Source organism: Rhinichthys klamathensis, unplaced genomic scaffold (genome assembly GCF_029890125.1).
Source record: "Rhinichthys klamathensis goyatoka isolate OS25496 unplaced genomic scaffold, OSU_Roscu_1.1 h1tg000165l_1, whole genome shotgun sequence".
Lineage (NCBI taxonomy): Eukaryota > Metazoa > Chordata > Actinopteri > Cypriniformes > Leuciscidae > Rhinichthys > Rhinichthys klamathensis.
This window is the reverse complement of record NW_026606697.1, coordinates 3,000,254-3,072,342: the sequence shown is the minus strand read 5'-3', so window position 1 is coordinate 3,072,342 and position 72,089 is coordinate 3,000,254. Positions and strand designations below refer to the sequence as shown.

General features: G+C 42.4%; 2 protein-coding genes and 1 long non-coding RNA gene across 6 annotated transcripts; 2 read left to right on the top strand and 1 right to left on the bottom strand.

Moving 5' to 3' along the window:
- The first annotated feature begins 12,686 nt into the window (after positions 1 to 12,686).
- Positions 12,687 to 14,823, top strand: LOC130091287 (polymeric immunoglobulin receptor-like). Of its 2 annotated transcripts, none has more exons than XM_056259098.1 (6): positions 12,687 to 12,813; positions 12,994 to 13,344; positions 13,495 to 13,848; positions 14,185 to 14,301; positions 14,391 to 14,440; positions 14,668 to 14,823. In XM_056259098.1, exons 1-6 carry the CDS (start codon positions 12,783 to 12,785, stop codon positions 14,791 to 14,793), a joined length of 1,029 nt encoding a protein of 342 aa, XP_056115073.1. In that variant the 5' UTR covers positions 12,687 to 12,782; the 3' UTR covers positions 14,794 to 14,823. The 2 variants fall into 2 exon arrangements, with proteins under 2 accessions (XP_056115073.1, XP_056115072.1); XM_056259097.1 differs by having other exon boundaries at positions 12,688 to 12,813; positions 13,492 to 13,848.
- An 18,845-nt stretch (positions 14,824 to 33,668) lies between these two features.
- Positions 33,669 to 34,753, bottom strand: LOC130091286 (macrophage mannose receptor 1-like). The gene has a single exon (XM_056259096.1). The coding sequence runs from the start codon at positions 34,574 to 34,576 to the stop codon at positions 33,824 to 33,826; it is 753 nt and encodes a 250-aa protein (XP_056115071.1). The 5' UTR covers positions 34,577 to 34,753; the 3' UTR covers positions 33,669 to 33,823.
- A 26,109-nt stretch (positions 34,754 to 60,862) lies between these two features.
- On the top strand, positions 60,863 to 64,001 carry LOC130091285 (uncharacterized). Of its 3 annotated transcripts, XR_008807795.1 has the most exons (4): positions 60,863 to 60,965; positions 61,797 to 61,907; positions 62,375 to 62,516; positions 63,980 to 63,998. It is a non-coding gene; the product is annotated as an uncharacterized LOC130091285 (long non-coding RNA). The 3 variants fall into 3 exon arrangements; XR_008807794.1 differs by lacking the exon at positions 60,863 to 60,965 and having other exon boundaries at positions 61,765 to 61,907; positions 63,975 to 64,001; XR_008807793.1 differs by lacking the exon at positions 60,863 to 60,965 and having other exon boundaries at positions 61,765 to 61,907.
- Positions 64,002 to 72,089: the final 8,088 nt, after the last annotated feature.

Sequence of the window (72,089 nt, the reverse complement as noted above, 5' to 3'; positions counted from 1 at the left end):
CACGGGCGGGTGACGTCATGACCAGGAAGGGATAAAGGCTCACCCGGTGAAACGCGGCATTAGCTTCAAAAAGTCGAAGCAAGCCGATCACAGGGAAGCAGGAAGTATGGCAGGGTGACGCATCGTCTCGTTCCCTTTCTCAGGGAACTACGGTTACAGTCGTAACCTGAGACGTTCCCTTTCGAGGGAACTCTCGATGCGTCACTTGACGCTTTGGGAACGAGAATACCCAAAACGCCAGAATTCCAAGTACCTGAGTGTCAGTCTGTCCTGAGAACCTGGGGCAGCATCCAGGTCCAAACTGTAAAACCTGACGAATGTGAGCGGTGAGGACCAGCCTGCCGCATCACAAACGTCTTGGAGAGAAACCCCAAATAACAAGGCTTTAGAGGCCGCCATACCCCTCGTAGAGTGAGCTCTGACCACCAAGGGACACGGATGGTCAGAGTACTCGTATGCAAGTGAAATAGCCTCGACTATCCACTTACTAACCGTCTGTTTAGAAGCAGGAAGACCCTTCTTAGGTGATCCAAAGCAAATAAATAACTGGTCGGACTTCCTCATTGAAGATGTCCGATGAACATAAGTATCCAGTGCTCGCACTGGACACAAGAGGTTCAGCCTTTCCTGGTCCGCAGATGTAAAAGGAGGACAGAAACCTGCAGCACAATAGGCCTCGGAATAATGGTAGGCACCTTTGGAACATATCCATGTTTCGGTAAGAATGCCTTGGCCATCCCCGGTGCACTCAAGGCAGGTGGGGACCGAAAGGGCCTGAAGGTCTGACTCTAATAGGGACGAAATAGCTAGCAGAAAATAGTCTTAAAAGAAAGGAACTTCTCTGAGACCAAATCCAAGGGCTCGAAGGGAGCCCCAGATAGGCCTTCTAGAACTATTGCAAGGTCCCAAGCCAGCACCCAGGTGCAAGTTGCAGGCCTCAGCCTCAAAGTGCCACGAAGGAAACGAGTGATCAGGGGGTCTCGACCCAAAAATGTACTACCCACCAGGGCGTGGAAAGCCGCAATGGCCGCCACGTATACCTTAAGCGTGGAAGGACATAGACCTGATACAAAGCGTTCTTGCAGAAACTCGAATACTGTGTTTACTGAACAGTTAACCGGATCCCACTGACGCTGGTAACACCAAGAAGTGAAAAACTCTCGAAATAGTGAATATAGTTTCCTCGTAGCGGGAGCTCTGGAGCTTAGAATGGTCTCAACAACCTCGGTTGAGAGACCACTCTCTATGAGTTGGGCCCCCTCAGAGGCCAAACCCACAGTTTCCAAATCCCCTGCCGGGGGTGCAATACTGAGACAGAAGGTCTCTCCTGATCGGGACCTCCAAGGGAGGTCCGTCGAGGAGAAAAATTAGGTCCGCAAACCAAATTCAGCTCGGCCAGGGTGGAGCTACTAAATAGGCTTATTCCATCCTGGCGGAATCACTCCAGAACTCCTGGGAGTAGAGCAACAGGGGGAAATGCGTACAGACGTAGCCTCAGCCACGTCTGCACCATAGCAACCAGCCCCGAGGGGACTGGTTGAGTGAGGGATAACCAGAGTGGACAGTGCGTCGTATGCTGAGACGAGAACAAATCCACTTCTGCCTGGCCATTAAACTCCCATATTTGCTCCACCGCCTCGGGGTGGAGTCCCCTGGCCTCAGCCCCTGCCTCGACAGGGTGTCTGCTCCAATATTCTGGCCCCCCTGGAATATACACTGCCCTCAGACAGCGTAATTTCCTGAGGGACCAAAATAATAGGCCACCAACGTGTTGTCTGTGGGTCAGGAACCAGAGATTCCTCCATATAACCAAGGCGCGGGGATACTGCCGCGTGATCTTGATCGTACGGAGTGGGTTTCCCCTCAGGGAGAACCCTCTGGTCCTGAGCCACCACTGTAAAGGTCTCACGTACAGCAGCTCAAAGCATTGAACGCTGCTGCCCTGAGGCCTAACAGTCACTGTTTCAGAACAACACATGATGGCCCCTCAGGTCTGGGAGGAGATGTCTCAACGCATTGAAGACGACCATCATCTCTAGGCAATTCATGTGCCAAGCGAGATGATGACTCCTCCCAAGCCCTGAGCTGAGCGGCCTTCCAATACCGCTCCCCAGCCGGTGAGGGAAGCATCTGTCGAGATAGCAACTCGATGGCAAAGAGCTCCCAACACCGGACCCTGGGTTAAGAACCAGTGTTTCCTCCATATAACCAAGGCACGAAGGCACGGCCGCGTGATCTTGATCATACGAAGTGGGTTTCCCCTCGGGGAGAACCCTCTGGTCCTGAGCCACCACTGCAAAGGTCTCATGTACAGCAGGCCAAAAGGAAACCCGTTGGACGCTACTGCCACAAGACCCAACAGTCTCTCGAACTGTTTTACAGTGCGTGACTGGCCTAGCCCCAGCTCTTTTGTGGCTGTTAGGATAGCAGCTACACGAACGGACGACAGAGTGGCCCGCATCGTCACTGAACCCCATACCACACCAAGGAAAGTGGTTCTCTGTACTGGAGAAAACACACTTTTCTTGGCATTGAGCCTCAACCCCAACATCTGCATATGAGCGAGAACGACACCTCGGTGCCGAACCGCTCACTGTTCTGATTCCGCTAGAATCAGCCAGACATCTATGCAATTCAGAATGCGTATACACTGCAACCTGGCGGGGCCAGAGCTGCATCTACACACTTCGTGAATGTGCGGGGTGATAGAGCTAGACCGAAAGGAAATGCCTGATACTGGTGTTCTTTGCCCCAAAGAAAACCTCAGGAACCTCCTGTGCTGAGGGAGGATGGAGATATGGAAGTATACGTCTTTTAGATATATCGTGACAAACCAGTCCTCGGATCTGATTTGAGTCATGATCTGTTTGAGTGTCAGCATCTTGAACTTAAGTTTCTGTACTGAACGATTCAACAGACGAAGATCTAAAATAGGACGCAACCCCCCATCCTTTTTTGGAACAATGAAATAACGGCTGTAAAAACCCGACTCTCTGTCGGGTGAGTACACCTGTTCTATAGCTTCCTTTGCTAAAAGGGCCTTTACCTCTTGCTCCATTACCAGAGCCTGCTCGGGATGCACCACTGTGGGCAGCACCCCGTTGTAACGAGGAGGACGAGAACCAAACTGGATTCTGTATCCTTTCTCTACAATCTGCAGGACCCAACGAGAAATATTCGGCAGAAGCTTCCACGCTGCCAGAAAATTTACTAAAGGAACCAGCCTCTCGAGGCTGGTCTCTGGTGTTATCGAGACAGCTAATTCAGGAGCCTGAAACATAATGGCAGGAACTACCTGAACTGGCCGCTCTAAGGCCCCCCTCAGAGGGCGCGAAACCGATGCTGTGCCGCAGCATAGCATCAGCGACTCGCTGGAGACCGCTGCGCCCTGAAGCACCAAGGGTGGCAGGGTTGGCAGAACGGTCTCGTGAGGACCCCGAAATGGAACGGGCACCGTATAATGAGGTGTACACCACTCTATTTCGGTCGGGGCTGTCCTCACAGGCCTGATGCATGAACATCAGGACCTTTTTTGAGCCGAAGTCTTCTTCGCCTGAAGAACGGTCCTCAGATCCGGCTTCGACTTAGAAGACTTCGGCTGAAAGGGTTGCGTCTGTCTCCAGTTTCCACGTGGAGGTGCACGAGACGCAACACTCTCCTTCTGATGCACACGATATGACGAGCTTGATGGCTGGGGCTGCTCACGCCCAGCAGCCCCAGGGGGCTGGACACGGCGAGGGATAAACTTTTTGAAAGCGTCCGCTTGCTTTTTTGATTCCTGAAATCTCTCGACGACCGTATGGACTGCGTCACCAAAGAGACCAGAAGGTTCAAGCGGAGCATCTAACAAAAAAGCACAATCTTTTTCTTTAATCTCTGAAAGATTCAACCATAAATGTCTCTCAGTAGCTACCAAAGCTGCCATAGACCGCCCAATTGCTCTGGCGGTCTCTTTAGTAGCCCTGAGAGAAAGATCGGTAGCCCGACGAAGTTCTCGAATATCGTCATGACTAACTCCCTCACTATTATCCAGATCCCCCAGCAGGTCAGCTTGATAAGCCTGAAGCACTGCCATAGTATGCAGACATGCTCCAGCTTGACCTGCTGCCGTATAAGCTTTGCCCACTAACACCGAAGTGGCTTTGAGCGGTCTAGTGGGCAAAGCCGAGGCTTTCAGAGACGATGCGGGACCAGGGGAAAGATAGCTGGCTAAATTCTGTTCCGCCTGGGGCATCGCCTCATAACCATACTCTTTCAGCCCTCTAATTCTTGAATAAATATTAATTTGAGGGCTGAAAAGTCGTGATGAGTATGGTTTATTCCATGATTTAGAAATCTCATTGTGAAGATCAGGAAAAAATGGAAGCCCTCGTGGTGGAGACGAAGCAGTAGAAGATAAAAAGCGCTCATCTAATTTACTTTTAGGACGAGCGCCCCTATTATCAGATGGCCATTCAATCTTTAATTTTTCTACAGCCCGCGACATAACATCCACCAGCTCATCATATGCTGGGGAAATAAATTGTGAATCTCTTTCCCCCATGTGTGTGCTTTCACTCTCCAAACTCATAGCATCGACCTCCTCGGAGGAAGAGCAATGAAGTAATGGAGGGCTCTCTCCCCGGGCGGAAGAAACCGCAGAGCGTGCTTCCGACACCGGGGGGAGAGCGCTGGATCTTTCGGGTAAGGAAGGAGAAAGAGCCCTCGGACCCGTCTCCAACCCCTCCGAAAGATCCTTTTGCGATCCCCAGGAATGCATTCTCCGCGCTGCCTCGACAGACGCGGGTCCTGATCCCTGCGGATCGCGAGCCTGCCCACTCTCTTTATCAAAGAGTGACAGGCGAGAGCGGAGCATGCGAAGCGGTAGCATCTCACAATGCTGGCACTCAGCCCCCTCGAAGGCTGAGACCGCATGCTCCACTCCCAAACAAATGACACAAAGCTCGTGTGTGTCCCCACCCGTTAAATAACGCGGGCAGGGAGAAGCACACTGTTTGTACACTTGTTTAGTTTCCATCCTTTTCCGCAACAGACAACAGTAAATAGACAGAGACAAAATGACACAGATCGCTTGCTGAGACACAGAAGCTAATGCCGCGTTTCACCGGGTGAGCCTTTATCCCTTCCTGGTCATGACGTCACCCGCCCGTGACGCTCATTCTTTCCATTGGACTAGTTGACATTGATGCTCAGACGCATGCACGCTGGGGGCGTTCCCAAAGCGTCAAGTGACGCATCGAGAGTTCCCTCGAAAGGGAACTAATCTATTGATTAGTATAAAATGCATTTATACACTAACTATTATAATTTATGCACAGATAAGTTATGCTTAACGTGACTCAATGGCATGTGCTGTTTGTATTTGAATGTTTGTGTATCAATGTTTAGATGTTTTCCAACCACAAGTTTGACCTCCCTTCACAGCAACAAAACCACAGAGTCTACCCAGCAGTATTCTCACGAGACACATCTCTTTCTTAACATACGCCCCTCCTTCTCAACAGACTGCCACTGTAATGAAAATAGCAGAATTAAACTTCAAAAACAGCCTAAAATTATGTAATAAAAACTGATTGATGTGGTTGCACACAGCTGTATTAACAACATTAATTGTGCACATTAACTGTAACTAATAACAGAACAGATAAATTGTACGTTGCAATTTTAAAAGTTAGGGTTTTCTATGTGTCTGGGAAAAAAATAAGTGAATTTTTATTTTTGTATATTCGGCAGATGGAAAGCACTTTTAATAAACATAGGCAATTATAGTTCAAAGTTAAAGTAACAAGCCAAAAGTCTACCCTGATTACAGACACCAAAGCTATCAAGAAAAAGCAAGGCAGAATTTGATCAATGGATTTCATTCACACCAATAAACATACCTTACGTTTAGAGGAAGAAAACGACCTTCAGGTGGAAAAGAAATGTGAGAAGCTGTGCTGTTGTTTGCAGAGGCTGCTGCTTGATGCAACATGCACTTGTGGTTTTGGACTTTGAGCCTACCTATTGCTCAGTTTGCAGCCAACCTGTAAGAATGAGAATGGAAAAGCGCAGTCAGAAAGCCCCCAGCAGAGCTCACATTTCTGTGGTCAAACGTTTCCATATCAACAGTAAGTGCCAGTGTAAAAACTGTTACCTTCAGAAGTATGACAATTGTCCCCATGCCTCCAAGGCAGTCTCAACCATACATTGAATATCAACGAAATGGTCTGTTAAAGAGTTAAACCATTAACATTAATAATATATTCATTACATAAAAAGATGAATTAGAACATAATAGAACATGCACAAGTCCATAATTAACCCTAAAAAGCATCTAAAAGTGCACAACTTTGATACTTTTTTTTAAATATACATATTCAGTATATATATATATATATATATATATATATATATATATATATATATATATATATATATATAAATAATTGTGAGAAGTACTATAGGGTCAAATGTTTCTTACTAAGAACATATTAAATTAATATCATTTTGGAACTAAAACACATAGAGCAATCACATACTTGCTGTTTAGAGTGATTCACATGATCAAAGAAGACTTGTGTGGATTGTTGTGGATTCCCTGAATGTGAGATGAAAAGATTACATCATGATAAAAATATAAGAAATTAATTTAGGGGTTGTACATACTCTTAAATTAGTTAATTATAAAGAACAACAACAATTGATTAATTTCAGTTGGCTATTTATAGTTTAATATCTTCATAAATATAAAGTGCTCAAATATATCCTTTATTATAAACTGTTTATATTACATTAAACAAAAAATAATTGTCAAGTTGTATTATATTGTAAAGATGAGGCAGCAATGAAGCGGACAGAGAATCCAAGTGCAAGCACTACTTTAATGAAACAAACAGGTAATCCAGGGCGAACAACGGAACACAGAACAGCTACAACGACTGACAAACCACAACTGAAACACAGAGGTATACATACACAAGCAGACAAGCTAAACAAGATAACAAGGGGGCATAATAAACAAGACAAGGAATACCTGTGGACACTGAGCAAACAATTAACAAATGTCAAGACACATGGCAGGATCACATGACAAACACGGAAACACGTGACAGACAAGACCCACACCGTGACATAGCCCCCCTTCTATGGGCGGCTCCCGACGCCCCTATTACAAAAAAAAAGAAAAAACCCACAATAGTTCAGGAGGGTGGTGAAACAGAGGTGGTCTTGGGGGAGGGAAGGAGGGCCAAGTTTGTGCAGGGGAACGGGACCAGGGCATTGCAATGGTGGACCTGGGTCCTGGGCGGAGCAGGCGACCAGGGAGGAGCAGGCTGTGCAGGCGACCAGGGCGGAGCATGCTGTGCAGGCGACCAGGGAGGAGCAGGCTGTGGAGACAGCCAGAGCAGAGAAGACAGTTCAGGGACCCAGGGTGGACCAGGCAAATCAGGTGGCCAGGGTGGACCAGACAGTTCAGGGGACCAGGGCGGACCAGACAGTTCAGGGGGCCCTAGCGGCGCAGCTTCCATGGTCCCATCAGAGGACCTACTGCCTCCCAAACTTTTCTTGGGAGCAACTATGGAGTTATGGGCTGGAACAGACACCAGCTCAGGAACAGAGGAAACAGACATGGGTTCAGGAACAGACTCTGGCTCGGCGGCGGCCATCTTGTCTAGAGACTCTGGCTCGGCAGACGGGACGTGAACAGTCTCTGGCTCGGCAGACGGGACGTGAACGGTCTCAGGTTCGGTGGCCCTGACGTGATGCGTAGTCTCAGCTGGACTGACGTGAAGCAGCTCAGGCACGGCAGGACTGACGTGAAGCAGCTCAGGCACGGCAGGACTGACGTGAAGCAGCTCAGGCACGGCAGGGAGAAACTCCGGCAGGGCGGTCTCAGCGAGATGAGACTCAGGCACAGTGGCGTAGACAGGGGAGGGGCCATGGGGGCACTGGCCCCTTCTGAAAACTGATTGGCCCCCCAGTGTGTCCCCACCCTTCTACTTGTCTGTCACTCAAAAATTCAAATCATAATCTTTCAGTTTGTAGTAGAATAATTCATGATTCCGCGCCGCGATGCTTCTCAACGAGGACCAAGAATAGCGAGCTAGAGTTTTTTCTATTTCTTTTTTTTTTTTTTTTTTTGACCCAGCGCCAATATTTCCGCCCGTGTTCTTTGATTTTTTACTTAGACTTGAGTGAACTAACATTCAGCCAATCACAGCGCGAAGCATCTATTGGGCGCGTCTGCCATGAGCTTCAAATCTCTTGTTGCTCTTGCGAATTTTCGTGTTCGTTTAGTTGCAGTTTGGCCGTCTAATGTATTCCATGCATGCACCCCAGAAAAAAAGCAGAGGACGATTACATCATTTTTTTGACACACACTGTAAGTATAATGTGTTAAAGTAGTCGCGATGACATGAATCACACGTAAAGTTTCCTTATGATTTAACCTACTGTAACGCAGTAAGACAACAGAACCCGAGTGTGTGTTAGCCTATGCTCTCCTACTTGTTGCTTTGGATAAAAGCGTCTGTTAAATGAGACATAACAGATTATTCCCAGCAGGCACACAACGTCATAAGACGTTGATATTTGGTTAAATTTTAGTTGCGACGTCGGGTGACCAAAATTCAATGTAAATTCAACATCTAATGTCAATGTTAAATTGATGTCCAATACCGAATACATTGATTTAGGTTTTATTGATATTTTTATAAAATGTCTGTTGTATAAAATTACTGTAGGCTAGATGTAATCTGTATACTAGGCTACTCATTGAACACTTTTTTTTTGTCCAACTGTTAAGAAGTAACGTTAAGATAAGTTATTGTTCAAGTGTAGTTTAACTGAAATATTGTAAATATCATAAAATATCTTTATTTCATAAAAATAAAGTATAGATGTCCACAGTTGTCTGAAAGTCAAGTCCTGCAATATTTTTTTATTTCGAGTATGATTTCACAAAAATAGGTTGCTGTAAGCTATTATGGCATGTTCCCAAAATTGGCACTAGGGTGCTGTAAAATGCCAATTGCTATTCTATCTAGAATTTATTATTATGAACATCACCTTTCAGTCCCTCCAGAAAAAGGCGATTATGCGATCGCATGATTCAATGCATAATCAGCCAAAGTCTGCATATTTATGCGGGGGCATTTTTTCAAATACGCTGCACTTTTGCCGTATAAATTGCCGATTTCCACGCAAAATATGCGGGGCTTGTATGATTTCATAATCCCCGCATTTTTGTTGCAAAAAAGAAAGTCACATATATCTTAGCAGAAAGTTGAAAAATGTTGCGTTTGCTTCACACAAGAGCCGTTTCCCCCTGTTGCCATGGGAACGTTATGAAGTGACGTAATTACGCGACATGAACATCATTGAAAAGCTGTAAAACAGGAAACATTTTTTCATATTTTATTTATTCATTTTTACAGAAGTTGTAGCATATTCCTTTTGTAAAGCTACAGAATTTGTTTGACTCATCAATGTTTTGTAAGTGTGAGCCATGTGTTTATTAAGGTCTGAAATAAAACAAAATGAAATATTCCAGCACTTTCTGTGATGTAGTTATGCTTGCTTATCATAGGAAGTAATAAGAAATAGCTCTTTACAATAAGATAGTAGCCTAGTGAGAACAGGGTGTTAGGGAATCACTTTATCAAACCGCAGTTTTTGCAAGTTCCCGCAATTTCATCACATAAAATTGCATAAATATCCTGCATATTCCATCGCCGCATAATCAAGGATTTAAAAAAGATTTATTATATACAATTTTATTACAGTTATATGAATTCATTAATTGTGTATTATATGAATGATTAATATAATTATGCATTTATATAAACAAGGCTGTTCTATTATTATTTGTGAGTTGTACACTAATACATTGGATTATTTTATTTATTACAGTTTTTCCTTTCACTTTTGTAAAGTGAAAAGTTAATATAAATTGTATTTTATTGTTTTGATTTTGAGCAGTGAATAACTGCTATTAAAAGATAATAGGGTATCATTGTTTATTGCTGATTTTAAAGCTTACTGAACTTGAAATGATTTGGATATCTACAGTTCTACATAAATACACAACATAAGAATGGCCCCTCTGTAATAATTGTGGCCCCTCCTGTGCCCCCCAGTTGAAAAAAATCCTAGAATCGCCCCTGCTCAGGCATGACGTGAAGATCCGGCATGACGTGAAGATCAGATCAGGCATGGCGTGAAGATCAGATCAGGCATGGCGTGAAGATCAGATCAGGCATGGCGTGAAGATCAGATCAGGCATGGCGTGAAGATCAGATCAGGCATGGCGTGAAGATCAGATCAGGCATGGCGTGAAGATCAGATCAGGCATGGCGTGAAGATCAGATCAGGCATGGCGTGAAGATCAGATCAGGCATGGCGTGAAGATCAGATCAGGCATGGCGTGAAGATCAGATCAGGCATGGCGTGAAGATCAGATCAGGCATGGCGTGAAGATCAGATCAGGCATGGCGTGAAGATCAGATCAGGCATGGCGTGAAGATCAGATCAGGCATGTCGTGAAGATCAGATCAGGCATGTCGTGAAGATCAGATCAGGTATGGCGTGAAGATCAGATCAGGCATGACGTGAAGATCAGATCAGGTATGGCGTGAAGATCAGATCAGGCATGACGTGAAGATCAGATCAGGTATGGCGTGAAGATCAGATCAGGCATGACGTGAAGATCAGATCAGGTATGGCGTGAAGATCAGATCAGGCATGACGTGAAGATCAGATCAGGTATGGCGTGAAGATCAGATCAGGCATGGCGTGAAGATCAGATCAGGCATGGCGTGAAGATCAGATCAGGCATGGCGTGAAGATCAGATCAGGCATGGCGTGAAGATCAGATCAGGTATGGCGTGAAGATCAGATCAGGCATGACGTGAAGATCAGATCAGGCATGACGTGAAGATCAGATCAGGTATGGCGTGAAGATCAGGCATGACGTGAAGATCAGATCAGGCATGGCGTGAAGATCAGGCTGAACAGGCATGATGTGAAGATCAGGCATGGCGTGAAGATCAGATCAGGCATGGCGTGAAGATCAGATCAGGTATGGCGTGAAGATCAGATCAGGCATGACGTGAAGATCAGATCAGGCATGACGTGAAGATCAGATCAGGTATGGCGTGAAGATCAGGCATGACGTGAAGATCAGGCATGACGTGAAGATCAGATCAGGCATGGCGTGAAGATCAGGCTGAACAGGCATGATGTGAAGATCAGGCATGGCGTGAAGATCAGGTTGAACAGGCGTGATGTGAACATCAGGTGAATCAGGCCTGACGTGAAAATCAGGCTGAAGAGATACTGTGGACTTGAGGGGCTCCTCCTCTGCTAAACCCACAGAAAGAGGTGAACCGGCCAGCAAAAGAGCCTGGACAATATATTGTTCAAGACTCCAGCTAGGGTGATGGAGTGGCATAAGGGAGTTGAGCGGCTCGGATAGCCCTCCCCGGAAAAATATCATCAGGCACACCTCATCAAAAGATGACAAATGTGCCAGTTCAATGAAGTCTATGATGTACTCCCCAATGGGCCTGTCTCCCTGACGGAGACACATGATCTGTGCTGCTGGATTCATAGTAGGTCGGTCGTTCTGTAAAGATGAGGCAGCAATGAAGCGGAGAGAGAATCCAAGTGCAAGCACCACTTTAATGAAACAAACATGTAATCCAGGGTGAACAAGGAACAGCAAAACTACAACAACCGACAAACCACAACTGAAACACAGAGGTATAAATACACAAGCAGACAAGCTAAACAAGATAACAAGGGGGCGTGGTTAATCCGAGACACCTGGGGAGACTAATAAACAAGACAAGGAACACCTATGGACACTAAGCAAACAATTAACAAATGACAAGACACATGGCAGGATCACATGACAAACACGGATACATGTGACAGACAAGACAAAACCCACACCATGACATATATAGTGACTTTAAGGCCCACTGATGTGCATTGAGAGATGTAGGTCATATTATTCCATTATTTTGGTCTATTTTAGGATATTGTTAGTGTGATTTGAATCTACATTACATTTCAGCTTCAGTCTTGATCTTACTTTCTGTTATTGAACAAAAATTGTGCTCATCAATAAGTGGTAACTATTAAAGCACCATTTTTCTGAAGCACTAAACCCAGTTGACATGATTCAGCACCACGGACAAGGACACACTCCAGCTCTACTTATTGTGTAAATGTAATTAAAAACAGTATCAAATTAAAAATAAAATAAAAAGATATTTAGATTTAAAAAACAACCCTGATTAAGCTCCGCTCAGCCCACACAGCCTAGCAAGCATCTGCACAGGTCAAGTCACACCCCCTCACTAGAGCTGGAGTGCTTTTAAACACATTTAATTCAGTTTGTTTTACTTCAGGGTCACTTCAATTATTTTAAGCTTTACAATTGTGAAATAGCAACAGGAAAGTCAAAGGGAAAATGTTTGAACATAGCTGTGGAATTAAAATGAAACAATCAAAACTTTTTTTTTAAACTTAAAATTTCAATTTTAAGTAAATATAGATTTTTTATTATTATTATTTCTGTTTCATTGTTGGTGTTTATAAAATAACCATTTCCTTTGCTCGTGAAAGTGGCACCTTACACCCAAAGTCTATAGCTGGGACAGCCAATGAAATTTGACTTTGTCATACGAGAATATTTGAGAATAACCAATCACGTCCAGGATCAGTTTCCATTTGATTTAGTTACTTAGATTGTGCACCTTGCCATCTCTTATTCTTTGCTTGCACATCAAGGCAACATGAGCACAGTTTTATTCTTCACCTTTGTTTGTAAGTATGATTATAAATGACTAAAAATAATCATATAATTATGACTATTTATTTATTCATTTTAACTTTTATAATTGTTTATTCATTATCAGACATTTATACAAAGCAAATAATATTCTTAAATTAACTTCTTTATGTAAATGCATTGTATGACACATCTTTACTACTTTTTGTATTCAGGTTGCATTGGGGCACAAAACATTGGGCAGCCAAAACGTTTGCAAACCTCTAAACTGGGTGATGATGTCACTATTGAGTGCTACTTACCCAATACAGATTTTAACAATATGGTGTGGTACAAGCAGGGGATGGGAATGAAACTTCAAGCCATTTCAAAAACGTACATTTACATGACGGATGTTGAATTTATTGATGGAAATACTGATGGCCGTTTTAACGTAACAATAGAAAAAGGAATTTATCATTTACATATTTCTTTGACTAAAAAGGAAGATATAGGAACATACTTTTGTGGTGTGGTAACGTTGGGAGAACTGTATTTTGGACCTGGAACATTTTTGATGCTTCATGGTACGTTTTTGCCTTTCATTATATAATACCAGAAACAGATTTACTTCATATCTAAAGGTGATAATCATGCAAAAAGACTATACGTTATAAGACACTATAAGTTATAAAAGTACAATGTAATAAAATACTTTTGGTTTTGCTTTAAAGAAGAACACACTGCAACAATGGTTCTTCAGGAGCCTATTTCAGATAAAGCTCACATTGGAAACAACATTACCCTGGTGTGTAGAGTCAAAAAGGTAGATGAGAAATGTGCAGGAGGACATCATGCATACTGGTTCAAAGAGGCTGCAGATGAATCTCATCCTGCCATCATTTACGCTGATGAAGATATGAAGAAACAGCATGAAGGGGGCTTTGAGGATGATTCTACTACACAGATCTGCATTTACACCCTCGCAAAGAGGAACCTCAGCCTTTCTGACGCTGGTACTTACTACTGTGCTGTACTCGCATGCGGCAAGATAGTGTTTGGAAATGGAACTCATCTGGAATTCATCCCTGGTAAAGTTAAGCCCTATTAAGTGACTTAAAGTTAATATTTCCAATGTGTATCTAAATAATGATAGCATTTATAATGATTTATCATGCCAGTAAAATCCTTTTTTTAAGGAATTTTGTAAAATTAGGAATGTTTGTTGACTTGCCATGTACAGTACACTACAGTTTTTTACAATAAAAAAAAATCAGTCGAGATTTAGAAAAAAAAACACGAGCAATACTGTGCCATTTGCTGGTCCAAGTTTTCAAGTTATCAAAAATGAATCCTAATAAGATTTGCAACATATTTTGATTTTTAATATAAAGTCTGGTAAAACATAAATAAATGTTTTCTTGCAGACAGCGAGTCGACAGCAACTCCATTGTTTCTTATACTGGTCTCGTCAAACATCATTTCTATGATAATAATGATCTTACTTGTGGCTGTGCGATGTGAGGACCAAGGCAGATCATCAGGTATCATATTTAAATGTTTTCAGACTAGTTTTAAATCAGATTCTTAGTTTTATTTGCAAGACTATAAAGCTGACATTCATACTTTTTAGCCTGTTTCAACAGATCTTGTGATCAAGAGACATCTGAAGGTACTCAGCAGGTAAATCCTCGCCACTTTATTTATTCACAATAAGTTTGATATCATTTTGATGATATATTTCAACGCAGTTTCATGAACGATTTGAATACCTGTATATTTTTCAGATTTTTCCAGATGTTTCTTGTTCATTTACTAACATTTTCAGTGTTTAAATAATTTAAAGTTTATCTACTTGAGCTCACTTTACTTAAATATGTCTACGACTTGCAAAAATCTTGCTTTATCAGGTTGAAGATGCAGACGCCTTGACTTACACACCTGTGAGTTTCAGCAGTAGATCACGGCCCTCTAGAGGAGCTAAACAACACAACGTTTCCCAGCGTAATGATGTCTACTCAAAGATCAGGTCCTAACAAAGGACTACTGGAAGACCTTTCCTGTTTGATCCAGAAGTGCAAATGCATAAAGTATGATGATTTAACAATATAACATCCAATAAAATCCAGTAGAGCAATAGCTGTTGTCTAAACATGGCAAAACTGTAAATTCAAACAAGTTCAGTTTACTTAAAAAAAAGTTTGGAAACCGATTGCCTTATTTTTGCAAAGCAAACTTAAAGGGAAAATGTCTCGGTTACTGATGTAACCCTCGTTCCCTGAAGGAGGGAACGGGAGACGTGACGTCGACGTGACGACGTTAGACGTTAGGGGATCACTTCAGGGAGCCCTATTGTGACGGCCTGCATACTTGTTTGTGTTATGTCTGTGTTTCAGTGGGGCGGGGCTTCAATCCTGAGTGCGGATGGAGGACACCTGCGGTGGCAGTTTCTCTTCCTGATAAAAGCTTCCGGCTCCCTGCCTTCAGGAGAAACGAGCGAGGGGTTCTCCCTCCTGCGTGCTTTTTCCTTTACATGTTTTGTGTTGTTGCCGGCATTTTGTGTTTAATTGTGTTTTTGTTTGGTAAATAAATTGGTCATCTCTTGATTGAGGTTTTGCGTCCCGCTTCTTTGTCACAACCTCTGAGCCGGGCTGTGACACTATCAACTTCGAGTATCTAAGAACAAGCCAATGAACGTTGACGTGCGTGAACGCGCCACGCGCCCCCACCCCGCAGCGCGGGTATAAAACAGGAAGCGGGCGCGAGCACCCACCGTTTTTCACTGAGGAGCCGAGTTTAATGACGGCCGTACAGCGATGGTCAGCAACTGTGGCGGCGGGACGTCACGTCTCCCGTTCCCTCCTTCGGGGAACGAGGGTTACATCAGTAACCGAGACGTTCCCCTTCAGTCGCTCACGTTCGACGTAACGTCGACGTGACGACGTTAGGGGATCCCATGGAAAACGCCACCGGTTGCTGCCACATCCAGTGCCCTGCGCAAGACTCTCAGACCCCCAATGCTGGGGCGGAAGACCTGCGTAGAGGGAGAACCTGCTGTTCCACATACCCACGCAGTGAACTCTTGAATAACACTGGGAAGCGTGCCTCTCCAGGGGAGAGGGACGCTGCGGAGCCACATCCTGCCTGAAGGGAGGTACCATGTGGAGAATACACATATGGACTGGCCGGTTGGGGCAGTGCAACATATAGAATGTCACTGGGGTGGCTCCACCTAAGGAGGGGGAGGCTACACCAGACAGTGACAGCAGAGCGAGCTCTGCCAAGGGAAAGACACGGGCTCACCGCAGGGAGCTGATCGTGGAAAAATACTCATATGGGATCGCCGCAGGGATCACACACACGGAACCCAGCCTAGCACAAGTTACACAAGCATACGAGCACTAGGCCTGGCGTCGGACGCTCCGCAACGTCCAACTGCCGAAGGGGTGTGGAGGAACTCACAGGGTTCACCTGGGTGGGGAACTCGACTGGAGCAAAAGAGCGCACGTATCCACTCCGTAGAGGGGAGTGGCGCAGCAAGCCGACACTAGAGCGGGAACTTCGATGTTACCGGCTGGTTGAAGCGAGCACACAGGAAGAAACCGGCTCAACACGTAGGCTATAGAACCTAGCGAACGTGTTAGGTGTCGCCCAACCCGCAGCTCTACAGATATCTGTCAGCGAGGCGCCGTGTGCCAGCGCCCAAGAAGAAGCGACACTCCTTGTGGAGTGGGCTCTCAACCCGGGCGGGCAAGGCACGCCTTGGGCTTCGTAAGCCAAGGCGATGGCATCCACTATCCAGTGGGCCATCCTCTGCTTGGAGACAGCCTTTCCCTTCTGCTGGCCTCCGTAACAGACGAAGAGCTGGTCTGAGGTCCTGAGGCTTTGCGTTCTGTCCACGTACAAACGCAGAGCGCGGACGGGACAGAGAAAAGCCAGGGCTGGGTCTGCCTCCTCCAAAGGCAGCGCTTGCAGGTTCACCACCTGGTCCCGGAAGGGAGTGGTAGGAACCTTTGGCACGTATCCGGGCCGGGGTCTCAGGATCACGTGAGAGTTATCCGGGCCGAATTCCAGGCACGATTCGTCGACCGAAAATGCATGTAGGTCCCCTACCCTCTTGATAGAGAGGTCCCCTACCCTCTTGATGCCACGTACCCTTGTACGTGGCACCCCAGCCGGTGATAGAGGCATCCGTGGAGACCACAGAGTGCCTGGACACTTGTTCTAGGGGAACACCTGCCCGCAGGAACGAAGGGTCCGACCACTAGCTGAGAGTTTGGCGACAGTGCGGGGTTACTGAAACCCGGCACGAGCCGCTCTGCCACGCCCATCTCGGGACTCGATCGTGAAGCCAGTGTTGGAGCGGTCTCATATGAAGCAATCCGAGCGGCGTTACCGCGGCTGCAGATGCCATATGCCCCAGGAGCCTCTGAAACAGTTTCAGTGGTGCCGCTGTTCTGCGTCTGAGCGTACTCACGCAGTTCAACACTGACTGGACGCGGGCCTCGGTGAGACGCGCTGTCATGTTGATCGAGTCCAACTCCATACCGAGAAAAGAGATCCTCTGCCCGGGGGTGAGTTTGCTCTTCTCCCAGTTGACCCGAAGCCCTAGGTGGCTGAGGTGACTGAGCACCAAATCCCTGTGTTCGCACAACTGCTCTCTCGACTGGGTGAGAATAAGCCAGTCGTCGAGATAGTTGAGAATGCGAACACCACGCTCGCACATAGGAGCAATGGCCGCCTCCGCAACTTTCGTGAAGACGCGGGGCGACAGGGCCAGCCCGAAGGGTAAGACTTTGTACTGATATGCCCGTCCCTCGAGCGCAAAGCGAAGAAACGGTCTGTGTCGAGGGAGAATCGAGACATGAAAGTACGCGTCCTTCAGGTCGATCGCTGCAAACCAATCTTGGGGACGGATGCATTTGAAAATGCGTTTCTGCGTAAGCATCTTGAATGGTAGCCTGTGAAGGGACCGGTTCAGGACGCGCAGGTCCAAGATTGGCCGTAACCCACCTCCTTTCTTGGGTACAATGAAGTACAGGCTGTAGAAGCCGGTCTTCATATCGGCTGGAGGGACCGGCTCGATTGCGTCCTTCGCCAGTAGGACTGCAATCTCCGCTCTGAGAACAGGGGCACTGTCCGCCAGAACACGGGTGAACAGGATGCCCCTGAAAACAGGGGGGCGCCGGGCGAACTGAATCGCATAGCCGAGTCTGACAGCACGGATGAGCCAGCGAGACGGACTGGGAAGCGTTAGCCAAGCTCCCAGAGACCGAGCAAGCGGGACCAACGGCACCACAGACGTACCCGGAGTGGGGCAGCGTGACAGAATGCAGGGACCTGACTCGGGCGGCATAGCGGCCCGGAGTGGGGTCTGAACGTGTGGTGCAAGACGTACCTGCTTCCGCCGGAGGGCAGAGTGAGTGTGCGGAGGCGACAGTGCGTCCAGGACACAGCCACTGCTGCCCGCTGGCGATGGAAGAGGGGCTCGGGAGTGACAAGGCATAGCGTCGTCGACTGCCAAGCGTGCCCTCTTGGGGCCCAGAGGTTTCAGAAATTGCTCTTTCTTTGAAAAGGTGGGTACCACTGACCCGTGGGTCAGTGGCGGAACAAAAATAAAAGGAAACAAAGGATTCTCCACCCGGCCCTCCACCGGGGGAAGGAGTGGCACGTCCGCCATCTCCTGAAGAGCAACTTGATCCACCTCTGGGCCGCCCGTCTCAGGGACGTTTGCACCGGCGCTTGCCTCCTGGCTTGGCAGCGGCCTGGACGGGCGGGGTCGACTTCCTGCGGCTTGCTCCACGCCGAGGCCTGGATGATGGCTGCTGCTGGGGCTCAGCGGGAGCGGAGGACGCCGCAGGAGGCCGACCTCGGCGACGAGTAGACGGAGGAGCTGCGGCCGGCGGGCGGGTGGGAGCAGCAGCGGTCCGCCGGGGCAGGATGTGTCGGATGGCCTCCGTCTGCTTCTGTGCGGCCGAGAACTGCTGGGCAAAGCTCTCGACCGCGTCGCCGAACAACCCAACCTGGGAGAGAGGGACATCCAGGAACCGGTACTTATCGGTGTCCCTCATGTCCGCCAGGTTGAGCCAAAGGTGGCGCTCCTGGACCACCAAGGTGGACATCACCTGACCGACTGAACGTGCTGTTTCCTTCGTCGCCCGGAGGGCGAGGTCGGTTGCCACACGGAGCTCCCGGAGGAGCTCTGGGTCAGAACCACCCTCGTTCATGTACATGAGCGCCTGGGCCTGGTGGACCTGCAAGAGCGCCATGGCATGAAGAGCGGAAGCAGCCTGTCCACAGGCCTTGTAAGCCCTCGCCGTTAGACGGACTTACAGGCCTTGGACGGGTGGCATGGGTCACCCCGCCAGGAGGAGGCGGATGCCGGACACAACTGCATTGCGACAGCCCGCTCCACTGGGGGGATCCCCACATACCCCTTAGCTGCCCCGCCGTCGAGGGTGGCGAGGGGAGAGGAGCCACTAGGACGGCTTCGGGCACTATATGGTGCCTTCCACGTCCTAGAAAGCTCCTCATGCACCTCCGGAAAGAAAGGTACCGGGGTGGCGCACTGAGAACCAGCACGGCCCGCCCCGAGAAACCAATCGTCCAGCCGAGAAGGTTCGGGACGTGGTGGAGGATTCCACGCAAGCCCGACCTTCTCGGCGGCCCGGGAGAGCATAGCGGCCCATTCTGGATCCGGCTCGGACAACGCTACACACCCCGAAGGGGGCAACGCAGCCGAGTCGTCATCTCCGGATGACCGCTCCCCCTCCGATGCTGCGATCGACATCTGATCGTCAGCTGGTGCCCCAAAGGAAACGACTGGTCGTTCCGGAGAAGGACCGAGCCGTTCGCCAAGGGGCGCCGATGGCAACAGCACATGAGAGGCGTGAGGGGCCCGCGGAGATTGCCTCGGCGGGGAAGCCCTCACGGTAATCCTCAGATCACCCTGGTCATGCGCCGAAGTAGGCCTATTCTGCGGGGCAGAATAAGCACTAGATTGGGGCATAGGCGAGGGGACTGCACCTCCCTTGAGGTAAGCGAGTCTCGATCTAAGTGCTGTGATAGTCATATTCCTGCAATGGGAACATGAGCTATCCACAAAAGCTGCTTCAGCGTGCCGAACGCCCAAACACGAGATGCAGCTATTGTGGCCATCTGCTGGCGCCAGGGAACGACTGCATCCAGAAACGCACAAGCGGAATGACATCTTGAAAAAGACGCAGGGTCCGCTTGTGTTGCTCTTTTAGTAAAATAAAAAAAGGAAATTGCTCTCACAGTGCTGAGGCGCCCAGGGGTAGCCACTGTGTGGACACACACACACACACACACACAAACAATAGTGCTGTGAGAACAGCAGTTAAGAGCTGCACTGCTCGCGGCCACCGCTGATCGCGCCGTCACACCAACACTGGAACAGAGAGATCTTCCTTGAAGTCTTCAAAGGCGTTGAATCTTAGACATCAGTCACAGGAAACTCGCGCTCCGAAATGAAAGATGGTGGGTGCTCGCGCCCGCTTCCTGTTTTATACCCGCGCTGCGGGGCGGGGGCGCGTGACGCGTTCACGCACGCCAACGTTCATTGGCTTGTTCTTAGATACTCGAAGTTGATAGGGCTCCCTGAAGTGATCCCCTAACGTCTAACGTCGTCACGTCGACGTCACGTCGAACGTGAGCGACTGAAGGGGAACTGAGGTTAAATTAATAATCAGCTAAAAGTAAAGAAAGCTAATTCTTCCCAAGTAAATTAAGTAATACATATCAAGTTAGTTTAATGTAAATTCTAGTTAACATACTCAATAATATTTACTAATATTACTTAAGATTTAATAGTAAGATCACTTGAGTAATTCCATTTAACTAACAGTGTTATAATGTGTTCTGCAAACATCTTAAATACTATTATTCTCAACATGGTTTTAAACTGCCATTTTATGCTACGGAGACTTAAAAAATGTGTGCAATCGGTTTCCACATTTTCTTCAAGTAAAGTGAATGTATTTTTAGTAGGTCAAGTCTGAACATGGCAATTTTTCATGTCATGAAAAAGTTGTGTTCTAATGCACTTAACACAAGTGTGAAATTCTCAACTGTTTAATATTTGTAAAAAAACATGTTTTTACAGAAAATGTAAGAACATCACAATAAAAATATACTTTAAAACATCTGTGTTACTTCTTTTAAAAACTCTTGACCTCTTGGCTATAGCAGCATTCTGCTGTCATGGCATTTTCAAAAGAGGCACTGTATGCAAACAAAACAGCAAAAATAACATAAAATAGGCCTTTACAAAATTGAAATACAGACCTTATACCTTGAATAGGCTTTTACAACATTGAAATGCAAACCTTTTCTACCTTGACACAGCATGTGGCTTCCTAATCCTAACTTATTGAACTAGTGGCCACTTGAAATTAGTGCAAATGAATATGCCAATATGCCTACATCTTAAACACGGCAGTTTATCAAAGGCAGAAAGTAAGGAGACACAAGTTTAGCTTAAAAGCTGATTTTTAAGGGTTTGGAGTTTGGGTTTGAGATTCTTCCCTCCCAAAGACAGAAATAATAATAGAAATAACAAATGTTACATCAGATGGCTATGAAAAAGTGGAGACAGGTAGACACGTTATCGGCCGAGGGGAACAATCATATGCAAATCATGATTCAAAGACAGCATCATAAAAGAATACCTTTGAATTTCATCCAGTATTCTTCCCTGGCTTCCTCCTTTTTTCTGGAAAAATTTTCATACAAAATTGTATGTGTCCAATGCTGCATAGAACTGAGATCTCAGATTTTTCCCAGATATGCGATTGAATTCTGCAAAGACCTAAGCAACAAACCTATCAATAATGTATCTGAAACAAACTCACTTCAAAGTCTGAGATCATAAATAAAAACAATAAAAACAATGTTTACTGCATTGATACAGTATTAGAAAATGGCAACAGCTTGATGAATTTCTGTAAAATGTTACAGTCTACAGACCAAGAGTATAATAATGGTTGTCTATAATTTTTTTTCTATAAGGGTCTGTGCTTTTAATATGTCTTTCATTTACTTATGACTTTTAACACTGAGATTGGTTTGTTTAATTAATAGGTTGTGGCTTTGTAAGTTCTTTTTGTTGTTGTTTTTTGGACAATCACATACTGCCCTCTATTGGTACTTCTTGTCACTTGCTGTCAACATCCTCACCAAAAGCAAGAAACTCAGTGAGTAGTATTACTGTCAGGAATTCCATTCCAATTTTTCCTATTTTATTTACAATGTAAAAAAAATCCTGCTGCTTTTACAGAAAAAAAATGGCATCTGTGGTTTCCAGAATAACTCTATTGTAACATGTTTACAGAACAATCAGTACATTTTACAATTTAAAACAGTAAATTACTAAATAAATACATAAAAAAATAAAATAAACTGGTAAATCCAACAGCTGTAAACCTGTAACTCCAGTCAACCTTACAATTTAAAACAGCAATTTACAAAACAAAAAAAAATGTAAACAGCTGTTTGTTATGGAATTAGCAAAGTTATCCGTTACTATTCAAATTTGTTTTGTACCTTAAACATGCATAATAACACAGAGGGAAGAGAAAGTCACATGATGAATCACAGTTCATCACAAGTAGCTTTTCCACAAGCTGAGGTAGGCCTATACTAATATAAAGATGCACACAGTTTACAACTTTTCACTGTGAATTATAAGATGATTTGTTTTTTGTATTTTCAAAAACTGTTCATTTAATAGTATTTTACTGTAAAATTACATGAATAAGATTATCTGTTACTGTTATCCCTGTATCTTCTGCCCTCAGCTTGTGTTTGCTTTTGCAGCGAGTTAAACAAAGGCTTAGTAAAAGTCGTAGACAGTTGTCAGGGTCAAACTTTCTTTACTGAAGCCCAATTTGTGAAACTGTAACACAAATGAACAATGATATCAAAAAAATATCTCTTACAATGTTACATTCAGTTCACATATATCAAAACATTTAAGATTAGGGGTGTAACAATATATCGTGCCACAATATATCGCAATACAAAAATGCAACAATACGTATCGTGGATAGTGACAATATGTATCGTGGATAGTTCCCCAAAATAAAAATTACTGTGTAAGAAAATGTTTTCATTTTTTCAGAGTTTTAGTGTCAGTACTAGATTAAACTACTTTACATGTTGATTATAATGTATAATAATGCAATGGGGGAATAATTGTGGGTCCTGATTGTTACGATTTGCGTGGAAGCAAAGGCAGTAGGCGGATCTAAATGCAGCAGTAGACTTTAATAATACAAACTAGGGAAAACTCAGAACAGGCAAGACACTCGAAAATACATTCATTCAATAACTGACCACGAACAAAAGAGCAGACAGGATTTAAATACACAGAGGTGATCAGGGAACAAGACACAGCTGGGGCAAATCAGAGCAACGAGCAGAGCCATAACAATTAACAGGGAAACACACCTGAACCAAGGGACCTAATAATGAACATGACTGGAGATAACAGAATACAATGAACAAGGCAGAGAAACGAGGTACAAACTGAATGAAAAAACCAAAGCCAGTGAACCACAAACCAGAAACATGACAAAAATAACCAACACTGTAACATTATCCCCCCCTTCCATAAGGCGCGACCTCGCGCCGATTCAGAACACGACCTGGGCGGGAGGGTTGGGCGTCATGGAGTCCCAGACAGGGTAGTCGGGAACCATAGACTCCATGACGGTACCGGTGTGAGTGGCCATGGCGGAACAGGACGGTACCGGAGTAAGTGGCGGAGCAGGACGTGCCGGTGGCCACGGCGGAGCGGGATGTGTAGGTGGCCACGGCGGCGCGGAACGTGGCGGTGGCCACGGCGGAGCAGGATGAGGCGAAGGCCAGGGCGGAGCAGGACGTGACGGCGGCCAGGGCGGGGCACGCTTGGCAGGAGACGAGGGCATAGGAGGCTCAGGTGGAGATAGCACCGACAAGGTCCATGTCAGCGCTGCCTCCATGACCCTCTCGTGGGACCTCCTACTGCCCCCCCCCCCCCCCCCCCCCCCAAAAAATACTTGGGAGGACCTAGGGGAACAACCTCTGGGCAGGCAACGGGCTCTGGGACAGTCTCATGGAGCTTGAGAGACATTGGCAGGGCGAAGAGCAGAGACGGGGCCGGCAGGGCGAGGCGCACAGGCGGGGCCGGCAGGGCGAGGCGCACAGGCGGGGCCGGCAGGGCGAGGCGCAGAGGCGGGGCCGGCAGGGCGAGGCGCAGAGGCGGGGCCGGCAGGGCGAGGAGTCTGGGAACGCCCTTCGGAGCCTGGCGAGGCAAACGAGACCTCCTTCTCCTCCTGCGACGACGCATCACTGGGCTTGACTCACTTGACTCGGTAGACTTGGTAGACTCACTTGACTCGGTAGACTCGGTAGACTCACTTGACTCGGTAGACCAGGTAGACTCACTTGACTCACTTGACTCGGCGGCACTTGACTCACTCGATTCACTTGATTCACTTGACTCGGCTCTTGACTCACTTGACTTGGCGGCACTTGACTCACTTGACTCGGCGGCACTTGACTCGACATTTGACTCACTTGACTCGGCGGCAATTGACTCGCTTGACTCGGGAAGCGCGGTCTTACTTGACTCGGCGGCACTTGACTCACTTGACTCGGGTTCGTCGAGGCTGAAGCGACGTGCGGGTTCGGAAGACAGAAGCTCAGCCTCAGGCATGTCGATCTCGGCAGGAAGAAGCTCAGGCATGTCGGTCTCGGCAGGAAGAAGCTCAGGCATGTCGTGGAAAGCGGGCTCGACTCGGTTCACGTGAAGCGCAGGCTTGTGGAGCGTGGTCTCGGCTGAGCAGCTGAAGTGAAGCGCGGGCGCGACCGGGCTGACGTTAAACGCCCACAGTAAACGGGGAACCGCTCCACAACAGGGCCAGGTCAACGTACCATTCTAAAGATCCGTAAGGACCAGGTTCGGGCATCAGAGACCGGAGTGGTTCCGATAATCCTCCGCGGAAGAAGATCTTCAGGCCGTGGGTGTTCATTTGCGCGAGATATGCCAGCTCGAGGAATTCTGCGACATAATCCTCGATGGCGCGATTCCCCTGGCGAAGACGGAGGATCTGGACATCAGGACTCCAGGTAGGCATGGCTGCTAGATCCTAGTGGGTCAGTTATTCTGTTACGATTTGCGTGGAAGCAAAGGCAGTAGGCGGATCTAAATGCAGCAGTAGACTTTAATAATACAAACTAGGGAAAACTCAGAACAGGCAAGACACTCGAAAATACATTAATTCAATAACTGACCACGAACAAAAGAGCAGACAGGATTTAAATACACAGAGGTGATCAGGGAACAAGACACAGCTGGGGCAAATCAGAACAACGAGCAGAGCCATAACAATTAACAGGGAAACACACCTGAACCAAGGGACCTAATAATGAACATGACTGGAGATAACAGAATACAATGAACAAGGCAGAGAAACGAGGTACAAACTGAATGAAAAAACCAAAGCCAGTGAACCACAAACCAGAAACATGACAAAAATAACCAACACTGTAACACTGATAATGCCAAATGTCTTATGTTACCAGTAAAAACTTAAAATGGCCTACATTACTTTAAATATATATAGTCAGTGACAGAGTGCAAGAATATTCGTCTAAAATAATTCTGTATTTTCAGCTTCAGAATCATGAATATTTTTATTCTGGTGTCACCATTGTCCTTGGGTTACAAGCACCAAGTCCAAGCCTATTCATTTAAACCCACAATGTAATATCAAAGTTAGCATTTTAATCAACAGAAAATTTTTTGTTAACCTTTTATCATACGTCTCTGAGTATCGCAATAATATCGTATCGTGAGTTCAGTATCGTGATATGTATCGAATCGTGACATGAGGGTATCGTTACACCCCTATTTAAGATGCACATAAATCGCCTTTACATAACTTAGAAGATAGCTGTGTTAAGAAGGACAAACAATTGTAATGTGTGTGGCGTTTTGGGATATTGTCTTGGCAACTAATTAATGAGACTGATTGAGAAATGAGAAACACCGGGGCGGGAGTTGTGTATTGAGAGGCTGGGTGTGGGAACGGTTTAAATGGGGCACAAAAGACGATGGACGGAGGCTCGGTTCGGCTTGCATTGTGAGCCCATCTTGCAAAAAGGTGCAAAAAGGCATGAGCCTTCAACATTCGTTAATATATAGTTCCATTTTTTGTTACCTTCTTTGTTGTGGGTGAAGAAAATGTTGCTGCTATTATTGTCACCTGTAGAGGGCGTTAAGCGCTGTTAAAGTAAAGTACAGCACCAGGAGCTTCAGAGCTTTAAACTTTGCCGAAGCTTGCAGCCAGTACTCCTGTCTCACAGCGTTTGCTTTATCATTCTACAGGTGAGCAAAAACTATTCAAAAACGGATCGAAACTGATGTTAAACATTGTGTTTCAAACATGTATATGTTGATGTTCATGGGTTACTGAGAAAAACTGTTTTAATGCGGTAGTAGTCACATATTGGATTACACCCGAGTGACAAATATGCGAATTTGTAGTAAATTGAGAGAAAATACTCATGTGAAACGAGTTTAGAAATGTGTCTAAAGTGCTTTATATGTTGATTGTAATTGGAGGATAAAGTTTAAGCGAGTTAAATATAGGCTACATTAGCTACCGGAGTTATCTCGAGCCAAAATGGAGGCGCGTGTATGCGTGAACTAGAGCCAAAATGGCGACTTGCATGTAAAACATGAGGTTAGTGTGAAGCCAAATATATGAGATTCATTTGTGTCAGTGTGGAAATGGAATGAGTGTTTATGATGATGTGAAAACACTGTAACCGGTCAATGTATTGTGATTGATTATAATGTGTTACAGACAAAAGTAACTTCTGAAAAGCTTTATTGGAAATATATTTTCTTTACTGGAATCTGTTGAGTAATAGAGAAACGAGTAGTTGTTCTGTAAAGTTACTTATGTTACTGTTGTGAATACATTTGAGAGTTAAGGAAAGCTTGAGAGTTAATTAAACTTTGCCGAAGCTTGCAGCCAGTACTCCGGTCTCACAGCGTTTGCTTTATCATTCTACAGAGAAACAAAGCCGGCAAAGGGTGATTCATTCAGATTATCCATCCAGGCTTCCCAGTCCGGAGGCGGGTAACATGGACAACAAGACGGCGGTACTCACCTTTATTTTGGGAGGGGGGTGTCATTCGCGGTTGGATAGGACCGCCGACGATGAAGATAGACAGATAGCGGGTGCGGGGAGAGAGTATAGAGATGGGAAGGTAGGAGTGCCGTCGCTGCTGTGCGCAATGCTGATGCTATTGAGTGCCCGGCTGGACTTTGCACTTTTTGAAATGAACTTACGGCGGGATTTCACCTTGTTTGACTGAGACTGCCTGATGCCAAAGTGACTGCTGAAGTGACGACACATCGTGACGACATCGCTCACATTTCCCTTCACGGAACGGTGTGGAATCTCTTCAAAACCCCTAAGTCTCTTTAACGTCTTAAAGAGCATATTGCAGGTTAAAAAAAACTAAATTAATATATAACCATGTATGAAAATACCATATGAAAAGGTAATGCAGGATTTAAAATGTTTTAAAACGACATAAGGGCACAAATTTAGTAGATAAATTGAGCGTTTCTTGGACTGCTCGTAAAAAACTTTTTTTTTTTTTTTAACATCGCGTCATTTTACGTCACCAGAGGGAGGGAGCCTCAGCAGCGCAGATAGGTTTGTATTCAGAGAGCGGGTAAATTTGCTTTTTTATACTCAGAATGACAATTTGGAATGTAAAGAACAACATATTATACAGTTATTTGTTTTATTAGGAAAATACCATGTACATAAAAAGAATTGGGCTTTCTTCACGTTTTATAAATGACTTCACATTATATGTACATCTTTTGGAACAAACAAACTAAAAACAAAAAAGCAATGAAAACATGTAATGCTTTGAAAGCACTGGATTTTATATAAAACTTTTTTGTATTTTTATTTCCTGGCAGCTAATGTTAATGTGATATTGTGAATATGTAAAACCTCTTGTTCTTGTGGCATCGAATTAAAAAAAAAAAGTCAGTAAGAGCGGTCGTGAATCAGTGTGTTCGGTAGTTTTTATATTTTAATTTATCATCGTCATCATGGTAAATTATTGTGTTTGTGGAGGTTGCAAAAACTCCGGCCTGTCAGGACATCGAGTCAGGTTTCCTAACAAGAAAAGGGACGGTGCTGTCTTTCGTGCCTGTGTGCGGTTTGTGCAGCTCAGCTGTAGAGACAGGATTTCTCTTCCACATCGGCTTCGAAAAACGCGATCGTGTGTAGCGTACACCAGATCTGAGGAACAAAAACGTGTATATCAGGAATAAAAATATCTATCTGTCTCTCGATGAGCTAAGTTATATCACGTAACGTAGTCTGGACGGATATTAATGAGCATGACATACGCGCCTGATCAAAGCTTATATAGTTTATTCTGTTATTGGTAAATTCCAATACTCCTAGATGACCAATAATAGCTTTGCTATTAACTGATACGATGGTAATAATCGATATACACCTCACATTTTACCAAACAGAATGAACGATGCACTATTAACTCTATTACACTATTAATTAAAACTCACAGTGAACAGCATTAAATGTAAAAACACATATGCCTTACCTTTTTGTTGCAGTGCAGTTTTTATTGCAGTGGTATAATGTTTTGCCGACAGCACTACAGTCCTCATTTTTTTTATTGCTGCTTCCATTCTCCTGATTGCTATTATTTAATATCTTCGTTAAAAAAACATCCAGGGAAGATTGAATAGGCCTGTTCTTTTAATGTTTACTCAGTATCTGACAGCTAGGCTAATCAAAAATACGCGCGATTAAGTGATGCAATAAACTGCGGCTGCGCACACTCACTCCACACAAGTTTTTTTCAGACTGATCTCATGAAATGGCGTATGTATGACACGCGAATTCGTATTTCTATTTTTGGCGTGCTATCAACACGCATAATCGCTTTTCAGCGTGTTTATCAACGCCGTTGACTTAACTACATTACTGTATATATAAATATATGACCTACCCCAACCCCGTCCCTAAACCTACCCGTCACTGGGGTTAATACCATTTATGAGTCTTCCCCTACCATCCTAGGAAAAGAAATATCGCTCCGCAGATGTAGATGTACGTTTTGCTTCGTTTCGCTCGGACATTTAACGGCGTACACATACACGCGGAATCACTCGGACGTGTAACGGCGTAGACATACACGCAAAAGATTTCGGCGTGGACATACACGCGGATAGCTCAAAATGCGTATAGATAACACGCCACTTGACTTGACAGTGGCGTGTATGTTTACGCAAAGTCATGATGTCATGTTGGTTTTTTTATAATACTTTTGCAATAATGTGTGTCTCCTCTGACCGTTGTTCTGTCTAACATTAATCCTGGCCTGTCCCTGCTCTCTCGGCAGCATAGCAGGCTCATAATTGTAAGGCTGTCGTCAGTGGTCTGACATACGAGTAAGTCCGAAATGTCATTGCGATCCATTGTTTTCCTGTTGTTTGAATGGTTAGAATCGACCGCTCTCCCGCCCGTTACGCCCATTTTCAGATGCGGAAGTAAAATTCTCTCACAAAAACGACTCCAGAAGCCAATGTAACGTTTATAAGTATATTTTAAAGAAAATCTAATTACTACATTGTTTTTCTATACATTGACTTGTTGGGTCCTCTAACCTGCAATATGCCCTTTAAGTTTTGGCCTTTGCTATTCACCTAGTACATTTCAGCGTTTAATGGATTTGGTTTTAGCTGACTTGCAATGGACTACGTGTTTAGTTTATTTGGATGACATTATAGTGTTTGGTCGTTCATTTCAGGAGCATTTATCAAGGTTGGGGGAAGTATTGGCTAAGTTGAAGGCTGCAAATCTGAAGGTAAAACCTTCTAAATGTGATTTGTTTTCCTCTCGTGTCAAGTATTTAGGGCATATAATTTCTGCGGACGGAATTATGGCCGACCCTGTAAAGGTGGAAGCAGTGAGGGAATGGCCCATGAGAATAATCATAAATATTGATTATGATTTAATTTAGATCTTTGATTATTCTGAGTATCCCATACTATCAATTATTCATTCATTCATTAAGGGACCCAATGCCGCACAGAGTCACGCGCTCCGGGTTTACGTGGATCTCACGGACACAGTCTTGCCAGTCTGATCTTGGTCAGAGGGTGCAGGGTTTGCTAATACCTCTTAAGTCGGTTGCCTACTGCTCACTCATACAAAAAAAAGTGTAGTTTATTTAGCCACTTCCATACAACTTGCCAAGTCAGTGATAGACAGAAATCAAAAGGTCTTCAGATGACGTGCCTACTGCTCCGTTCATATGCGCCTTTAGTTTGACTTATCCTGGACACAGAGCTGCGGTAGCACCAGCCTCCTCATAATCTACTAAAATAATGATTTCAGAATACTTCACAATAAATCCAGATGTAACATTTATTTGTCAGGTAAAAATGTGTCAATTACACAAGCAATTAACAGCCAATTCAGAAATAATAAATACATGACATCCAGAGGTGTAGTTGTAAAAAAAGAGGTGGGTAAACTATAAATTCTGGTGGACCACGACGTGGTCACCCGGTAAGGTGGGCCACTGCGTATGTGTATCCTGATGACATTGCTATTAGGCAGGGCTCGACATTAAGCCTTTTCATACGCTTGTCCTTAGGACAAGTAAATCTGTCATTCACTTGTAAAAAAGTTTCTCGTCAGGATTTCTTTTTTTTGTGTGTGTGTTAATTTATTCTGAAACAATATTCTCATCAGTGTTCAATTAGCTTTGATATTTAAATCGGCATATTGTAATATTTGCACCTTTAAAGGGCATCCCCTCCCCAATATTATTAAATGTATGCTTCATCTTTCATTTTAAATTCCTAAATTTGATCAATAAATTCAATTATTTCGAATAATAAGACACTATAGGGCTGATCAAATTAAATCATTTACACTGAAAAATTACAATTGCATAAAATAATGTTATGAAATTGATTTAAATTTACAAATAAGAAACGTTGGAAAGAATGATACTACTTTTAAACATAACACAAACCGCCAGTAGGTGGCGGCAGGCGACCGTCTTAATGAGTGAGTCATTGATTCATTCATTCAAACGGCTGATTCATTCAAGAATGAGACAGATGTTTATGAATGGGTCATTGAATCTTTGACTCAATCGATTCGTTCAAAATGCTGAATCATTCAGTAATGAAAACAGGTTGAGTGTTCCTGTGAGATGTGCCGTGGTTCTGCTGTGATTTTTGTTTGGAACTATTTTCGCTGCTGAAACAGAACAAAAACAGCCAATATTGCATCTAAAATGTAAGTGACTTAATTTTAACTGTTTATTGAACTGTTGTATGAAATCAATGTCACATTTTCAATCGTGACGGTGTTCAGGAAAAATAATTGAGGTTGCTTAACATATGTTAAAAATATAAAAACTCCACATTTAGATTTTTTATAGGCAGTATGTTGTTAACTGAGTGTGTGTGTGCGCTCATTTGTGTAGATGTCTCCTCGAGAGGCTGCGCGAGCGTCAACAGCAACCTTACCGACCGTCAGAAGGCTAATAGTCTACAACACTGACAGTAATGCAGCGCAATATGAAAGAGTTCGTCTTAGGTTTAACAACCTATGAAACTAATAATTAACAATATGAAACTAAAACGACATAAGCTTAATTTATAGCTATTTAGAGGTGGATAAACGCAATTTAGAGGTGGATAAACGCACTTTGGAGGTGGGTAAACGCTATTTCCGAATATTGGGAGGTGCGTAAACGGCGTTTACGTGCGTTTAGCCTCCACTACATTTACATTTACATTTTACATTTAGTCATTTAGCAGACGCTTTTATCCAAAGCGACTTACAACTGAGGACTAAACCAAGCGAGTCATCGTGAAGAGGCAAAAGCAACGCAAGAAGTGCTCAAAATACAAAGTTCAGCCATAGCTCGGAGTAGCATAAGGCAGGCAAGCGAGGATTTAGAGGAAAGAATTTTTTTTTTTTTTTTTTTTTTTTTGTCAAGTAAGTAGGGCTCCATCACTACATCCCTGATGACATCAATTACTCAATGATGATTCTAAAAGTAAGCAATGCATTCCTGATCACACAGTAGTGTGCGAGTGCTTTCCACCGGGAAAACCCTGACACACCACTAGGGCTGTCACTTTTGTGAAAAAATCCTGTTCGATTTGAGACATAAGTGTTCATTGAATCGATTGTAAAATCGATTTTCCATGTCTAAAGACGTTTCCATTTTCGCCAAATACAGGCAAATCCACGGACATCTAACAGGCATTAGGAAGAACGTAAAAAGGGCGCTTGAGACGCGCACAAGTCAGCAATATTTCTGATGATTTATTGGCGTGGAGTTTCGTGCACAATGACAAACAGGAGTGCAACATTCAGGGATTGAAATTAACACCCGCCAAATGCGGGTAGAAATTAACTTTGGCAGGTAACGCTGTCAAATCACTTACCAATCTGGCGTGTTTCTATGTTTACTCACTTTCCTGGGGAAGTTTGTGTAAGCCAAATCTGCGCGGATTTAGCGAGTCCTCATGATATATTAAATACAGCGTATTGCGCAGAATCTGCGCATTTCTGGCTTACTTGAACACACACACACACACACTTGGCAACAAATATGGCGCGCTTGTTCACTTGCATTGAATTAATAGCGAATATTAAAAAGCATTTGGTTAACAGAAAAGACATGGTTATTTTCCAACATCCTACATGTTCGGTGTATTGTATTGATCTGTCCACCAAAAACAAATTTTTGGTAAAAAAAAAAAAAAGGAAAAGAAAAGGCCATTAAAATCAAATCCACATTTTCGTTTTCGAAACTTGTGTTGGTTGGTCCGATCAATTGTGCAATCGATTTTCGAAAGTAAAGTGACAGCCCTACACAGCACTGTATGGGGGTTTTCCTGGTTACAACTTACAGGTTCCCCCCGACTGCTCTGCCTAGCCTTAAAAACCCAGACCAGAACAAAAGGGTTGTACCAATATTTTTCAGAGTTTGTTTTGGGTCAATTCCTGTACCCCAGGGGGTAGCACCTGGTCTCGGGGGGAGAGGGGATATATCTTGAAAAGACATCACAAATAGAGGAGAACAGGATTCTCCTAAGTTCTTAATCTTTCTCCTATTACCAATGACTGCAATGAAATTAAGACCATTTTACCAATCGCACTGAGACACTTAAAATGATACCAAACATGAAAAGTAAAAACAATAGATTCACAAGATACATCATATGTGATGTATAGACATTTTCAGTGAACTTTTAGTGACTTCAGGTCAGGGGGAAAGGAAGGGAGGAGGGAGAGGGAGATGCAGAGATAAGGAAGAAGAAACGCTTCGACAGGACAATGTCCTGTGCTCTTTCTTCGCAATCTTCTGTCCAGGGTGCGTTTTATTGCTTTATTATCAAGTCTTACAGCAAGATCATTTAAACACCTGAATACAAGCTGTAGTGAAAACAAACAAAATGAGCAAAACTTGGAATCTTATATTTACAATGATGATATCTTATTTGCTTCCTAAACTTTTCAAGGCATGGTTATAAAGACATTCAATCTGATACATTACAGCCTGGTTAGTCCTAGACCAAACTGTTAATCCGTATGATATAGGCTACGTGAAAATATCATTGAGTTTAAAACCAACAAAGCATGATCGTTTTACATATCTTTTTAACATGGCTATTAATTTGCTAGTAACTAAGAATCTAAATCTTGTATTTTTACAATAGTACATATTATTTATAATGTTTCTGCAAGCCCATAAAAGATTTTAGCTAAACATTGTTTTACAAGACAATATATATGTTGACACGACTAAAATGAAAGATTAAAAAAACATTATTTTTAACGACCATACATACATACTGTAAAGCAATAGATTTCTACAGATTCATGATTTATAAAAGAATCAATTTTATATATAGGCCTACATGAAGAAATGTATGTATATTGCAACATGAAGCACATTTATAGCTTTTTAAGACAAAGAAAGTTCAGTTTATCCTCACAATTGTTCGGCCTCCAAATATTATTTTCTCTATCTAGAACTCCACAGCGCAGATTTCTGGCAGGACACTGGAGCTCCCCCTCCTTAGACCAGGCTTTATATTGAAGATCATCACCACTGACCCAAAACCAATGACCAGCCATAAAGCGCAGGCCAGTCCACACATAAGCTGTCTGGGATGATGTAGCGTTATTTATCGCCTCTGCCATAATTGTCTGAGATCTTAGACTCGCCAGGTCAGTGTAGGTCTGTCTGCAGTAGTCCAGGGCTTCATCCCACGTCTTGTTCTGATGCACCAGAATGGGTTCAAAGACATGCATACAGTAAAATGGTAGAGTCCACGAGCACATAGCATTGTGCAGTTTAGAATTAGATCTTCTTACAACGCCACACTTTTCAGTGTATGTGTTCGGTTCCCCAATTTCCCAATTGTCAATGTCTTCATCCTCACCTCCAGACCAAATCCATTGTTGTGGGTTGTTAGGACTCATGTGCATTCCAATCCAAAAATATTCATGATTGATTCCTGGATTTGCAGAGAGCAGTTTTGCCTCTTCTGTATTGACAGTGGACAGATCATCATGGTATTCTCTGCAGTATGCTTGTGCATCTTCCCAGGTCATTAATGTATTCACAAAGAAGTGTTTTCTGTAGAGACTGAAGCTCAGTCTAAAGAGACTCAAAAACAGGAGCAGAGCGACGGCAGCCTTCATTTCTACACAGATGATCTACTCAGCACAGCCTTTGTGTGTGCTCAGTGATAAAGGGCTGGTTTTTTTATTTCTGAGAGACAATATAAAAACTGGAAGGCACTGACCAACCAGACGGTCAGGCAAGTATTTGTGTATCAAGTATTCAAACCATGCTGAAACAAAGAAAACATGCAAGTGCAGAAAGGAAAATGCAAATTTGTGTTTTTATGCCTGTAAGGTTGTCACACACACACACACACACACACACACACATACACGGCAGATTTTTTAATGCAAGAACAATGTAAATGAAAAAAAAAAATCACCATAGAAATAATATAAAATATACATTTCAAACACTATTAAAGACAAGTAATAAAATGAGAACAAATAATCAAACTACAAGCAAAAGCACAAATAAACACAATAGAACAAAGATACAAAATGAAATAAACTGAGCTTTTCTGTTTTTTAGGAAGATCTAACAGTTGCTATACATATTAGGTTGATTAGGTACAGACATTGAATGAAGTAATCTAATGTAAAATAACACTGCATAGTCTTCACTGTATAGATTAAGTTTGATTCTTCATTGTCTCAGCTGACAACATTTGCCTCCACACCACACTTTTGTGATTGCTCAGCATTAATGCCATGTTCAGAGGGTGAGGCTTCTAGTATTTAAATAACAAATGTTCTGTCACACTTGCCAATGCATCGGCTGATCCATTCCAGCAAATACAAACGTAACAAACTGTGTGACATCCTGATATACAACACTTCTAAATCTTGGTTATAAATGGGTTATATATTTCTGAAAGAAATAGCATTTTTAGGCATGTTTTGTGACATTTTTAATTGTTATTAAGTAATAAGGCCTGAATGACACCCGTTTCCATGCACTACTTGAGGATGACAGGTGCCCAGTGCACGGGCTTATCAAAAAGCTGTTAACTGACTGGTTTGCGTGACGCATCATGTGAATTTTATGCTTGAGTTGAAATTTTTTGAGGCGAATAAATATAAATGGAAGGGGGAAGGGGGAAAGGGGAAGGGGGAAGGGGGAAAGGGGAGAGGGAGGGGTAGGGGGAGGGGGGGAGGGGGGGGTGGGGGGGGGGGGGGGGTCAAACATTTATAGACAAACTCATTTCTGTCAGGTCCATTAAGTCCAGAACACACATGACAATAAATGATTAGGAAATAGTATTGAATAAAATGCAATTCAAGTTGATAATTAAATTTTGGCGGTATGGCTCTGTTCAGGGACAGCTGCAGCATTAGGGAACGCTCACAGTTTAGTACTGGGAGAGCAGAACTACCCCCCCAAACAAACCATACCTGGCAACCTCTTGTGAATAGACAAGAGATGGAATTAGACTATTAAAATGCTTAGAAATCTTTATGAATAAATACGAATTAGTTGGCAATATGTTTCAGTTCAGATGAGTCTCCTGACCATTCATGAGCACCATTAATTTAGTAGAGAGTCAGGGGACAGCAGCAGGCAGCATTAGGGGACGCTCACATGAATTAGGACTAGGAGAGCTGAACTTTCCCCCCCAAACAGACCATAAAGCAACCTCCTGTGATAAAAATAAATGAAGGATGAATTAGGGCCTGTTCACATATCGCGTCTTTTGCGTGCTCAAGTTTGTTATTCATATGTAGGCGCGCGGTATGCGAACGCGCTCGTTTTTTTCCAAGCACATCCGCGCCGCATCGAGATAAAAACATCTCAACTTTTCAGAATGCCGCAAGCGCACCGAGGTCACGTGACAAGAACCAGCAACAGCAACGACAGACGCCTCCGGAGCGCAACCGCCCAAGCGCTTTGGGAAAAGGAGAAGCGTTTTCTACACGTTTTTAGACGCTATGTGAATGGCGCCAGCAGCCAGTAAGCGCATCCAGGGGCAATGTAACTAAGCAGAAGAAAGACAAGTAAGATTTAGCAGATGAGACTTTCTTTTAATTTACTCACTGAGTAGTGACTGTTTACTATGTCTTTTTAGAGCTGTGCCACAGCAGAAATAATTCAGTTTGCACCATGAATTGTTATTTACTAACTATCTATCACTGCAAGCTGCTTGATCTGTGCTGCATAGAGGGGTTTCACCAACGTCACGTTCTGGGCGCTAACCCGGATGCACGGCCATAATGGAGGCACTCGGATGTAAACAACAGCATGGATTGCACTGTTTATGTACTACTGAACACATTGTTACACTAATAAACCACGGAAAAAACACGTGGTAGGTGCAAAATCATATAGAGAAGGACTTGGGAAGCAGAGAGCGCAACATTTTGACAAACTAAAGTTAATATGTGGTAAAGATCCGAACGAGTTAGCTTCTCTAGCACGTAACATTACTGCAATTCTTCCATCTATTTATTATCCCGACATAGGATACGTTCAGATTGTCAGTCCAAAAAAGCACATGAAATCCGTTTCAAGTTACATCCATATGTGGTTTGAAATCCTATTCAAATCACATATCAGGACATCAGCCTCAGTCTGAACTATCGGATTTCGCGTGGTATGTCTTAAAATGCAAACCTCATTTATAGGAAACATGCTGAAAGTCACTGCCGAAACAATGCTGTGTTGTTGCAAATTGCCGGACGAGCAGAAAAGTAACGTTATTATTTCTGAAACCGGCGCAGACGAGCGTGGGGAAAAAGCAGTAGGCTACATACCAGCCTCCAGTAGTCCAGCGCGCCAGTAGCTGATGCTGTACCTCTCTCAACCACAAACGCCTTCTTTCATCAGTTTTTGCACTCTTCTCTTTAACTTTTGACAGTCTATAGCACTCAACAGGTTTTTTCCCGATGTGACTGATTGGTACAGACCAAAACTCGACCATTTTTTAGCAGCAATAATCACCCAAATTTGCGAGTCCATTCAGTTCAGTGGCATTATTTACGTTCTGTGCCTTCAAAATGTCCGACTTCCGGATTGATGACGCGTCGTGAAACCCCTCTATAGTGCTAAATCACTGCATGTGCAACGTGAGCAGTTGCCAATGACAACAGATAACTAAACGCACATTGCCAATATGATCGCAAAAGCCTAGCAAGAGCATTTCAATGAAAACGACTAGATAAGCCCAAGCACATGGATAGCATTAGCAACAGCATGGTGCCCGTATCCTGATAGCTTTTAACAATGAGCATTAAAAAGATTTAGCTTAGCTTTGTGAAAACTTTCAGAGATGAATTGAGAGTGAATACATCGAGTCCTGTTTCAATATGCACAGAGCGAGCAACAAGCAGTTAGTAGTGAACTGAATCTGCTTAAATAGGGCGCCCCTGATTTGAGCGTAGGCATTAGCAGCGAGGGGAGATGAACAGCAGATGCGCTGATCCAGCTCAGCTGAGCAGATCGCTGATGAGACCTTGTTGATGGCCGATAGCGTTAGCAGCATCTTGACTACTTGGCCTGCCAGAACTGACACTGACGCTCAATTAAAGTAAAGAAACCCCAGTTCGGTCAGGACCACTATCGTCAAATGCGATTGACAATTCGCATACAGTTTGGATTGGCGGTATGGTTCCGTTCTGGGCAAGAACTCCCTGCGCATCCATGCAGCCTAGCATGGATAAGAGCAGGCAGAGCAGCAATAACCCCCCTTAGGGTAAACAGAACAGAACCAACATGAATGTATTGCAGATATCATTCATTAAATTTTATGTACAACATAATTAGAAAGTTTTAGTCTGATTCAGGAGGAATCAGAATGCCAAATCCTGACTGACGAGAGGAGGAGCTGGGGAGGGAGGAGGGTATTTGGCTCCAGAGAAACACGATAGCTGCTGATAATACTGAAGGAGCTTATATATGTATACAGTGATAGGCGTCAGACCTATAGGTAGACGTAGATCAGCTGAGAGTCAGCTGGCAGAACTGACGCTGCTTAATCTTTATTCAAATCTCACTACTTTTCTTTTTTGACCCAATTCTTAAAGACTTGCACAATGCCAAGTCAATGTTTTGTCTGCAATCCAGCAGATCTGAGTCCTGAGCTGTCTGAAGAATGACCACACCTGGGATCTCATTAATAAAACATTGATCTTAGAGTGTGCATACGCTAATGTTTACGCCAATGGTCATATAATAAGAAAAATCTTGGACATAAAAAAGTGCTGTATATCAGGATGAGACTCAATCTGGAATTGGTTAGTCTTGTATTTGCTTGCATGCATTAGCAGATTTGCCTGGAAGGAAATATGCAAATACTAAAAGCCTCACACCATGATGTCAGGATCAAAGCAGATTTTTATTTGTGGCAGAGTCGGAGTAGGGCCTATTTGGAAACATAAGCAATTCATTTATATGTTACACTCATGTTGTATGAGTTTATTTCTTCTGTTTAACACAAATAAAGATATTTTAAAGAATGTCGGTAACTAGACAGTTGATGGCACCCATTGACTTCCAGTCATTTTTTTTTTCCTACTTTGGAAGTCAATGGGTGCCATCAACTGTTCAGTTACCGACATTCTTTCAAATTCTTTTGTGTTCAACAGAAGAAAGAAACTCATATAGGTTTGGAACAACTTGAGGGTGAGCAAGTAATGACAACATTTTTAGGTGAACTATCCTTTTAATGACTTTAATTAGTGGGTGTTTACGAGGATTTCACATCTGGAAAAGAGGCGCAGGCACATTTTTTATGCGTACATTCGTTCTCTGAATCACAGGTATGCACATTTGAGAAATACTGCAAAATCTAACATTGTTCTTACTAAGAATTTTTAAGTTAACTTTACTTAATGTCTAATAATTTGTTGAACTTACTTAAAATTTCGTAGTAATCTGTACTGTTTGCATGCTATGCCTTCGTTACTCAGAAAAACCTAGTAAACATTACTTGACTGGTTTGGGTACCATTTTGCTAAAGCAAAAAAAACAAAAAAACAGGCGGGGCAAATGGTTTATGAGGCGGGGCAATTCTTAATAGACCTTTCACTCATTTCTTCCACTTCTGCAGTCATCATTCTTATTTGCATTCACTCATTGTCCAGTCATCTTGAATATTATTGTCAATACACCTACAAATTTTAAGAGAACATCAAAATTGTTTAGTTGACTTCATAAATTCATGTTGATTTATTGTGATCACCATGATTGTGATTAATGTTCCCTTTGGTTGGGCACTTGGAACTAAATTTATATTATTTTAATTATCTTCCAATTGATGCAGTGATGCAACATGAAATCACAAATATTTGATTTCAAAGGAAGTGAAGTAATAAATATTATATATATTTATACTTAAATTATTTCCATGTTATGAATGAATGTATTAATTATAACATAGCTATATTTCATGTATAATAATGATCTTTTACTATTTTATTGCTAACATTTATGGCATAATTCTTTCATTGGGTTGGTATAATCCCTCTATATTTGTGATGATATCATGCAATTTTACTTGAGTCACACACAGACTTCAACATTCAGCATGCAAACCACAACAATGGTAACAATTGTTTTTTTTAAATAATTTAATTAATTAGACCATTACAATTTTATTTGCTTTCTCTTGTCAGTATAACCCCAATAACGATAGCAAATAAAATTGTAATGGTAAAACAAAGCCAAAAATAGTAAAACAAAGCAATTCATTTATTCATGCTGCAATGCACTCTGGGAGTACACTTCCTCAGATCACAGATAGAATTAAGTTGACAAAACTTAAATGGATTAAGTAAGAATAACTTGATGCAATTAAGTTATGCTTACTTAATTTAATTATGCAAACTCGTTGCCTTAATTTCATCAAGTAAACTGAACTAATTGTTTTTTACAGTGCGGTTTCTACGCAACATTTTATAAATGATGCTTTGGGTGTTCGATTCAAACCCCTGAACAAGTAGAAGAAAGTAACCTTTTAAATGTCTCTTTCAACAATGAGTCATTAGCCGCATTTATCAGTAATGATTTGTTAATTTATTCAGAGAAGAAGATAAAACGAATTAATTAATTAATCAGAGAAACTGTGGGTTGTTAAATAATGGAGACAATGAATGCATTTCCTGCAGCATCAGTAACAGGACGTAGAGCCTGAGCTCTGCTGAGGTGAACATCAACGGACCAACTTATTCATTGAGGTTTGCAATTAATTCACATTTAATCATCTGCTGTTTAATACAAAATGCACTGCAATACAAAAGTATCATCATGATTCAGGAAACACAAGGCTTAAAACTAATCTATTGATTAGTATAAAATGCATTTATACACTAACTATTATAATTTATGCACAGATAAGTTATGCTTAACGTGACTCAATGGCATGTGTTGTTTGTATTTGAATGTTTGTGTATCAATGTTTAGATGTTTTCCAACCACAAGTTTGACCTCCCTTCACAGCAACAAAACCACACAGTCTACCCAGCAGTATTCTCACGAGACACATCTCTTTCTTAACATACGCCCCTCCTTCTCAACAGACTGCCACTGTAATGGAAATAGCAGAATTAAACTTCAAAAACAGCCTAAACTTATGTAATAAAAACTGATTTATGTGGTTGCACACAGTTGTATTAACAACATTAATTGTGCACATTAACTGTAACTAATAACAGAACCTTACAGATAAATTGTACATTGCAATTTTAAAAGTTAGGGTTTTCTATGTGTCTGGGTGAAAAGTAAGTGAAATTTAGTTCCCTTTCGTAGTCACTCCGAGTTACGTCGGATGACGGAGAATGGGGGTTTCGCCAGAAAGCCTATCATCTTCGAGTATTAAAAAACGAGCCTATGGCAATGAAATGCCATGGGTCTGTGGAATTTGCATAGCGTATCCCCACCCCACCGCGTGGGTATTTAAGGAGAGACACCGGCAAAAGCAGATCATGTTTTCGCTTCGGAGCCAAGAGCATCTCTTCACTCCACAAGCCAAGATCCTGAGTTTCAGTGACTTCATCTTCTCTTCGAGACGAGCGAGCTCTCCAGTGTTGATGTGACGGCGGTACCCAGCGAGTTCACATTGCCTGCCATCTGAGCAGTGGTCTGCCGGTCTGTGTGTTTCTCCCTGGTCGCCTCAGCATCGCAGTGTTTTTCCGCTCTAAAAGAGCTGCAGATGGCACGTCTTTTTAAAGATGTCTCGCCCGTGTTCTTCTGGGTGCGGTCGATATCTGTCCTCTTTTGATGGGCACAATCGCTGCTTTGCGTGTCTGGGCTTAGAGCACGCTAAAGCAGCGCTTGTGGATGACTCATGTTCCTTCTGTGGGAACATGACCATCGCAACACTTAGGTCGAGACTCAATGATCTCACTCGAGAGAGAGTCCCCTCATCCACACCCCGATCTACACCCTCCACGAGAGGTGGTACTTCGGCTGGTGGACAGGGTGACTTGAGGGTGACGGTGTGGAACAATCCGACGATGCGTCCTCGGACCATGCCCCCCTCTACAGTGTTGCAACCCGAGAGTGCCGCGGTGATTCAGGCGGGTCCATCTTCGGATGCCCCGCATGTTTCATTCGGCGCTCCAGAGGAGGATTCGATGTCGATCGCGGCATCACAAGGCGGGCAAGATTCGTCGGGAAGTAACGATGCGGCTGCGTTGCCTCCTTCGGGAGTGCCAGCGTTGCCCGTATCAGATCCCGAGATGACGGCCATGCTCTCCCGGGCCGCCGCGAGCATCGGGCTAGAGTGGAACCCTCTGCCCTGTCCCGAGTGCTCGCGGCTGGATGATTGGTTTTTGGGGGCGGCGGCTGGTTCACGCCTGCAGCCGACCCCAATGCCATTCTTCCCGGAGGTGCATGAGGAGCTATCGAAGTCCTGGAAGGCCCCGTTAACTTCCCGTGACCGCTCGACAGCTTTCTCCGCCTTTCCTCCCCTCGATGGGGCTGCCGCCCATGGGTACACGGGGGTTCCTCCAGTTGAACGCTCTGTTGCGATGCAACTGTGTCCTCAGAGCGCTTCTTCTCGGGGCAATCCTAAGCACCCGTCCAAGGCCTGTAGATTTTCGTCTACTCTGGTGGCGAAGTCTCACAGAGCTGCAGGACAGGCGGCCGCCTCACTGCATGCGATGAGCACCTTACAGGTTTACCAAGCCCAGCTGCTTAGAGACATGCATGAGGGGGGGACTGACCCCGGGCTCTTTGATGAGCTGCGTGCCGCCACCGACCCCGCTCTCCGGGTGACGAAGGTGGCTGCACGCTCTCTGGGTCAGGTGATGGCCACCTCTGTGGTCCAGGAGCGTCACCTGTGGCTGAACCTGGCCGATATGCGGGACGTCGAGCGGACTCGTCTGCTCGACGCCCCCATATCCCAGGCCGGCCTCTTCGGCGGAGCGGTTGAGGACTTCGCCCAGCAGTAGTGTTATTTTTGGCGGCCTGTTTTAATTTTAGTTTTAGTCTAGTCTTTGTGTCAAACTGTCATTTTAGTTTTTATTAGTTTTAGTCACATTCATACTCTTTTTAGTCTAGTCTAGTTTTAGTCGACGAAAACTGATGACATTTTAGTCTAGTTTTAGTCGACGAAAGACATAGTCTAGTTTTAGTCAATGAAAATTGTATTTTAGTCTATAGTATACCTATAGTATAGACGAAACCAAAATTTTCTTTTAGCCAAACCCATTTCAAACAATCTTATCTTCTGTTATCTTATTATATTATTGTTACCTTATAGACTCAAGAATACATCCATTCCAGACACGTAAAATGCTCTGATTTGAATTTACAACATATTTATTTTACCAACCAAACATGTTAGAAGTAGCCTACACACATGATGAAATGAAAGTTTTTCCTAATGTCATTTCTTCTTTTTCTCCCAAAGACGAATCCCTTTCTCTGTGTCAGACTTAACTTTGTTTGTTGTCGTTTATGCTAATGCCTGTTTCACACATACTCCGAATTTTTTTCCCCGCACCCATTTAGAGCCTATGGTTAGAGCGCTCACACGCACGCGGATGCGGTCCGGCAAAGCGCTCCAGGAGCGTGCGTGCATAACAGCAGAGCAGAGATCTACACAGTATAGCTACCTCAACAACGCGACATAATGGATGTAGGCTAAAAATATTGATTTGAAATAAAAAATAGAGAATAAATGTTGTGATTGTGGTACAGCCGTAGATCAGTTACGCACTGCAAACGGAGCACATGTGAAAGCAAAATAGCTCGTGCTGCTCCTGCATACACACCGCAACACGCACCGCATACGCGCTACACATGGAGTTTGTGTGAAACAGCCGTAACTTACGCAGCTGGATCTTCTAAATAATGCCGCGAGTGGGGCTTGAGGATGTGAAGTCGCCTGCATCTGCGCAGTGCGATCTGATGCAGCCCCTGAAGTGAAACAGGAAACAGAAATGCTGCATAATAATAATGCAAGTAAACGAGACGAAATAACGTTGAATAACATTTCGTCTCGTTTTGGTCAATGAAAATGAAGAGACATTTTAGCATACTTTTTATTTTGTAAACCACATTTTAGTCTCGTTTTTATTCGTCAACGATATTGCATTATACATTTAGTTATAGTCATCGTCACATGACCAGCATTTATGTTGCGTCTCGTTTTCATCACGTGATAAAGGTTCGTTGACGACGATATTTAGTCATAATTTTCGTTGACGAAAGCAACACTACCCAGCAGTTCTCGACCGCACAGAAGCAGTCTGAGGCGATCAAACATATTCTGCCCCGACTGCCCGCTGCTGCCTCTACCCAGCCGTCGGTTCAGACGCCTCAGCCTGCTCGCCGCCGAGGGCGCCCTCCTTCGGCTCCCGCCCCTCGCGCACGGCCCCAGCAGCAGCCTTCACCCGGGCCGCGTCGCGAAGGAAGCCGCAGGGAGGCGCCACAGCCCTCTCCAGCCCCGCGCCCCGCTAAACGCCAGGCTAAGCGGCGCTCCTGAGACGGGCTGCTCAGTGATGGATTCACTTTTTTCCCAGGAGGTGGCTGCAGGCCCCCTCCTTCCCCCGGTGGAGGGCCGGGGGAGAATCTTTTGTTCCGCTGCTCACCCACGGGTGGTCCTCTTCATTGTCCCCAAGAAGACCGGTGGGTTACGGCCAATCCTGGACCTGCGCGTCTTGAACAGCTCCCTTCACAGGCTGCCATTCAAGATGCTCACGGCCAAACGCATTTTCGAATGCGTGCGGCCACAGGATTGGTTTGCAGCGATAGACCTGAAGGACGCCTACTTTCATGTCTCCATTTTACCTCGACACAGACCGTTTCTTCGGTTTGCTTTCGAGGGGCAGGCATACCAGTACGCGGTTCTCCCATTCGGGTTGGCTCTGTCTCCTCGCGTCTTCACGAAGGTCGTCGAGGCAGCCCTTGTTCCCCTACGCGAACACGGGGTTCGCATCCTGAATTATCTCGACGACTGGCTAATATTAGCTCACTCTCGAGATCAGGTTTGCGAACACAGAGACCTAGTGCTCCGGCACCTAGCCCGTCTGGGCCTTCGGGTCAACTGGGAGAAGAGCAAACTCTGCCCCGTGCAGAGGATCTCTTTTCTCGGTATGGAGATCGACTCGGTCGCCATGTCCGCGCAGCTTACGAGCGAGCGCGCACACTCACTGCTGACTTGTCTTCGACAGTTCGAGGGCAAGAGTGCGGTCCCACTGAAATTATTTCAGAGGCTCCTGGGGCATATGGCATCCGCAGCCGCGGCAACGCCGCTCGGATTGCTTCATATGAGACCGCTTCAGCTGTGGCTTCGCGATCGAGTCCCGAGGTGGGCATGGCATCATGGCACGCTCCGAGTCCCAGTGGCGCCGACCTGCCGTCAGACCTTCACCCCGTGGCGTAACCTCAACTTTCTATGGGCCGGAGTTCCCCTAGAACGTGTTTCCAGGCATGTTGTTGTCTCCACAGATGCCTCTGCCACGGGCTGGGGCGCCATGTGCAATGGACATGCAGCCGCGGGCTCCTGGACAGGACCCCAGCGCCTTCTGCATGTCAATTGCCTCGAGTTGCTGGCAGTACGCCTTGCCCTGCACCGTTTCCACACGTTGCTCAGGGGTCAACACGTACTAGTCCGCTCAGACAATACCGCGACAGTAGCGTACATCAACCGTCAAGGTGGTCTACGCTCCCGCCGTATGTCGCAACTCGCATGCCACCTTCTCCTATGGAGTCAGAAGCACCTGAGGTCCCTTCGTGCTATTTACATTCCGGGAGATCGGAACTTTGCAGCCGACGAGCTGTCACGGTTTCGGCCCATCTCCGGCGAATGGCGACTCCATCCCCAGTCGGTCCAGCTGATTTGGGACCAGATCGGGGACGCACAGGTAGACCTGTTTGCCTCCTACGACTCATCCCACTGCACCCTGTATTACTCCCTGACCGAGGGCACGCTCAGCACGGATGCACTGGCGCACAGCTGGCCGCGGGGCCTCCGCTTATATGCGTTTCCCCCAGTGAGCCTTCTCGCACGGATCCTGTGCAAGATCAAGGAGGACGAGGAGCAGGTCATTCTGGTTGCTCCGTACTGGCCCACCCGGACCTGGTTCTCCGAACTGATACTCCTCGCGACAGCACCTCCTTGGCCAATTCCTCTGAGAAAGGACCTCCTTTCTCAGGGACGGGGCACCCTATGGCACCCTCGTCCCGTCCAGGAGCCACACGTGGAGGTTCCAAAGATCGGGACGAGGGTGCCATAGGGTGCAGGTTTGAGTACCCTGCCACCAGCGATGGCGGCTACCATCACTTCCGCTAGAGCATAGTCCACGAGACATGTCTATGCGTTGAAGTGGAACCTCTTCGTCAACTGGTGCTCTGCTCGCCGAGAAGACCCCAGGAGATGCTCGATCAGTGTCGTGCTTTCCTTCCTGCAAGACGGGTTGGAGCGAAGGCTGTCTCCCTCCACCCTGAAGGTGTATGTGGCCGCAATCGCCGCATATCACGATGCAGTTAAAGGTTAGTCTCTGGGAAAGCACGACCTGATCATCAGGTTCCTGAGAGGAGCGAGGAGACTGAATCATCCTCGCCCTCCTCTCGTTCCCTCTTGGGACCTCTCAGTGGTGTTAAATGCCCTGCAGAGGGCTCCCTTTGAGCCTCTGCAATCAGCTGAGCTTAAGTTCCTGTCAATGAAGACAGCGCTCCTGGTTGCATTGGCCTCCATCAAGAGGGTAGGGGACCTGCACGCATTCTCCGTTGACGAAGCGTGCCTGGAATTCGGGCCGGGTCACTCTCACGTGATCCTGAGACCCCGGCCTGGATATGTGCCCAAGGTTCCCACCACTCCCTTCCGGGACCAGGTGGTGAACCTGCAAGCGCTGCCCCCGGAGGAGGCAGACCCAGCCTTGGCACTGCTCTGTCCAGTACGTGCTCTCCGCATCTATGTAGACAGAACGCAGTGTTTCAGGACCTCAGACCAGCTCTTTGTCTGTTATGGTGGGAAGCTGAAGGGAAAGGCTCTCTCCAAGCAAAGGTTGTCTCACTGGATAGTGGACGCCATTACTTTGGCATACCAGCAGCAAGGTCGACCGTGCCCCCTTGGTGTGAACGCCCACTCCACCCGGAGTGTGGCGTACTCTTGGGCTTTAGCGCATGGCGCCTCGCTAACAGACATCTGCAGAGCTGCAGGCTGGGCGACACCTAACACATTCGCCAGATTCTACAATCTCTGTAGCCATGGAGCCAGTCTCCTCCCATGTACTGTCTTTTTCAAGCTAACATGGGAGCCGTTCAGGTGTCTTCGCTTGCTCCCCATTCTACTCCACGGACTGGATACGTGCGATATTTCCTCAGGTGAGCCTTTTTCTCTGAAGCCCTGAGTTCCTCCAGCACTGGTGTTCCTCCCCTGAGTAACCCCCACATGTTCCTCCCCTGAGTAACCCCCACATGTGTATTTCCACTGTAAGCCTCTTTGAGCATGTGTCTTTCCCTCGGCAAGCCACCTTGCCACTCCTGGAGTTGAAAGTTGCCACCCCACGGGCTGGTCACTCCAGTGTTCCTCCATATGAAGCCCCCTCGGGCCATATGTGTATTCCTAAGTCCTCCCTACGGGTAGGCATGCTGCGGCATATCTCCCCTGAGATATGCTTCCCAGTGTACCTTGGTATTCCTGTGTTAAGTAGGACTCCTTCGTCCGTGCCTATATCACGACAGGGAGGTCAGACTTCGCAGGGCACTGGAAGACAGCTGTGAAGGTGGCGTGATTACACGGGGACCCCCATTCTCCGTCATCCGACGTAACTCGGAGTGACTACGAAAGGGAACGTCTCGTTACGGATGTAACCCTCGTTCCCTGAGTAGGGAACGGAGACGTTACGTCTCCTTGCCACTTCCGCTGTACCGCTGGGTAGACGCCTGAGTTCAGTCTCGGCTCCTCAACGAAGACATGATCTGCTTTTGCCGGTGTCTCTCCTTAAATACCCACGCGGTGGGGCGGAGATACGCTATGCAAATTCCGCAGACCCATGGCATTTCATTGCCATAGGCTTGTTTTTTTAATACTCGAAGATGATAGGCTTTCTGGCGAAACCCCCATTCTCCGTCATCCGACGTAACGTCTCCGTTCCCTACTCAGGGAACGAGGGTTACATCCGTAACCAAGACGTTTTTTGTATATTCGGCAGATGGAAAGCACTTTAATAAACATAGGCAATTATAATTCAAAGTTAAAGTAACAAGTCAAAAGTCTACCCTGAATACAGACACCAAAGCTATCAAGAAAAAGGAAGGCAGAATTTGATCAATGGATTTCATTCACACCAATAAACATATCTTACGTTTAGAGGAAGAAAACGACCTTCAGGTGGAAAAGAAATGTGAGAAGCTGTGCTGTTGTTTGCAGAGGCTGCTGCTTGATGCAACATGCACTTGTGGTTTTGGACTTTGAGCCTACCTATTGCTCAGTTTGCAGCCAACCTGTAAGAATGAGAATAGAAAAGTGCAGTCAGAAAGGCCCCAGCAGAGCTCACATTTCTGTGGTCAAACGTTTCCATATCAACAGTAAGTGCCAGTGTAAAAACTGTTACCTTCAGAAGTATGACAATTGTCCCCATGCCTCCAAACAAAGCAGTCTCAACCATACATTGAATATCAACAAATGGCCTGTTAAAGAGTTAAAACATTAACATTATGAATATATTCATTACATAAAAAAGATGACATAATTAACCCTAAAAAGCATCTAAAAGTATCCCTAAAATGCACACCTTTGATACTTAAATTTGTTTATACATATATATATAAATAATTGTGAGAAGTACTATAGGGTCAAATGTTTCTTACTAAGAAAATATTAAAGTAATATCGTTTTGGAACTAAAACACATACAGCAATCCCATACTTGCTGTTTAGAGTTATTCACATGATCAAAGACGACTTGTGTGGATTGTTGTGGATTCCCTGAATGTGAGATGAAAAGATTACATCATGATAAAAAATATAAGAAATTAATTTAGGGGTTGTACATACTCTTAAATTAGTTAATTATAAAGAACAACAACAATTGACTAATTTCAGTTGGCTTTTTATAGTTTACTATCTTCATAATATAAAGTGCACAGATATATCCTTTATAATAAACTGTTTATATTACATTAAACAAAAAATAATTGTAACGATGAAGCAGCAATGAAGCGGACAGAGAATCCAAGTGCAAGCACTACTTTAATGAAACAAACAGGTCATCCAGGGCGAACAACGGAACACAGAACAGCTACAACGACTGACAAACAGCAACTGAAACACAGAGGTATAAATACACAAGCAGACAAGCTAAACAAGATAACAAGGGGGCGTGGTTCATCCGAGACACCTGGGGAGACTAATAAACAAGACAAGGAACACCTGTGGACGGACACTAAGCAAACAATAAACAAATGACAAGACACATGGCATGATCACATGACAAACAATGGAAATTATTCCATTATTTTGGTCTATTTTTGGATATTGTTAGTGTGATTTGAATCTACATTACATTTCAGCTTCAGTCTTGATCTTACTTTCTGTTATTGAACAATAAAATTGTGCTCATCAATAAGTGGTTACTATTAAAGCACCATTTTTCTGAAGCCCTAAACCCAGTTGACATGATTCAGCACCACGGACAAGGACACAATCCAGCTCTACTTATTGTGTAAATGTAATTAAAAACTGTATCAAATTAAAAATAAAATAAAAAGAGATTTAGATAAAAATAAAAGCAAGCATCTGCACAGGTCAAGTTACACCCCCTCACTAGAGCTGGGGTGCTTTTAAACACATTTAATTCAGTTTGTTTTACTCCAGGGTCACTTCAATTATTTTAAGCTTTACAATTGTAAAATAGCAACAGGAAAGTCACAGGGAAAATGTTTGAACATAGCTGTGGAATTAAAATGAAACAATCAAAACTTTTTTTTTTTTTTTTAAACCTTAAAATTTCAATTTTAAGTAAATATAGATGTATTATTATTATTATTTCTGTTTCATTGTTGGTGTTTATAAAATAACCATTTCCTTTGCTCGTGAAAGTAGCACCTTACACCCAAAGTCTATAGCTGGGACAGCCAATGAAATTTGACTTTGTCATACGAGAATATTTGAGAATAACCAATCACGTCCAGGATCAGTTTCCATTTGATTTAGTTACTTAGATTGTGAACCTTGCCATCTCTTATTCTTTGCTTGCACATCAAGGCAACATGAGCACAGTTTTATTCTTCACCTTTGTTTGTAAGTATGATTATAAATTACTTAATATAATCACCTAATTATGACTATTAATTTATTCATTTGAACTTTTATAATTTTGTATTCATTATCAGACATTTATACAAAGTAACTAAGATTCTGAAATTAACTTCTTTTTGTAAATGCATTGTATAACACATCTTTACTACTTTTTGTATTCAGGTTGCATTGGGGCACAAAACATTGGGCAGCCAAAACGTTTGCAAACCTCTAAACTGGGTGATGTCACTATTGAGTGCTACTTACCCAATACAGATTTGAACAATATGGTGTGGTACAAGCAGGGGATGGGAATGAAACTTCAAGCCATTTCAAAAACGTACATTTACATGACGGATGTTGAATTTATTGATGGAAATACTGATGGCCGTTTTAACGTAACAATAGAAAAAGGAATTTATCATTTACATATTTCTTTGACTAAAAAGGAAGATATAGGAACATACTTTTGTGGTGTGGTAACGTTGGGAGAACTGTATTTTGGACCTGGAGCATTTTTGATGCCTCATGGTACGTTTTTGCCTTTCATTATATAATACCAGAAACAGATTTACTTCATATCTAAAGGTGATAATCATGCAAAAACACTATACGTTATAAGACACTATAAGTTATAAAAGTACAATGTAATAAAATACTTTTGGTTTTGCTTTAAAGAAGAACACACCACAACAACGTTTCTCCAGGAGCCAGATAAAGCTCACATTGGAAACAACATTACCCTGGTGTGTAGAGTCAAAACGGTAGATGAGAAATGTGCAGGAGGACATCATGCATACTGGTTCAGAGAGGCTGCAGATGAATCTCATCCTGCCATCATTTACGCTGATGAAGATATGAAGAAACAGCATGAAGAGGGCTGTGAGGATGATTCTACTACACAGATCTGCATTTACACCCTCGCAAAGAGGAACCTCAGCCTTTCTGACGCTGGTACTTACTACTGTGCTGTACTCGCATGCGGCAAGATAGTGTTTGGAAATGGAACTCATCTGGAATTCATCCCTGGTAAAGTTAAGCCCTATTAAGTGACCTAGGAATGTTTGTTGACTTACCATGTACAGTACACTACCGTTTTTTACAATAAAAAAAAATCAGTAGAGATTTAGAAAAAAAAGCACAAGTAATACTGTGCCATTTGCTGGTCCAAATCCTAATAAGATATGCAACAAATTTTGATTTTTAATATAAAGTCTGGTAAAACATAAATAAATGTTTTCTTGCAGACAGCGTGTCGACAGCAACTCCATTGTTTCTTATACTGGTCTCGTCAAACATAATTTCTATGATAATAATGATCTTACTTGTGGCTGTGCGATGTGAGGACCAAGGCAGATCATCAGGTATCATATTTAAATGTTTTCAGACTAGTTTTGAATCAGATTCTTAGTTTTATTTGCAAGACTATAAAGCTGACATTCGTACTTTTTAGCCTGTTTCAACAGATCTTGTGATCAAGAGACATCTGAAGGTACTCAGCAGGTAAATCCTCGCCACTTTATTAATTCACATTAAGTTTCATGAACGTTCATGAAATCATTTTGATGATATATTTCAGAAGTTTCATGAACGATTTGAATACCTGTATATTTTTCAGATTTTTCCAGATGTTTCTTGTTCATTTACTAACATTTTCAGTGTTTAAATAATTTAAAGTTTAGCTATACTTGAGCTCACTTTACTTAAATATGTCTACGACTTGCAAAAATCTTGCTTTATCAGGTTGGAGATGCAGACGCCTTGACTTACACACCTGTGAGTTTCAGCAGTAGATCACGGCCCTCTAGAGGAGCTAAACAACACAACGTTTCCCAGCGTAATGATGTCTACTCAAAGATCAGGTCCTAACAAAGGACTACTGGAAGACCTTTCCTGTTTGATCCAAAAGTGCAAATGCATAAAGTATGATGATTTAACAATATAACATCCAATAAAATCCAGTAGAGCAATAGCTGTTGTCTGAACATGGCAAAACTGTAAATTCTAACAAGTTCAGGTTACTTAAAAAAAGTTTGGAAACCGATTGCCTTATTTTTGCAAAGCAAACTTAAAGGGAAAACTGAGGTTAAATTAATAATCAGCTAAAAGTAAAGAAAGCTAATTCTTCCCAAGTAAATTAAGTAATACATAAGAGAGAGTTATAAGTGCACAATTCGTCAGTGTGGCAGTTTTATTGCCCAATAAAATGGCTCCCACGCTCAAGCCACGCCCCTTTCTACCCCACCCACCCACTTCCGGTTTGAACACCTGGACCGTGGGAGTTTTTCTCTGCTCTCACCCCTCCCTCACCCCTCCAGCCACCCCTCCCCTTAGGGATGTGAGGATTTGAAGTGTGTCAGAGAAAGTTTTATGATTTTAAAATGTAAAACGTTAAAAAATGTTGAAAAAACATTCAAACAATGTGTTTTCAAAGTTTTTTTTTTTAAGAAGGTTGACCGTAAGGTTGACGAGGTAAGTTCAGTGTTTTATCAAAGTCCGTTGTACATTCAAAACCAGTTTTAAAACAGTGTATAAATGTTTTAAAACCAGTTTTAAAACAGTGTATAAATGTTAAAAGTATAAATTGTATTTCTTATAAGTGTTAGTGTTAAAATGTCATCAGACAAATCATTTAACCAGTTTTGTGTTTAAACGTGTGAAAGAGCGCAGAGTGTAATCTCCGGGATGCACGATAAAAACACATCTGATCGTTCAGGAGGTCTGACAGCAATGATGACAGCAAAGTCTGCACACCACCCCACACCCTGACTCCTCCCACGGCACACCCCACACGTGACGTGTGTGGGAAAACACTTTTATTAATATTTTATAAATGTTTAATACGGTCTTTATTCTATAATTATTTGTATATCTCTCTATGTAAATAGGTTTTGGATACTCCGTACTTGGATTCTCCTTCGCAGGGGCCTGTAAGTTGTTAAGCATAGCAATGACTAGCCTGCAGATGAATGCATAATTAAATGTTTAGAACAAAGAATTTAAGTGTCACCGCTAGACACCAACACACACACACACACACACACACACACACACACACACACTATCACACACTATTGGCTCCATAATGTCTGACCCCTTGGTGTGTTTGAAACCATGAGGGGTCTGTTTTTATTTTTCTCTTTTGAAGTTTTGGTGAAGCGTGATTTTATTTTATTGCATGGCTTATCAGCGATGTTTGGCCGGTTCTATCGTGAGATTCACCATATGTTTTTTCTAGTTGTAAAATCATCTATCAGATCCCATGCGGAGTTGTGAAGTTTTTGGTGAAGCGTGATTTTATTTTATTGCATGGGTTATTTTATTTTAATGCACGGCTTATCAGCGATGTTTGGCCGGTTCTATCGTGAGATTCACCATATGTTTTTTCTAGTTGTAAAATCAGCTATCAGATCCCATGCGGAGTTGAAAGAACTTTTCTTCGAGAAAGATGTGTTTCCGGTGGGGTCGTTTTACTTGGGGGTGAGAGGAAAAATGTGTTTTTGAATTTGGGGTCTTACGAAGACAAGAGACTAGCTCATTCGATCGATATACACTGAGCGAGATCGTCTACAGATTCGATATCCTACAAAACATGGCCGAAGATCAATACGGTAGGGTGTAGTCTATTTCTTATTTTTTACAAAAATATTATAACAAAATGAATGTGTTAGAGCTGTGTGTATATATATATATATATATATATATATATTTTTTTTTTTCTTCTCTCCTTTTTAAACATGAAACAGCAGAGGAGGCCGAGGGTGTATATTTTGACGAAGATTTGATGGAAATTTTGAACGAGTTTTGTGAGTAAATTTTCCAAACGTTATACATTTTATTGAAAATATTAGTGTTGTTAATATACACCTGTCTGATTTTAGATGTGGAGTCCTTTCCAGACGGTGTTTCACCTGATGATTTTTTACATGTTTATAATGAAAATTCGTCAGAAGTGAATAACTTCGAAAACATATTATCACGCACCCCCAGACACGTGCTAGGGTGCTCAGGGCAGGTATTGGCGTGTGTAGCGAGCGACCCATTGGATGAGGCCAGTAGGTCGTACGACAACGTCACACCTTGGGGAACACCAGGGTCGTCACCCAGATCCCACGAAAGCGATACGAGTTTGGATGGGGATACGCATCAGGAACCTTCATCCAGTGACGGGACAACACAATCTGTTGTCCGGGGCCTTCTCAGAGGTTCCGGACGCGGAATTAAACGTCTTCGAGAGGTTTATGGGGGGTATAATTCTGACAACGGGGAAGAGTTAGAATATCCATGCGAAGGTGAGCGACGATGTTTTTACCTTATCATATTTTATATTTCCTAGAATTATTTTATATTTCCTAGAATTCTAAAATAATAATTGAAATGTTTTTATTGTCCAGAGCAAAACTTTGAGGCACAATGCACGTCCAGCTCAACCCCGTGTAGGAAGCGGTTTTCAGACTTATATCACGGATCCGAATCGGCTGTGAACTCTCCAAATGACAATTGTGAGTTGCAAATTTTTTACATATTTTATCTAACAAATATTTCATATAATAACCTATTATTATGTTTCATCTAGCACAAAATTACGATGAGGTATATCACGGAACCGAATCGTTTGTGAACTCTCCGGATAACGGTCAGTTACATGTCAGTTACAGTTACAGTTTTTTTTTTTTTTTTTTCATTATGTTTTATCTAACAAATAATTCATATAATAATGTAATATTATGTTTCATCTAGCACAAGAATATGACGAGAGGGGTTTAGAGTTGTTCTTACAATCCCAGGAAGCGGTGTTGGACGCCTTCGATTCTGACCAGGATTCATCAGATAGCGGCAGTTCTGAGGACTCTGCAGGATGTTTCAGACCCCCATACAGATGCTGTGATGTCCAGAACCTGAGCCATGACATGCTTCGCAGTACCAACCGGAATTTTTTACGGATTTTAGAAGTTGCTAATCTTCTAAGCAACTTGCGCGTTATTTCTATGTGGGGGTGTGAGTGGGAGGCTGCAAAACAAACAGATCCGGCAGTGATACAATTTATGAAATCTTACGAAGCGCCCGAGAGAATGAAACCACGCGAGGCTCTTTACGGGGAAGGGGGAAGGACGGTGGCTTTGACAAGCCCGAAATAATTCTCTATAGGTTCGAAATCCTTAAAAATTATTTTAGGGTGGCCAATAGGATAAGTTTTACATGATTGTACGTACGGATATAAGGATGTGAAATCATAATAATCCACCCGTTCGTCCTCGGCTGTTTCGTGGTATAGTTTATACGTGTTTGTGCGCCCTCCGTAAAGAGCCTCGAATGGTTTCATTCTCTCGGGCGCTTCGTTAGATTTCATAAATTGTATCACTGCCGGATCTGTTTGTTTTGCAGCCTCCCACTCACACCCCCACATAGAAATAACGCGCAAGGAATACACTTTACGAAGGGCTTCTAGTTTATCATCCGACTGTCTCCTGAGTGCCCCGAAAGACACTCTTGATAAGGGATTAATTTCTTCAGCCTTAAATCTGCAACAATGCCCGTGAAAGAAACAATCTAAAAACTCTAAAGCTGTTTTGACACCCTCTTCACTCACGTAAAACCCGTCAACATGATAAGGTCCGAAGGCTTACTCTCCGTGGTTTAAGGCGTGCTGGACATCGATGTTTTGGCTGTTCTTAATATATTCTAACCATTGTATAGAGGCGTTTGAGAAAGTTTTATACTGATTAATGTATGCATGAATGTGTGTGAGAGCCAGGGTGTCACGCGCAAGGAAATTAGTTTTGAACACCTTCATACACGTTCCAGCAAGTGTCACTGATTTAAATGGATCAATGTTCGTACATTCGATGAATTCTTCACGATATTTTATAGATGCTAGGCGTAAAATAATCACGTCATTCCGACAGTAAAAAGCGAGCTCCTTTTTGAAGTCAAAGACCCCTGATACACCTGCGTACCATTGATCAAATCTAGAGCGCTCGGTTTGGCTCATGGTGTCATAACCGTAAAACTCTTTTGCCGGATAAGGCCCCACGTAATTTGCATTCTCCAATCTATTGAAGTGATGGGGGAAAAAACCCTTAACACACACACCCAGGTTTAACGCTGCGGGTATTTTTGCCAGAGCCATTGGGATAAATTGAAAAGAATCAATAAATCGCGGTCTAAACACAGGATCGTACATGTATAATATACGACATCCTTGCATAATAGCTATAATAGCTTTTGGTGTTAACCCCTCCTTTGCAAGGTGTTCCGCCAGTATAAAATTGCGAAAGCCCGACGAATTGTGTCCTATGAATGTAAAGCCTGCGTATTTCGTACGTCTAAAGTGTTTAACCAGAAGCTCTACACATTCTGTACCACCTGCTTCAAACGTCTCACCGTCGTGTGTCATTGCACATACATAATTAGCTGTATGCCTGCCATTTTCAAACATGGTTTCAAAATCGTAATAAATGTATTTTTTATCATGTGTTTCAGACTTAAGAGGTTGAATATAGCATTCGTGGTTGCCATCATCTGGCAAGACCTCTTTGCAATGTACGCAACACTTTGGAGAACAGCTGTGGGGTTTCACCTTATCGCCGTTTCTCACAACCCTATAAATAGTGACATTTCGAGCAGAAACGCAGGGTATCACACTGCGATCTTTCACTAGGTACTCGTGATTTTTTATGCGTATTGTAGCAGAAGGTATTGCTACAATATCTGAGGCAATCTGGACATTGTCTAGAGTTTGTAGTATGTGATCGGCATTCGGCCGTATTGCACACTTTACATACATATTTACATCTGTGTGTGCGTATATCGTTGTGCCCTCTGTTGCAGAATTGGCAGACATAGCTATTCCCTATAAAACCTTTCAAATTTTTTATTAGGTTATAATGCCCCTCATGATTATACAAATGCACAGTCTTTGGATGAATTTCATCCATGTTTTTGTACACTTGTAGCCTCCCTGAGCAGTCTCGATGAAATACCACAATTTTTAGATCATATTTTCTTTCGAAAACAGCCAAATCGTGATACCCTATTTTATCATGTGGTGTAAAGCCACAACTTGTATGGATCTCGTACGCCGGTCTTTGTAATTTAAAAGACCGTAAGCGACGGGTTAAGGAAATAGGCTAGACAAAAACTCAAACACATATTATTTTCGAAATTTGTAGGGGTGAATAAATGCATTTTATTCCTCTCTACACTCTCGCTGATCGCATGACTTGTAATTCTTCTGCGACCCCCTCCAGGCCTGTCCATAGCTACTGAAATCAGTTACGATAGTGCTGTATCAGTGCAAATCTCACTGTTGCTCTGTGTTGCTTGTTCAAGCTGTTCGATAAATAATGACGGGTCATGATTATTCTCGGGTGTTAAAACGGTATTTATGGACGTGGGTAAACTTTCTCCAGACAACGCAATGTTGATATATCCTGTTTCACCGGCCATCAGTTGAGAAAAATCTACAATCTCATTTAAAATGTTATGCAGATGAATATTAAAAGCGGCTAAATCATTTGTGTCTATTTCGCTGAGATTAAGCGTTCTATTAATTTCTACCCCGTTGAAACGCGGTCTCGGGATAATTGTGAAATCACCCACGCGACCACCCTCGGTAGCAAGACTGCGTATTTCTGTCTGGCTCAAACTCATCTCAGGGGACTGCGGGTTCGTTCGAGCAGGCATCCCCGCGCCTGTCTGTGCGCTTTCATTATCGTCATGTACGGGTATCTCCCCCAAATTTTCTTGCTCTGCTATTATATTTCGCAATAGTTCGTTTGTGGTTAGGCCATCTGTGTTTATCATTCGTAACTGCTCATTTATTAAAAGACGTAAACTGTTAGTGTGACGTCTAGATCTTTCGGCTTCAGAGTCTGAGTCTGTGCGCGCTCTTTTAGAAAGAATTTTGGTATGTTTTATTTAAATCGTGTAAAACAAAAGCATGTGTAGGACTACCACATAAACAATAATACCCCATTAACATGTTGGCTACTGACAACAATTCGTGACAGAAATACAATGACATCGATAAATAGTCACTACTAGTTTTTAAAACAGATACAAATAATAACCATCAAATTAAACAAAATAACACCACTCGTTTGAAATAAAAAATAAGGAAATGATCATCACCTTCTCATGAAGACTTCATGTAATTCCCGTAATAGTCTTTGAAGAATATTTAGTCTCTCTGAGAATAGCGACAATGCAATTGTCTGTAGCTGCAGGTCTTCCTGTGCCTGCGTAATTTCCCCGCGCACTGCCAAAACCTCACTACGTAATTGCCGGTTTTCGTTCAAAGTTTGCTCATGACAAACGCCAAAAAAAATCAACAGCGCTCCTTAAATCAGTCGTATGGCGATTCTGCTGGTCTATCACTCTGTGTAGAAGCGTGACAACCTCGCTTTGGGACTCGTACACAATGGCCTCGGTTTGTTGAAACGATAAAGGTTGATTAGCAACTTCTAAAATCCGGTTGGTACTGCGAAGCATGTCATGGCTCAGGTTCTGGACATCACAGCATCTGTATGGGGGTCTGAAACATCCTGCAGAGTCCTCAGAACTGCCGCTATCTGATGAATCCTGGTCAGAATCGAAGGCGTCCAACACCGCTTCCTGGGATTGTAAGAACAACTCTAAACCCCTCTCGTCGTATTCTTGTGCTAGATGAAACATAATATTACATTATTATATGAATTATTTGTTAGATAAAACATAATGTAAAAAAAAAAAAAAAAAAAAAATGTAACTGACCGTTATCCGGAGAGTTCACAAACGATTCGGTTCCGTGATATACCTCATCGTAATTTTGTGCTAGATGAAACATAATAATAGGTTATTATATGAAATATTTGTTAGATAAAATATGATACAATTTGCAACTCACAATTGTCATTTAGAGAGTTCACAGCCGATTCGGATCCGTGATATAAGTCTGAAAACCGCTTCCTACACGGGGTTGAGCTGGACGTGCATTGTGCCTCAAAGTTTTGCTCTGGACAATAAAAACATTTCAATTATTATTTTAGAATTCTAGGAAATATAAAATAATTCTAGGAAATATAAAATATGATAAGGTAAAAACATCGTCGCTCACCTTCGCATGGATATTCTAACTCTTCCCCGTTGTCAGAATTATACCCCCCATAAACCTCTCGAAGACGTTTAATTCCGCGTCCGGAACCTCTGAGACCGCCCCGGACAACAGATTGTGTTGTCCCGTCACTGGATGAAGGTTCCTGATGCGTATCCCCATCCAAACTCGTATCGCTTTCGTGGGATCTGGGTGACGACCCTGGTGTTCCCCAAGGTGTGACGTTGTCGTACGACCTACTGGCCTCATCTAATGGGTCGCTCGCTACACACGCCAATACCTGCCCTGAGCACCCTAGCACGTGTCTGGGGGTGCGTGATAATATGTTTTCGAAGTTATTCACTTCTGACGAATTTTCATTATAAACATGTAAAAAATCATCAGGTGAAACACCGTCTGGAAAGGACTCCACATCTAAAATCAGACAGGTGTATATTAACAACACTAATATTTTCAATAAAATGTATAACGTTTGGAAAATTTACTCACAAAGCTCGTTCAAAATTTCCATCAAATCTTCGTCAAAATATACACCCTCGGCCTCCTCTGCTGTTTCATGTTTAAAAAGGAGAGAAGAAAATAAAAAAAAAAATATATATATATATATATATATACACACAGCTCTAACACATTCATTTTTTTTATAATATTTGTGTAAAAAATAAGAAATAGACTACACCCTACCGTATTGATCTTCGGCCATGTTTTGTAGGATATCGAATCTGTAGACAATCTCGCTCAGTGTATATCGATCGAATGAGCTAGTCTCTTGTCTTCGTAAGACCCCAAATTCAAAAACACATTTTTCCTCTCACCCCCAAGTAAAACGACCCCACCGGAAACACATCTTTCTCGAAGAAAAGTTCTTTCAACTCCGCATGGGATCTGATAGCTGATTTTACAACTAGAAAAAACATATGGTGAATCTCACGATAGAACCGGCCAAACATCGCTGATAAGCCATGCAATAAAATAATATCACGCTTCACCAAAACTTCAAAAGAGAAAAATAAAAACAGACCCCTCATGGTTTCAAACACACCAAGGGGTCAGACATTATGGAGCCAATAGTGTGTGTGTGTGTGTGTGTGTGTGTGTGTGTGTGTGTGTGTGTGTGTGTGTGTGTGTGTGTGTGTGTGTGCGTTGGTGCGACCGGATTATGAGGACAAAAACCATGGATACATACCGACTCTATGAGGACATGCCGTAACTACGAGGACAGCACTACTGTCCTCATAAGTCGAGCAGTGTAGAAAGGCATTTCACGCTGCGCCTAACCACCTCCCGCTTTTTCTCAATATGTCCTTATAAATCCGTTGTACCCGTTTTTCAGTGTGTGACAGTGTATGCTCAGAGTCGCTCAGAGTGTATAATCTCCCTCTATGTGAAATTCGACGCTACTGCAGTATCATACACATTTCATACACCCAGACCACGCCCAAGCGCGATTCATTGGTGGAACGCTGGAATCCTCGTCAGTGATTGGCTGCTGGAATCCTCGTCAGTGATTGGCTGCATTTCACATCCGTCAAAGTCAGCGCGCCTGCGCCTCTGATCTTCTATCGCAGACGTGTGGTGTGACGGTGTGATTAATCAGAAGATTAATCATCATCATGAAAGATTAATTAGCAGAATTCGAGCGAAGTTGACGAGCTATAGTGGGAGATTTTCACTTTATCACGAGGAAGGTAAGTGCGTTTATTTATATATTCTACCTTTATGGAGTTAAGTGTCGTGAGTCAGACAGTTTTTAATAACGTTAGCATTACTTTAAACGTGGCCACTAAACGTGGCTAATATAAGTCCATAAGCAGTTGGATACTAGTATTAGTATTAGTTGATGAAAGATACATCTCCATGGATGCTTGAGAGAATTAATTTACATTTTGAAATAAATCAAATCTATGTTGTCATCATGATGACTGGTAAAGTTGAGTGGATGAATTTACAGTTTAATACAGTAAGATACAGAAATATATTAAATAAACAGAAACGAGACTAATGTAAAAGTATACTTTCATTAATGTAACGTTACTGTCATTAGAATGACTTGCCAAAATTATCTGGTTGATTCATTTTAGGGCTGGATATTAGCAGACATTTTATGATTCCATTCAATTTTAATTCACGTGCTTTCGATTCTATTTCCTATTCGATTTTACATTTATTATTTTAATGTAAATCAGGTGTAATACATGTAACATTTTCTAAAACTTTCTCTCTATAGTTAATTTTTCTAAGTAACGAGTTTAGCTTCATTTGATCTGAGGCGCCACATTAAAGAGTGATAAAATGGACTGAATTTGAAATCGGAGACTGTTTCTTATCAAAAGTAACAAGCCTCAAAACCTCACTGATCAACTATTTCTGTGTAAAATGTTGTATTTATTGATATAGACTAAAGTCTGACAATAATGTACTGTATATTAAGCATATCTATCTATCTATCTATCTATCTATCTATTTATATTTATATATTTATAAATACATACTAATTATGTTGTCTGGAATGTTTTCAGTCAACATGTTAAGAAAGAAGAGAATAAAACCTGAGCAGGATGCAAAAGAACACATATTGTCGGGCAAAGACAAAGCCTTCATTGAGGGACGACAAATCAACACATTCAAAGGTAAATTGTGCACCACAAGGCAATTTGACTATGTTCAGACTGCAGGCAAATCAAATCATAAAGTAGGCATGCACTTGTAAGAATGAAAAGTAGGCCTATTGCTGGCAGTCTGGACATGATCTTTCACATTCACACATTTTACCCTTGGGTAAGCCGCTCATTTTCATAAAGGTTAAGAGATGAAAAAAAAACTTTAAACAATTTTTTTATAATTATTATTTTAAAATAAATACATAAAACTATGTATACAGAGAATAGTGTAACCAAATTCAACTAGTAGGCTATCACAGTGAAAACCAATGCTTGATTATTTTTTTTATTTTTTTTATTTCCTGCACCTCATATTACATTACACAGTTTTACAGGATTTAACTCTTTAAAAGGATAGGTTGGTTAGCTGTGTAACATATAGGTGCACTTGGATTCATGTTTTATTTGTATTATTATATATTATTTTGCCCTTTTAGGGAGAGGTGTGTTTGCACTTGAGCACATTGAACCATCCACCTTTGTTGTTGAATACCGTGGGATTCTCTCTCAAAGTAAACATGTTAAAGATGTTCAAGGCAACTACTTGTTTGACTTCACATGGAATGGAACACGTTATTGGTAAGCTGGCTGTTTCTTTTTTGGTTTATTTATTTTTGGTTCATATTCAGAGCAAACTAGTTGCATGTCATTCTAATAAAAACAGTTATGATTATGATTTATTATTATTACTATTATTATTACAATATAGGGCTGCACGATTTGGGGAAAATGTCATTGTGATTATTGAGGTCAATATTGCAATTGGAATATGCGATTGCGATATAATAAACAAATGGTTTCATGAGTCAACTTGCTTGGTTCTAAAGCAAAATGCACACACAGATTAGTGATAATTCTGAAATGTGTATTTCTCAACTCAAACTAGCAACAACAACTAAATGATTGATAACATCTAAGCCATTGATGTCTGGATAAAAATTAATCCACCCCCATTTAAAACATTAATTATAGCCATCCGACATTACAGTGATTCCATCATTACAATTGAAAGCTATAATTTAAAAAAAAAACATTTATTAGACGTCAAAAAATATAACAGCTTTTAATTTAAGTGAACTTCAAATAATCCTCACATAAACCCATTATAAATGACATGTCATATTTACCTGTGCCCTTCCTGTCTAACAGGTATGCAGAAATTTAATAAAGTTATCAAACAGCAAGTATGCAGACTCTGCGCTGCATAAATAATAAATAGACTAATCCTTATTAAAGCTACATAAGTTCTTTAGTCAAGAGCAGTGAGTAATTTTCTCTGTCCCCTTTGTTCTGTGATTAACTTTACTGACAGAAAGCTTTGGCTGCTGGCCCTTTAAGAGCAGCCGCTGCTGACAGAGACACGGATCTCACATGCGCCTCATCCTCTCACAACTCTATACGTCCATCATAAGAAGTTATGAAGATACTCGACAAACGACATTTTGGCATAATTGTGTGTGTTGTTGTTCGTTCAAGAGCGAAAGAGAACTGTATTCTGGCGCGTGTCTTTCTGTGAGTCACAGTCGGACATTCAGCGCGCTCTCTTTTGACTTGTCTCGCATGAATGGTTTTAAGCAATCGCATGAGAGCATTATCATGTAACACTAGCCAAAAGATGACAAAAAATAACAGATGCTGCGTTAATTGCGTTAACAGCCCATTGTTTATTTTACATAAAATTGCAGCATTTTGCGCCATATAATCGCACAGGCTTGACATCGCGATTACGATTGCGATAAGATTAATCGTGCCGCACTATTACAATAGCAGATTTGCTAGGGTTCTCATAACATTAGGAACTTATTAGTTAGTGATAATCAATAACATGGTTATTGTTCAACTGGGGTATTATTTTTTTTACCTTAAGTGGATCATCTGACCTATTAAATTCTTAGGAAGTCAAGTTAACTTTCACAATGTGTATTTGAATATAGGTTAAATAGGCCAAGGTTAGCCTAACCCAAATGTTCAGTTAGAACCGTATGTTTCAGTGTGTGTCTATGTTTTAAGTTTCTTACTGCACTATTTTTATCACAGCATAGATGCAACAAAAGAGGACGGTGGAGGAATGATGATGACAAAAATCCAAATTGCAAAGTCAAGACAATCATTGTTGACGGAAGGCCACACCTGTGTCTGTTTAGTATAAGACATATCTTTCCAGATGAGGAGGTCACATACAACTATGGGGATTCCTCTTGGCCTTCGCGTTTAAGGGTGAGTCTCTTAAAGACTTTATCACTGAAAGTCAACCATGTTCTGTATTTCATGAATGTTAGTTTTTTATATGATGCAGATTATTTTTAAAAAATTCTGCACGTCTGCTTTGTGCATGACGGAGCCATGAAAGGGACACTAGATATTTAGTCTTTGGTTGATACTAGAATTAGTTGCGGTGACCAATTGGCAAACATCCTTGCCTCAGTGTTGTACCTGTCTTTCTCATAATTACAGGAATTGTGTGACGAGACATCAGTGGCTGTGACTGAATGCAGTGTGAATCCTTCCTCATCAGTGAAACAGAAAGTAAGTGAGCGCATGTTCCTTCATTGTTTTCTTCTCTTTGACACAGGCAATGTTAAGTGTAGGATGGTTGGGCATCATGCTAGACTGGTTGACGTGGACTGTCGTCTTAAAGACGCTGTTGTGACGTCTCAAATTCGAGTAAAATGTACATTGCTCGGTTCATTCATTTTCATAACTCGTGCGTTGGGGGATGGGCATGACACTGACCTGAAATATAAGGACAGTTCTCCACTACGAGGACCATCATGTCAGGGTTAGGGTTTGTGGAAAAGATGTTGCTTTGGGTACAGTTGGTACTCAACAAGAATAATACTTTTACTGCCGCGGGGGTAAAATTCGGATGTGTATTTGCTGCCTTTTACCGCTAAGAGGCGCTACAATCAAGGTGTCAGTTTATTCTCTCTATTGCGTAATCTACCGCCGCGCCGCGACTCATTCAGAGCGATTGAAAGCTTGTAAAAGATGAATTCAAGTGAAACATTGTAGTTAAACGAATTCATAATCACAATACTGAAATTAAATTGAATAAATAGTGAAAACATTACAACATAAAACATTGCAACAGAAATATATTAGGCTATCAATGAGGGTCTGGAAGAGCATAAGACGTAATTTAATAGCGTTCAGGCGGTAGCTCAGTGGTTAACGCAACAACATGAGCCTCACGGAGCTTCAAGCGATCCGAGATCCAATCTCAATGTAGCCAACTCATCTCAATGTTGGCCGACTTCATTTATGTTTTACCGTTCTTGATGCTTAAATAGGTAACTGTTTATTAGCGAGTTCATTAACTGTTTATTTATTTAATGTCAAGCGTTTTGTTTAATTATCAATGCCACATTAACGTAAATTTCCTACATTCCATGTCCGCTGCACGACAAAGCTGATGAGGGAAATGAAAATAAATAAAAAAAGAAAGCTGATCGCGTCAGAAAATGAAAATAATGAAGCTTGTCTTTAATCTGCTAAATTATTGTTTTGTGAATCATTCACGAAATTGAGTTGACTGACAGTGAGTGATACCTGGCCATAGCAACGGGAGAAATTTTTCAAAACAGATCCATACATTGAACAAATCAGAAAAGACTGATTTTGTTGACTTGACAGACTAACTAAATAGTATTACTTTCAATATAAAAACAAATGAAAATGTAAAAGAACACTACAATTAATTAAGTTTGAAACCCATCGCAAATTTTGAAGAATGTAAGAAACACAGAATCTTATTCTTGCAACATTTTAAATTTGTATTGCCAAAGGAATTTCAGCTAAATTAAACAATTAAAACAGTACAAAACGAAAATAGTCCAAAGCCACATAAATTAAGAACATGCGTTTTTCTTTGCCTGTCTCTCGTGCTGGATCTCTTTTTAGCAAGTTTATTTTGTCTCCCTCCCTCCCTCCAAAAAAAAAAAACTGTAACAAATTATTAAGCCTTTGTTGCTTCAAAGACACAGCATGCCTTGTTGAATTCACCTTACAATAAAACGAGGTTGAATTAAAGAGCTCTGTATCTGCTGTGGCATGAATGTGTTTAGTCAACAGTTAATGTTTAGATAATGCCAGATTGTTGACAATCATACACAGTGCTCATTCTAAAACTCTAAAACTCTACAAAACCAGTTGAAACAACTGGATTGAACACTTTAATTGAAATTTTGTGTGAAAACTTTAAATACAAAAAATAAACTACAATATTTAATAAGATATAGGGCCTACATTTGGACACACCGAGAGATTTATAAGAATTTAGCCTTTGCCTGCAGGCTGGCTATCCGACATCTCCATATGAAAGAGGAACATTAACACCTATTGTGCCGATAAAGCCACTGTCCCTCCAACCCCCCCACAGGCTCTCTGAGTCTGAGACTGACTTACAACAAAAAGAAGTCGCAATTCACACTTAAACCGCTATTCTAGCATTAGACTATTAAAGTGTTGATAATGAAGGAATTAAATAATGTAAGCTACATGTAGTGATATTTCTGTCATGAAACTTTATTACTAAATATTTCATTTCAATAATTCATTCAATTTCAATAAGTTGTTCTTTTTTATTCAAATAAACCTCGAACCACAGTGCTTTGTTGTGCTGCTGTTAAACTAAATAACATTTATAGAATAATTATGAACTTAAATGAAACAATATAGCAACATTTCTACAAAAATTATTTGATCTGCTTTTACATTTTAATTCAGGGCGATTTAGCCTACATTTAATTAGAGCGAGATTTTCCCCCTTGCCTTGTCCTTTCCTCGTTGGGAAGGGCTCACATCATAGCTAAACATGTTTGAGTAGATCCTCTGTACCTCTCAGTTTCAGATGGATTACATAATCAGATAACATTTATTAAATATTTAGACATTTAAAGGCTTTAGACATAGCCGATTTCTTATCGTGACTGAGCTGAGGCAAGTGGTTTTCGGTTCATTTTTGTGACGCGCAGTTCTCGGAGACAGAGACGAGACGACAGCTAAAATGTTGTTAGCCTAATATGAATAGAAGTTTACAGTTTTGAACGATGTAGGCAAAAAATACGGAGTAGCCTATTAAGTTATTTTAGCTGTTATGAGAAAAATAAATCCAAATGAACGCGCCGCCGTGTTTGTCGAACTCTAATTCAACATGCCAGAATAAAACCCGACTTTAGAACAATAGCGCCACTCGGCGTGGTGTGCCAAAACACTTAATTATAAACTTCAATATTTCATTCAAAATAATCTCAAAACGCTTTGTGACCTTTTGAAAAGCCGTGCATGCATTAAGGCCACTGGAACTAATGAACAACTGAAACGCTGGTTTTGATTTTATTGTTTGTCGTTTAAACGTGCCTGTTGCATATCTCTATTTTATATATTGTATATGGTATATTGGTGAAGTAGCCTATAGCCTATAGGGAATCCCAAAAATGTATATAGGCTATAGCTATTTATAAATTACGATTGGTATTATTATACAGATGTAAAGTCATTCTGTTGGATACTATTTGTTCCAGTGTAAAATGGAAATGATTGGCAATTTTATTTTATAAATATAAGCAAAAACTATATGGTGTAACAGAGTTTTAGAACTAGACAAATCTCTCTGCATTAATAATCGGATATAAAATGCATTAATAGGCTAATATAAAATTTACAAAAGTCTCAAGTTTGTTCGGGATTTGAACCCGTGTCATCTAAATGATCGAACCGTAAGTTCTTCCACTCGGCCATGATTTTACTCTTTGTGAAATGACCAAACGTTTGTTTCTCCAGTGTGTTCGTTCACATGAGCGAGAAAACGTTTTATCGTTAGCATATTGTAGACCTTTTACAGTTTAAAAAAAGATGATATCTTATCTGTATGACCAAAAATTACGGAGTAGGCTAGCCTTTTAAGTTCTTTTAGCTGTAATGAGAAAAAAATGTATTCAAGTGAAAGCGCCGCCGCGTTTGTCGAACTCTAGTTCAACATGCCAGAATAAAACCCAATTTTAGAACAATGCGTAGCGCCACTCGGTGTGCCAAAACACTTAATTATAAACGATCAATATTTCGTTCAAAAACATCTCAAAACGCTTTGTGACATTCTGAAAAGCCGTGAATGTATTAAGGCCACTGGAACCAGGATCATAGCTGAAACGCGCTGCATGTTATCTCTCAATACAGGAGCAGAAGCGCCAGTTCAGATTGTATCGTTTGTTGTTTAAACGTGCGTGTTGCATATTTTTAAAAATATATAATATATTTGATATGGTCTATTGGTAAATTAGGCTATAGCATTGATTACTGTGGAGGGGGGAAATCCCCCACCAGCAAATCGCACCTTGTTACACAACCATGTTTTTAAAAACTCTTTCTGTAGCCTATATGGAACCCCATGAAGTTTTTTTTTCTAGTTTTTTTTTAACATAACTGCTTTTGAAATTGCGATTGGAATTATTATACAGATTGATATAAATTAAGTCAATCTGTTGGATAATATTTGTTCCTTTGTGTAAAATGGAATCGGTTCATTCATTTTCATAACTCGTGCGTTGGGGGATGGGCATGACACTGACCTGAAATATAAGGACAGTTCTCCACTACGAGGAGGACCATCATGTCAGGGTTAGGGTTTGTGGAAAAGATGTTGCTTTGGGTATGTGTCGGCTGCTTCTTTATTGTGGGTAAGCTGTAGACCCAATATGCACACTTTTCAATCTGGATATGCTTTGTGACTTTCAGTCATAGAGACGTAAACTGTTAAGGCCCATTCACACCAACCATAACTGTGTTAGGGTCCAACCAGCAGACGGTAACGCTCTGTTTATTGTGATCGCATCTTTGACTGCCGCTTATATACTGAAGCATGTTATAGCAGAATTGATTCCGATTGGCTGTCAATTAAGCAATGTATCGCAATACAAAAATGCAACAATATATATTGTGGATAGTGACAATGTGTATTGTGGACAGTACACCCAAAATAAAAATTTCTGTGTGAGGGGAAACAATCAAGTTTACAGAGTTTAATTAGGCATTTTAATCAACAGTTAAAAAAAAGTTACCCTTTTACCACGTCTTGGAGTATCTCTATAATATCGTATCGTGATATGTATCGAATCGTGACATTAGGGTATCGTTACACCCCTACTGCCAATGTTTCTAGCGTTTCTCAGCTGGTAAAATAGTTATGAAAGTGATTTTTTTGTTTTTGTTTCTCTGTGTTGTTATCGTGTAAGCTGTGGTGTAGACTCTGCTATTCTTTAATACTGAGAGGATTTTTTAGGCCTATAATTTAATAGATATATAGTTTTTAGTTTGAACAGGGCTTTTTTTAGTTGGTAAAATTCATCCTGTCCTCAGCTAGCGGGGAGGGGTTTGCGTTTAGGGAGATTTTCTTGTCTAATATCTGCATTTTAAGGGTCATTTTAGGAGGGAAAGCATAAATAACATCCGCGTTCATACTAATTTGTTAAATGTTATGCATCAGAATGAAACCATTTTATGACAACAGCATACAATTGCTCTGTCTGATTTCAGATGACCACATCAAAGATGGTTGCAAAGAAAGGAGATTCAGCTTTGACTGGAAAGGAAATGGTATGTTGATGTTTATTATGTAATGTGTATTTGATTTATTTGACTTTATAGACAAGATCTACATGTATCAGCCTCCTCCTTACATGTTTTATATGTCTGTTTGTCCAAAAAAATGGCTTGGCCTTACATGCAAATGTCATTATCTGCATCATTGTTAGAAACCCAGTCATACTATTGAATGGTCGTGCAACACATTTTCCCCTGAGACGAGAGAAATCCGCTATTTACCTTTTTCACTTCCTCCTAAAATCGTCATTTTACGTCATTGTAGGAGGAAGTGTAAGAGGGGGGGATTTCTGTAAAGACTACAAGCTCTAGTTCCCACCCTTTCAAACCCGCCCATAGGGGGTTGGACCTAATGCGCTAACAGACACATCACAGATCAGTGCCGTGCGTTTGATTTCACCGGCAGAAACTTTTTCATTCCAGCGGTGCCAATTTCTACTGTACGATATCGAGATAAAAGCCGGAAGGAGGAAACTTTCACGGTGAAACTAAGTCGTAGCTTTCCTTGCTGTGCTGTGGATCGTTAATCGAAACCTAGAGGACTATGGGCGCGCGCGCCGCTGTGTGAGAAATAAATAAATAAGTGGAACGCAGTGTGTGTGTTAAGCTCACCCTACGGTTTTGATATTCGCACTAATAAAGTGTGTAAACATTCGCTCGTTATGGATGAACAAGACAGTGAAAAACGGACGGTAAAAATGACTGAGAAAGCTGTGGAAGAACACAAGTCCAGACAACTTCATGCACGCAGGTATAAGCTATCTCAGCTAACGAGCATGATAAAGCAAATAATTAGTTCGCAAAGTAACTCTTCACTAGAAATTGTGTGAAATGATTTCCAGGCGGTAGGTAGTGGGAGTGGCCTGCGGAGCTGAGCATTGCAATGCACTATGGGGATTGTTGTCTACAATCCACAAGCACTAAAAAGTCATTTTCTGCCTTTTATCGGCCAAGAAGGACCCAAATTAGAAATGTATGCTACTATTCTACTACATATATGACCCACTTTCAATACATATTCATGTCTCAACCGGTGGAATTACCCTTTAAACAGAAAAAAGAATAAAAAAAACACCATTATTAACCAGTTAATGGTCATTTCAAGTAATCGTTTCTGGTTTTTCCCCAGTTTTTGTTTTCATTCTTTGAACTGGTTCAGAGCCCTCATATTTACATAATAATAATAATAATAATTATGATATACCTGTTTGCCGTGTAGAGAAGATGAATAGTGTGTTGCTTTTTTTTCCCTTAGAAAAAACAAAAATGGGCCTGGGTGAGGCTGACAGCTCCACAGGTATGTGTGTGCGCATATATTTTAGATATTTATTTGAGAAAAAGGATACATGTTGATTTTATTTTCTATCTTCCACAGTAATTCAGTGTAAAGTGGTCCTTTTCATGTTACACAGGACCAGAGACTAGTTTTCCCTGTGTGCTTATCTGCTGATATTTCACATGGTCCGAAACTGTTTGGATTGTAGGGCTGGAATATATTTTAATTGTTGCTTTTTACCCCTCAGGAAAAAGCCAAATGAATCAGGATGAAACTGAGAACTCCAGAGGTATTTAAACATTTGGGTATATTAAAGTTATTCCATGTATATACATATAGGTGTATAGGTATACATATGTGTATGTATATGTTTGTTTGTTTGTTTGTTTTACAGAGACCAAATTGAGGAGAATTGCGAAAAGGCCATGGAGCCCAAATGAAGTGAATGCTGTCATGAAACATTTCAGAGTCCATATTTCAAAGGGACACCTTGCAACAAAGGCAGAGTGTGAGCAGTGCAAGACTGCAGAGGACCCTGTTCTGAGAGAAAGAACGGCCCAAAATATAAGGGATTTCGTGAGGAACCGAAGTTTTATTTGGAAAAGAAATCTTCTTAGAGCTCTTCGAGAGATCAGTGTCGCCTTCCATTAAAGGTTGTATCAGCGATTTCAGGCCCAAATATAAATGATCACATTCATCTAATTTTTCCTAACGATCCGCTAGCTGCCCGCCCCATAAGTATGCCGTCCAAAAACCGCGTCTCTGTAGGCAGCCTAGGCTCTGAGATCTGCACACAAAAGGTGGGGGTGTTGTGGTTTGAGATTTTGCGGTGATTGGTTGGAACTGTCGGTGATTGGTTGGAACACTGTTTATTTTGGTTTTGAGTGGTTGGTGAAACCCATTGTTTTTGTGTGCAGATCTCAGAGCCTAGGCTGCCTACAGAGACGCGGTTTTTGGACGGCATACTTATGGGGCGGGCAGCTAGCGGATCGTTAGGAAAGATTAGATGAATGTGATCATTTATGTTTGGGCCTGAAATCGCTGATACAACCTTTAATGTCTGTGGGTTTTGTTCTCTAAAGTGTTGTTGGGCCAGAAGAGTGTTCAAGACATCCTTTTATTTACTTTTATTAAAACACTGTTTTGAAAGAAATGTACAAATACATGCATTTACTGGAAGGCAATTTAATTTGGTTTTATTTCCAGTGTGTTGCTGAGGTCATTTTGAGGCACACTCCCTCATGCACTTTAGTCCCATAATGGTTAGAGATGCACCGATT

What these genes read in the sequence shown, in the direction of transcription:
- LOC130091286 (XM_056259096.1), bottom strand. Translation starts at nt 34,576, where the DNA reads ATGAAGGCTGCCGTCGCTCTGCTCCTGTTTTTGAGTCTCTTTAGACTG.
- LOC130091287 (XM_056259097.1), top strand. Translation starts at nt 12,783, where the DNA reads ATGAGCACAGTTTTATTCTTCACCTTTGTTT. An exon ending in TTTATTCTTCACCTTTGTTT is followed by an intron (nt 12,814 to 12,993) that starts GTAAGTATGATT and finishes TTTTGTATTCAG; the next exon opens with GTTGCATTGGGGCACAAAAC. An exon ending in AACATTTTTGATGCTTCATG is followed by an intron (nt 13,345 to 13,491) that starts GTACGTTTTTGC and finishes TTTGCTTTAAAG; the next exon opens with AAGAACACACTGCAACAATG.